This window comes from Taudactylus pleione, unplaced genomic scaffold (genome assembly GCF_031769625.1).
Source record: "Taudactylus pleione unplaced genomic scaffold, aTauple2 ptg000395l, whole genome shotgun sequence".
Classification (NCBI taxonomy): Eukaryota; Metazoa; Chordata; class Amphibia; order Anura; family Myobatrachidae; genus Taudactylus; species Taudactylus pleione.
The window spans coordinates 1857834-1929922 of NW_028284796.1; the positions used below are offsets into that span (position 1 = coordinate 1857834).

General features: G+C 44.4%; 1 protein-coding gene across 2 annotated transcripts; it reads right to left on the reverse strand.

Moving 5' to 3' along the window:
• Positions 1-3563: 3563 nt before the first annotated feature.
• On the reverse strand, positions 3564-43530 carry U2SURP (U2 snRNP associated SURP domain containing). Of its 2 annotated transcripts, XM_088446265.1 has the most exons (17): positions 43323-43530; positions 27743-27786; positions 25722-25826; positions 21307-21373; positions 18077-18240; positions 15873-16035; positions 15511-15590; positions 14401-14488; positions 12253-12372; positions 11970-12126; positions 11748-11843; positions 11455-11521; positions 10925-11084; positions 10081-10191; positions 8886-9004; positions 4823-4990; positions 3564-4272 (listed from the first exon to the last, which is right to left on the reverse strand). In XM_088446265.1, the coding sequence occupies exons 1-17, from the start codon at positions 43446-43448 to the stop codon at positions 4134-4136; spliced, it is 1974 nt and encodes a 657-aa protein (XP_088302391.1). In that variant the 5' UTR covers positions 43449-43530; the 3' UTR covers positions 3564-4133. The 2 variants fall into 2 exon arrangements, with proteins under 2 accessions (XP_088302391.1, XP_088302392.1); XM_088446266.1 differs by lacking the exon at positions 27743-27786 and having other exon boundaries at positions 43323-43482.
• Positions 43531-72089: the final 28559 nt, after the last annotated feature.

The following is a 72089-nucleotide window of genomic DNA, read 5'->3' on the forward strand; positions in this document are numbered from 1 at the left end:
CTGCAGCAGGCGGCCTCCCACCCTGGGATCCCCCAAGGGGAGACCCGGACCGTCAGGCCGCAGGCTTGTCATCTGGCTTGGGGGCCGGACGTCTGGTACTCCATGCCTGTTTCCGGGGCTTGCCCGATTTCTTAGGGCCAGCCTGTCGAGGAAACGACTGTGGTTTGGGCCTGCCCTGGGCCCTAGATGACCGAAAGGACGATGGTCCAGAACCAGAAGGAGCAGCGGCCGACGGGAGACAAGCAGATTTGGCTGCCGCCAGCGTGGCCACAATCTTATCCAGATCCGGACCGAAGAGAACTTCTCCGGTAAACGGCAACGCTTCCAGACCTTTCTTGGATCTGCGTCCGCCTTCCAGGATCGCAGCCACAAGGTGCGACGAGCAGCTACCGCTGCTGAAGAAATTCTAGACACCAGAGTACTAATGTCTAGAGCCGCCTCGTTGATGTAGGTGGCCGAATCACGGAGATTGCCAATCAACTCCGCTTGTTCGGCCGGACAGTCGGATTCAAAAGAAGCCTCTAATGAATCCGCCCAGCGCTCCATCGCTCTGGCAACCCAGCAAATGGCCATAGCCGGCCGTGCTGCCCCCCCTGCAAGGGAATAAGCGGACTTCAGGCAGATTTCTACCTTGCGGTCCGTAGCATCCTTAAGGGAGGACATGGATGGCATCGGCAATGTGGCACTACGGACAAGACGGGTCACGTGAGAATCCACCTGTGGAAGGGATTCACACTTAGCAAAATAATTATCCGCGAACGGATAAGCCACCGCCAGGCGTCTCTGCGGCTGGTATCTTTTGCCAGGTTGTTTCCACGCCTCCTCTAAATGGTCCACCAACTGACCCGAAAGAGGAAAGACTGTGGCATCGCCCTTCACATCTTTGAAAAAGGCATACTTAGATTTAGCCGCTGGGGGAACTTCGTCCTCAATCACCAAGGCTGTGCGGACCGCCCGAATAAGTCCAGGAATATATACTTTGGACTTAGCATCAGCGTCCTTAGTATGGAAAGGTTCCTGATCGTAAGGATCCAGAATCTCCCCATCATCAGACGTCCCTTCGTCATCCTCATAAGGAGCGGACAGAGACGCCACCGGCCTTTTATGAGGCCGCATCACAGACTCCCCTTGCAATACATCCGACAAGTGCTGTAAAGAACTCGTCAGGGAGTTAACCCACGCTGGCTCCTGAGAACCCGGGAGCGGGGAAATAGGGAGACTGTGGGGTACCACCAATTGTCGTGGGAACCCCTGCATGGGTGACGACACCACAGACTGCTGGGACAAACCCATCGGAGTAAACGCGGGCTGCGGAGCTAACTGGCCCACTAAAGCTGTTAACGCCTGAGCGAAACAAGCCCAGGGCGGCTCCTGTACCGGTGCTGTAACCGTAATAGGCCGCGCCATGGACAACACTGCCGGCAAAGGCCCTCCGCGCTACCCTCCCCCTCCGCTAACGGTACTTTGCACGTGGTACACTGTAGCCGGAGGGGAAAATCACTTTCAGACATGATGGCACCACGTATGTGACCTCTCTCACCAATTAAGTATTAAATAGGCGAGAGACCACCCTGCAGCACCGCACCGCAAGGGCTTTAGCAGAAAGAACAGGGACAGTAATAAAGCTGACAGTTTAGTGAAGAATAGTTACAGGCAGCGCTAGCACAGTCACATACAATGCAGAGAAATAACAATTCCTGCACTAACAGCGCTGATCACTCAACTACACAGACACAGGGCCTGGTAGGACACAGCGCTGCATACACAGACCTGAGCCACAGCGGAGGAGAGGTATGCGGGGGGACCCAGACCACGATGCTTCCTTCCAGACTTCCAGCAGCGTTCACCATGCGTTGCAGAGAAGATGGCCGCCGAGGAGCAGAGAGAAGCTGGCCTGGGGGAGGAGCGCTGACACAGGACCAGTCAGCACAGTGCAGAGAGGGCTGTGTGCAGCGGGGGAGGCGCCGGCTGTGAGACAGGGAAGGCGCGCTCCCCTGGCATGCATTTAACCCCTGGGACGCCGCAGCGCTACCGCTCTGCTGCGGTCCGCTGTCCCAGGGGGTAGTGGAAGCGCAGGTTGGTCGCCTGGCTCCACGCTGCAGCCAGTCCCCAGGGAGCCCCCTGCCTGGGGACTTAGGACCATGTGATCAGCGGGGACCCACCGCGGGACCCCGCTGCTTACCTCTGTCCCCCTTGAATCCGGCCATGGTCCGGAGCATCTGGGGTCACCGCTAGCTGTGACCCCAGACGCCCACCAGCATCCCCGGATCAGTACCGGCGTTCTGGTACCGGCGGGGTGTAGGGAAGACAGCATGGACGTCAGGACTGACTGTCCATGCTGTTCATCCAGTTGTGCAGCCACAGCTGCATGAAGAATAAGCTTCAGGGGCTCTTCTAGCCCCCACTCCAACAGGTGCACCCGACTCCGGCCGGGCACCAAACTAAACTGAGGTGCCTTGGCCTGGGGGCGGGGTATAGGAGGGGGACCTAGTGCATCCTGGGAGGCTGAAAGCTTAACTCTTTGGTGCCCTGCGACTGACGTCACACCTATACCCCAAGGTATCCTGTGGATACCCTATGGACCCTGAAGTAGAAAGACCAATGTACATATATGTGGCCAGTGAATTTTTCCTGCTTTTCACCGCACATATATACATACACACACACATTATATATACAAAAAAAATTTAACTTGTTATTTATGATCTGTTCAATAAAATGTATTAAAAAAATATATATATATTATTATATCTCTAACATTTAAAAATTCGACCCTGAAGAGATTATGGTTCACCTAAAATTTAAAATGTCACCAGTAAACATGTGAAAAGTGATTTCACTAGAATGAGTCTTGTCCAAGAGTAAAGAAGTGTACACACTATACAATATATTGTCCGATCTTGTGCTCGGCGATGGATTGCAATGACCATCCTATAGTGTGTACCACCAAATACACCCAAATCATCGTTTGAATCGTCAAGGATAATTCACACTTTTCTAATGTTTTATCTCCCATTAGAAAAACAATAGGATGCAGCCTTAGGACAACTACTGTTTCCCAAGATCCATACCCCAAATGTTATTACCTTTAAAGAATGAATATTCAAATGGTAAAGACCAAAACAATTGTCTGTTTGGGGGAATTTAGACAGAAGCCAATATCCTACAACCAATTAACTTGTATTATTTTGTCACTGTTAATACAGATCAACTATTTTGATGCATTGGTTTGGAATTATAAATATTTCTATTACAGAATTCACACTGCTTTTGCCTCCATTTTGACAGTGAAAACCTGATGTAATTAAAAACACAATTGTACTCCCACATACAATAGATCATATCCAAAGTCATTAATCACTTAGTACAGCCATAAAGCTTGCCCTTATGCTAGGGTTACTGGCCCAGCCTTACTCTATTGATAACAATAGATTTGCTGTTATATAGTCCTTAATGTAAAAAAACCCAGATCATATTGAACTGTTATAGTAAATAACGAACCCTAACTCATCTTGACGTGCACCAAAGGAGACATCATTCGTCTGACCAGGTCTCACGCAAGCTGTTAATAATCAGTTTATATTTTATTTGAAACCTAACGCAGTTTTAAGCTACAAAACAAAAAGAAAGGAAAAAAAAAAAATTAGAGAGGACATGGGAACAATGAGTCTACCTTTATCACAACATCCTAAAACAAACGGAGGTATGGGGAAGGTAAGAGTAAAAAAAAAAAAAAAAAAAAAAAAGGAGGAAGAAAATTCTGAAAATAAAATAAAATAATAATAAGTTTACTACCGCCAGCAGATCATATACAGACAGTTGTGAAATTCAGAGCACAAAATGGTTCATTTAGAGGAAATACATAACCACGGTGGACAGGATTTTTTTTTACAATATAAAACAGTGACAAGTTCTACAGATGCAGTTACTCATATGTATACACATGCATTCACGGGAAATGGGAGGAATGCGGCCTTACGGACTTTGTTTTTACTCGTTTTCAATTTTTATTTATTTTCTTAAATCTGATATCTCAGGCACAGAAAAAAGCATTGTTAAATGACATTCATTGAAAAACAAAAATATTGTTTAAAAAAAAAAACACAAGGAAAAAGAAATGAGGTGCAGTTCTGTCAGTGTTTGCTTTTCTTTGACTTTTTGTGAGATCTGTGAGGGGATCTGGAGAGGGACCTGGACTTTTTCACAGATTTTTTTGGTGACCTTGACCGTGATCTTCGAGACCTTTTGGGCGTTCGAGAGCCAGATGGCGACCTGAAACATAAACAAGTTTATGTTCATAGAGCATAGAAACCAGACTGTACAAGTCATAACATGAAACATTTGTATTCGCATACATTCAAAAGGCACACAAGTGACTATATCAGATAAATAAGACCACAGAATGGCATATCATTTAATAATTTCAATATTATAAAAATATTGTCATGCAAGAGAAATTTGCTTTACAATTGCCATATAGAATATATAAATTGAATTTATCAATAAGAAAGCCACCGCTAATTAAGTACAATGGTTAGCTTGCTGCCTCACAGCACTGAGGTTTTGGGTTCAATTCCCACCAAGGCTCTATATGTGTGGAGTTTGAAAGTTCTCATGCCTGTGTCGGATTCCTCTGGGTGCTCTGGTTTAGTTGTGACCAAATATACAGGTGTGATCTACTATGGGCCCAAAACATGTATTTCTGATATTTTGGCTTTTCCAGTTTGTAGATCTATTGGATATTTTAACTGTTACTCTATACCAACCTCAACAAATGATTGAAGACACAGGTATGTGAGTGCACACTGCATTTATAGCTTACCTTTTAGCCTTTTTACTGACATCTCTGGGAGAGTCTTTATGAGAGGACCTGGATCGGGAGTTGTCCTTGTGCGATCTTTCAGAGCGTTCAGATTTTGGTGATGGAGATTTGCCTCTCTTACTGCTGCTGCTGCGTGATGGACTGGGGGACCCACTGTGGCGCTTTTTCCTAATTGGAATAAGGGAGGTTAATCATTCATTAATGCCGGTTATAACAATTCTTGTACCTATAATAACCGGTTTGAAGTAACCATAAAAGTAACCTGAGAACACATATGCTCTATCAGAAAGTTCTGATAAATAGCCCTGAAACTAGCTGATGTCATACACAAGTGTAATAAAATGTATTCCAGAACCCACTACTGAATTGCAGCACCTCCCACCCAATGTTGATGTCTGCAATGGCTGACAATTTAGTTTCTAACACTTGGTATAGAGGAGTGTTCATGACATCTATCTTGTAAAGCCATTCCAAGAGCTCATGATTCCATAAAGCTAGGGTAGTGCTGACTACTCAAACAAAGTGAAGTAGTGATCCCAAAGGGACGTATCGAAGAGAACGGTTTTAAGGTACAATGCCACAACCCAAAGGCAGAGGAGTACAAATTCTAGTGGATGGGGGATATCTCCATGGGTAGAAAATAGTGAATCTTCATTAGCAATGATTATTTTTGGTGAAAGTCAAGAAATAGCACCTTACAAGAAAGCAACCAGGTGGGAAAAAGTAAAGGTGGATAGGTTTCTTCCATTTCTTATGATGACTAAAAAAGATTTGTCCTTGAGAGAATGTCGACCATATTTCTGCATACTAGGCATTTCTGCCCCCTACTGGTGCTAGAGGAAACTGATCTGGACAATAGTAATTTTGAGGGGTTTTTTTTAATGTTGTGGTCAAGAGGTAGAAGGCACATTGGGCAGATTGTTATTGCCTTCCTGGGTTACAGTTCCGTACATCTCTGAAATAGTGACATAAGGGAGGTTGAAGAAACCTGAACCATCACTGTTGTGGCAATTAGATTTACCTCCCGAGGATGTCCTTATCATGCAATACAGTTTTGCTGCAGATTATCTTTAAAAGAGAGATCAAGATATTTTTAGATTTGGAATCAGTTGCCCAAGGGCACATCGAAGCCTCACATAGAAACCCAATTAGTTTTTTGTAGAATTTCCACATTTCTTAATTGGCATTTGCTGTTCACTTTGTCATAGACAAAAAAGCTAGGGTAGTGACTTATTGATCTAGCCACACAGGTTTTAGAGGAAATATAAAGTTCTACCCATGATTTATTGATCTAGCCACACAGGTTCTAGAATAAATATAAAGTTCTTTTAAAGCACTTCCCATCTCCCTATACATGGGGTATAGCCCCAGCGTCCAGTGTAAATATAGCTCGAGCACACAAGTTAGCTATGGCTGCACCTATTTCCCGATACAGCTCCATTTCAATACCTGTTCATCATCAAAAGGACAAATATGTTGAGGTCTCTTAGATTTAATCATAGTTTTCCCCACTTGTACCCAATCCTTATGGCTTATATTATTCTTCATCTGATGTGTCGGGAAAACATGTCTGCGGTCCTTAAATAGGATCTTTGTGCCGATATGAATGTTATGGTCTCAGTCATCTACAAAGACTTGTGTTATTCAGCTAGAATCCACATTGTGCAAATCACATATCTTGGGTGTTTCTTCAATTGCACCAGATGCCTTACTAGAGGCATCTTCCACTATACCAGAGGAAGCATTTCTGAATGAGAAAGCCTATCTTCTACATTTATGCTTGTAAGAGATCATGCTCTTCTAACATCGGGTCTAACAAAGATCTTCTTTAGTGACGAAAACTTCCTTCATCCATGCAACTAGTTACTTAAATTGTCCTGGAGGCTGAATTCTCTCCCTGGACTGGGAATTGCACGGTTATTTAATACTCCTTCACACTGGGCAGAAATACTTTCATTACAGGCTGCACAGGATATTGTAATGTTGGGATGTGTAGGAGCACTGAAGCAGCAATCACCATCTAACTTTCCGGATATAGAGCACATGAAAACACCTTTCACTCAACCTTCAGCTGTTTGGGATGGGGCTCCAGCTACATCCTGCTCCAGATGCTATCTTTGACCAGTGCCTCCTATGTGACGCAGTGCGCGGACCCAACATTTTGCAGTTTAGGTGTGCCATTTGAAAATCTCCCATGCACTAAATCTCCCAGCACAGACTTAAGGGCAGCAGGGTGGAGAGGAAGCAGAGGTCCCTCTTACCATTGCAGTGTGGAGATAGGAGTAGGAATAGAGTTTCCCCTGCCAACCTGTGTATATAAAGGGCAGAAGAAACCCATATGAATTCTCTGGGTGTGTGTAAAGATCCTGCTATATTCCTAATAACGAACATATCTGCTGAAATCATGTGACCCACAGATAATAATACTCAAATCTGTGTTCCGTCTGTCCTGTGTAGAGCCAAGCCTCCCAAGCCAATGTTCTCTCTGCTGCCCTGATACAAAGTCAGGAGGAATCAGACAACAGAGGTGCTGCAGTAGCTACACACCCTGACAAGTAGTAATCAGTTCCAGGTGCCATTGAAGGACCCTGGTGCTGGAAGCTACAACTCTCCCACAACTGGGGCATCATGTTGAAACGCAGCCGACACATTCAGCGAGAACACGAACAGAAGAGGTCAGCTATGGCAGTTTACGGATGGTGAGAGGAACTCCCATGTCAGGAGCGGCAGATTAAGTCCAACCTAGAGACTGTAGAATTTGAGGCAAAATGAGTAGTGTGTAAGGGGTGTTTTGCACCACCCCCATCCCCCGGTGTGCATAGGCCCCCATTATAATATCATTTTGCACTCCCTCACTGGCAATAGACCCACCAGTGGTCATACATCCTAATAATAGTACCCCTGCACACCAACTTGGTAGTAGTAGAAAAAAAAAAAAAAGGCAGACAAACACCTACAGGTCCAAACACCAGAAAATGCTAAAAGGAGGACTGGAACCAGAGTAAAAAACCCCCTGGTGGTGCATCAGGGGGTGGGCGGCCTGTGTCCCTTATGGTTCTCGAAGAAAAGGATTTAACCAGGTAAGAACATAAATCTACTTTTCTTCATTGCTCCATAGGGGATACAGACAGAGACCATGGGACGAAATACTGATAGGACAGTAACATCATAAGTACACAGGGATTTTCACCCTAAGGGTTGTTTTCACGGCATAACTTCCCTTGTAATGTAAATATTTGACCTGTTTATAGTGTTGAATTCAGCATTAAATTTCCTTTAATTTGATATATGAATCATGGCACTGCATGAAGTGTAACAGTTTTTATAAGCATTCGAAGATTAAAAACATTCAAATTTCAAAATGTGTCCGCAATTTTGGCCACCAGTGTATATCCCGACGACTGAGAAAGTCTGCTTCCTAGTTGTGGTCTCCCGGGATGAATATTGCCGGAAGATGACATCCTGCCCAAGTCAGAATGTTTGCCATTTCCCGCATGGCTGCCCGACTTCGCGTGCCTCCCTGATGGTTGAGGTAGGCTACAGCAATCGCATTGTCGGACTGGATTTGGACAGGCCTGCCTTGAAGGAGGCTTCGTGCTAGAACTAGCGCCCTGCATACCCGGAGTTCCAAGATATTTTTTTAGATGAGCTGTCTGAAGCCACAAGGCAAGGCCAGTCTTCCCTGCTGCAGTTGACCTCTGCACTTGCACAGATCAGCCAAATAGTGCTTCGAGGAGGATCTATGTTAGCACTGTGATCCCCAACACATGCGCCCCAAAGTGCGGTTCGCTTGGCATTCTGGGGCACAATTCCGGTAGTGATGTCTGCGTCACTTCCAGGGAGTCAGAGGAGATTACCTCCGCAAAAGCCGGGGGGCACAACGGAGCAGCGTAGTCGTATGTGATGCGACCTTGCTAGCTGAAGTACTGCTGGCTGCGGTTGCGTCACATGTGACGTCACCAGGTAAGTGGTTAATGACATGTCAGAATGCAGAGGAAATGTATGAGATTTTATCAGTACACTACATGAGTAAACACAATGGTTTAGGCATATCTTTACTCACCTCTCTTTTCTGGTTGGAGTAGAGTCATCTTTGTCTTTCTTTTCTTTTGATCGGTAATCAAACTTTTCTTTATCTTTCTTATCTCTGTCCCTTTCTCTCTCCAGCTCCTTTTCTCTTTCCTACAAGAGAATTTCAGTTGGAATTAATTTGTATTTGCAAACTGCTGCCACCTTGTGGCATTAGGAGTCACCTTTATGTAAAATTTAATTGTTGAATTAAAAGAATATATAAAAAAAAAAAGGTCAAGAGTAGATGCCTAACTTGAATAAGGGTGCCTATAAAATCCAAGGGATATTAATATATTACCCCAGACAATTCTTAGGACATAGTCACGAGCAAAAAAAAACAATAATAATAAAAAAAAAAATCTATAAGAATGTACCATTACTTTAACATAGCACCCATCAATGTAGTTATTTAACACCAAGCAATTTATATGACACATTTGCATGACAGAAGTTATTTATCTGGAAGCATCACTTGGCCAATGTGAAAGAGGCTTCCAGTTTCACACAGGTTATCAGTGGAATCATTAACCTTTTATAAGTTGAAAGACACGACAAACCCCAAAGCCAGACGGCTATCCGATAAGCAGGAGACTACAGGTGATCTTTTGTTCCAGACACTCTACACCACCGCTATGTCTTGAACGTTTCACTTAATTTCTAATCTGATGCTCTAATGAATCTTGGGACCATTTACTCAAGTTCACTTGAACATTCTCCCCAGATAAAGGCATACTGGACAGTGTACAGAGAAGGGGTCATTAGGTTTCTGGAGCTCTAAAAGGTACCTGTGCTACAAAATGAACTCATGCCTACACAAAGACCTGGGATGTATGCTGAATAGAAATAGGAACAGGACAGCATACACACACACAAACCTTGTTTTTCCATATATATTGAAAAATAGCCGCCAATTACTAACAGAATACAGATGCGAGAACAATGTTACTCACAGCATTGTAATCGTGCCTGCATTATAACTTTAAAAATTGACGCTTTACCATCATGTTTAAAGTTATAAAGCCGATAGTTAAAATGCTGAGTGTGACATTACTGTGTCGGCATTCTCAGGTTGACTGTACACTGTCGACTAAGTGTCAACATATCATACCAAACCCATAATGATGGGGGTACATTTTACATGCAAATGGAAACTAAAGGGATAAATAAGAATATGAAAACAATTGTACCCTCTGTAGCAACTTGACTCGGTAGTGTTCAACTTGTTCCTGAATACTTTGCCCAGATTTCTTAGGCCTTTTCCCAGACTCAATTTCATCCTGGAATTTCATGACCTTCAGCTACATGAAGAAAAAGAAAAAAAATTACACACTGATGGACCCCTTCACAAAGACAGTAAGAATTAGTAAAATGACATTAAACCTACGCGAGGTGGGAGTACACATTGCTGGGGTTATTCACCACAGTCTACAGTAAGTTAAATTATATAACCAATGTAATTACATACAGCAGTGTGACATCAGCTCAGGCAATAACAAAAAGCAGATGCATAGAGAATGGACTGCAGATAAGCAAAACTAATTCCTAAAATTTGACATAAGAAAAAAATTAAAATAGTTTGTAAGATGCCTGAATACAGCATTGTCTCTTGTTATTTTAGGATTAGATTACAGCAGATTTTTCAGTTTAGGGGGTAAATTTACTAAATTGAGAATTTTTACAAGCAAGTTTTAAAAGTGATGTTTCCCATAGCAACCAATCAGATTCTAGCTATTATCTTCTAGGAGGTGCTAGTTAAATGTTAAGTAGAATCTGATTGGTTGCTATGGGCAACATCACTTTTAAAACTCACTTCTAAAAACGCTCACTTTAGTAAATTTACCCCTAGGTCTCTTCGGTTCTTTCCATTCAGAGGTTGTATGTATTTAATTGCACAGAAAAAAAAAACAGGGATGAAAGGTAAGGTATATAAGCAAGGTGAATCCTTTGTTCGGTCACTTCTAAACAAATTTCTCGTGTGTAAAAATACAATTTTGACATCAGACTAATTGTTGAAACTATTTTTTTACTGACTTCAATTTCGCGAAGTTTGATGCGCTTCTCTTCCGTCATTTCAGAGTATTTCATGGACCTGGAATCGGATAGGTCATCTCTAATTGGGTTGGAGTAGTAGTGTTGGTCCTCTGACTTAGAACTCTGTGTATCATCTTCGTCCTCACTGTCCTCTTCCTGGCTGCAATGAAACATAAGTATGATCCATGTTTAGGTGCAAGCAAGTTTAAGGAACCTTTCATGTTTTTTCATCCAAAATTGCGTGGGACACTTGCATTGCTGGCTATGTATGACATTTCCCGTTACCTTAGCCAAGAAAACTACATGGATGCTCCCAATCATGTCAATAAATGGAAGACGAAAAATATTTACTTTAACATCTGTGCAGCTACCACTCATATTAACACAGAGAATTGTGCCGATGAATACATGACATGGGAGAAGATACTTGTCTATTGTAGTCTTGTGTTACCAGATAAATGCTACCTTTTCATTTAAGCAAGCATGAATTTGCCTCTACGTAACCTGCGGCCCTAATTCACTCTCCTTACTTTCGATTTTCTTCCTCATCAGATGCCTCATGTTGGTCAAACAATTCCCATTTAGACGTGGTGACAGCTAAAGGAAGAAAACATAACACCACCTGTTTATAATCAAAGTAAGCCAACTTCTGTATTGCAAACATGCAATGACCTTACAATCTCACATTACTGTACAACTATAAAAGGCCAACATTTAACAGATGTGCAGACACTATACGCAAGTGTACATGCTGAAAAACAAAAAGGACTTCAAGCTTACACACCATTTACAGGGCATTTATTACACTTATGTGGTTACTTACCCTGTGATTCCAGCTCTGATTCATTTACTGCCTCCCATTTAGATGGTGCCACTTTAAAAATTGGCTCATTCTTTTTAGAGTCATCACCGATGTCCACTGTTTGTTTTTATTTTTAAAAATGGTAAAAAACAAAAAAACAAAATGGATTCAGTGAGTAAATCATGAGGAGAATAGTATGTATGCAGCATATGAGACTGCAGAGATATATGAAACAATTCTTACATGGAATGCCATCCAAGTCATCATCCAGCGTCTTTATGGGTACACCATCCAGGTCATCAAGTGGAGCACCATCGATTGGGATTCCATCAACGTCTTCCAATGGAGCACCATCTAGTTCTTCTTCAATTGGGGCACCGTCCAAGTCGTCAACTACCTCCTACCACCACAAGAGAAACAGAGGTACTAATGTGAGCTACGTAGTACACCTTACTTACATGCTGAAAGCAAGTGGCATTTGTGATTATGCCAAATTAGTCAATTTCCACTGTAAAATGTGCATTACCTCTATATCTTTCTCTTCGATATTTACAAGACCAAGAAAAATATTTTGCAATTTGATTAAAAAAGGCTCCGGATAAATGGTCCAGTCTTCCCAGGCACGGAAGCAAGCCATAACTCGTTGCTGCATGGAAAGAACACAAAAGGAGCAGCTTAGGAAAGAATTCTGGGACTTCCTCAATAGGCAGGTGAGGAACAATATTTTCAGGTAATCAGGAATTCAAGTTATGCTGAAAAGTAAAGAAAGCTAGACAATCTGTATTGTAACTCACTTGACGCCCCCAACTCTATGCCCTCCTACACTGCAGTATTAAATGATCCTAAATGAAGTTATTGAGAAAGGCAAACACAACAGGAAGCTCATGACTATGGCAGAAAGGAGGGGGAGGATTTGCAGCCAGAGGATCATCGAATAATTGCTGAATGGTTACTACGGTTCTAGTACAGACTGGTTCTAGTACAGATTACTACACTTCAGCAAAGTAATCCTACACTGAAAATTAGGAATGCAATAACAGCAGCTATATTCCAATAATTAAAATAAGTTAAATAAAGGGTCTAATTTTTTGTTTTCCGTATAAATTGTAAAGATTTATTTTTCCATCACGTCAGTCATTTTAAAAGTGGACTATCACTAGAAGATAAACAAAATATTTAAAATTACTCTCCGCCATCTCTTCCTGGATGTCCGAGCGCTCTCTGAAGCTCAACATGGACAAAACTGAACTCATCATCTTTCCCCCTAATAGAGTCTCCACTCCAACCAATCTCGCTATCACTGTTGATAACACAATCTCCCCTGTCCCCCAACTTCGCTGCTTGGGTGTCACCCTTGACTCCACCCTCTCCTTCACACCGCACATTCAATCTCTGGCTCAATCCTGTCGGCTCCAGCTATGCAACATCACTCGTATTAGGCCTTTCCACTCCCAGAATGCTACCAAGCTGATTATTCATTCACTAATCATTTCTCGGCTTGACTACTACAACCTTCTCCTTACTGGCCTCCCACGTTGCCATCTTGCTCCCCTCCAGTCTGTTCTCAATGCGGCAGCTAGACTTATCTTCCTCTCCCGCCGTTCCACTTCTGCTGCTCCCCTCTGCCAAAACCTGCACTGGCTCCCATTCCCCTACAGAATCCTCTTCAAACTCCTCACCTTTACATACAAGGCCCTCTCTAACTCTACTGCTCCCTACATCTCAAACCTCATCTCCTTACATACTCCCTCTCGCTCACTTCGGTCTGCCAATGAATGTTACCTCTCCTCCACCCTGGTTACTTCATGTCATGCACGTATCCAAGATTTTCCTTGTGCAGCCCCCCTTCACTGGAAAGAGCTCCCTCGCTCGATTAGGCTCTCCCCGACCTTGCAGAGCTTCAAACGTGCACTGGAAACCCACCTGTTCATCAAAGCATACCCTACCACCACATAAGCATGTTACCAGGTCTCTGTCCCTCCCGCCTCAGCCATCTCTACCTCGCCTACTTCCTGCACTCAGGTCCCCCTCTACACACTCTTGCCTCATGTCATCTGTCTGTCTCCCCTAGATTGTAAGCTCCTAGGAGCAGGGTCCTCCTCCCCACTGTCTCACAGCCTTCTTCTCTAGCACTTCTATGACAGCCTTCCGCTTCAGAGCTGTACTGTGTATGGAGAATTGTGTTGCTAATTGTTACTTGTGCTCGGTTTATAAGTTGGTTACTGTATTGTAATGTAATGTTCTGTGTACCCTTTACTGTATGTACGGCGCTGCGGACCTCTTGTGGCGCCCTATAAATAAAATGTAATAATAATAATTCTCCACAAACAATGCAAATATTAAAAACACTTAAAGCTGCACGACCACTTCTGTATTACAGAACCAGGAAAACCAGATGCGCACTCCAGCTGCTGTGGAACGACAACCCTGCCACAGTGTTGCTGTCAGAGAATGCTTTAACTTGACTGGGCATGCTGGCATGTGTAGTTCCACAGCAGCTGGCGTGCCAGCTCTGCAATACCCCCTCTATACTAGGGGGTATTGCAGCTTTCACATGATACTTTCTAAAAACACAAAAAAAGATTGTTACTTAAAACAAACTTGAATTGAGACGCCAACGAATATCAGCACAGGGCAATCAGACCTTTCATAATAACGGACTATATTCACTCACCTTAAAATTCTCTGACTGTAAGTGTCCTTGTATAGCTCTATAGGCAGCATTCAGATCAGCAAATACTTGGCATAACTTTGTTTCAAAGCTGAAGATAAGAATTGTTAGTCCATTTGCATATACTGTGATCGCTTTACTGCCACAAATTACAGGCAATCAAGTCAGACTGCCTGAAATAAGCGACGGGACATTAGTGACATTCAGTTATTACAGGAATGATGGCATGGAAAGCAATTGGTGTTGGGGAATGTCTCCACGTTCTCGGGCAGACAAGTAAGCCAATAGATAGCAATATATAGATACACTGCATAAACCAAAGACTACACTGTGATCTATAAAAGGAATACATACTTCAGTATTTCTCAGATCAGCACCTAATGTGAGGGAAATGGCACATAGTAACATTCTGATGTCTCCTAGGGGCAGCGTGCTTTATAAAGTAACTATAAACAGACATCATTCAGCAATGAAAATGCTTCATAGGCCAGAATGGCCAATGGTGTCTGCTATTTCATATATTTTGTGACTATCAGTAAAGAAAACCTTGAAAATGTAAATGTTAATACTTTTATTATTACAGGTTGAGTCTCCCATATCCAAAATGCTTGGGACCAGGGGTATTTTGGATATCGGAATATTCCGTATTTTGGAATATTTACATAAAATAATGAAATATCTTGGGAATGGGACCCAAATATACACACAGATTGCATTTATGTTTTATTTACACCTTGTACACATAACCTGAAGGTCATTGTATACTATATTTTTAATAATTTTGTGAATCAAAAAAAGTTTGTGTACATAGATGAAATTCATTTATGTTCATATATACCTTATACACACAGCCTGAAGGTTATTTTATACTATATTTTTTATAATTTGTGCTTTACACAAAGTTTGTGTACATTGAACCATCAGAAAGCAAAGGTTTCACTTTCTCAGTCATGCTAAAAATATTCCGTATTTCGGAATATTCCGTATTTCGGAATATTTGGATATGGGAGACTCAACCTGTATAACAATGTTTACAATTTCACTTTTAACAGTTGAATCATTTTGTGCGTAACCCTTTTTCATAATTTGCAAAGATAAATTGAAAGTACTTACAATTTTCTGTAATAAGATGCATTGGCGACTTTAGCTGAAGAATTATACAAGACATCAGACACCAGGTAGAGTCTGGCAATCTGTAGAACACAATTGACAAAAAGTAACCAGTCATATTAGTTTAATAAAAAACAAAGTATTAGTGTCACAGTAATTAGCAGTGCTGCTTTGCAATGTTCTGTTATGTCCAGGACTCTGTTTTCCCTGTGCACTAGTTTATGTGGTAGAGAAGTTTCAGTTCCAGTCAGTCAGACGGGGAACAATGTGATTGATTAAAGTTTTCATTTTGGGGCACTACTTAAAACAACAGGTACAGTAAAGTATTTATATACTTAAGATTATAGACAATTTGCTAATTATACCTTTTTAGGGAGCGGTGTTTTCAAGATAGACAAAGACTCTGCTATGCAGTCCACAATCTCCTCTGCTGCTTCGGCATGGTTAAGACAGAACACCATAGCTTCACCAATGTCATTCTTCCGTGGCGTCAAACCTCGTAATACCTCCTCTAATTTGTCCCTTTGTCTGAAACACAAAACTGACAATTCAAACCATGCTGCATAGACAATGGTGCTTGCTATACAGAAAATCCTCATAAAATAAGAGTTTTAGTATAGTTTACTCATGGAAAATTTTAATACCTGTGGAGACAACAACAAAGAGACCACATTGTAATTCACTAAAAGGGAGACTTATCAAGCTTTCAAAGCTCTTGCTAAGTAAGGGATTTAAGTGTTTTGATGTGCAGCAGGATTTTCAAAATTAGGGGGGAGACGTTTCAAGGCTTGGAGAGAGAAAGTGGAGAAGTTGAAACAATGAATCATGTAAAAAAAAAAAAAAAATTGTAATGTAGCCCATACTTCCATACTTTTGAAGCTGGGCACTAAAGTCCAATTTTAATGAAATGAAGCTGGTGTACATCATCTACACAATTAGGAGACACCATTACTTGTGATGGAAACAGTCCATACCCTGCATAGTTCCATACCTTGCATATAGCAAAATCTTAAAAATGCTTTGTTATAACAATAAAAAACTCAAAGCGTTAATTGATTGCAGACTAAATGGATTAATGGATATGGGAAAGGTGCAGTTGCACTTTCCAATAAGAAAAGGAACCTGGCTTCAATGACAAACCAGCTTGTGTGACATACTACATAAACAAGGTAAATAACTACAGTTCATAAGTAGACTGCTGCTCACAGAAGAGAAACTACAATTTAAATGATAAATGTTAATTGACATTTAAAATTATAATAAAAATAAGTAAACTCCCAAGAAGTCCAAAGGGCATGCACGCCAGGAGAGAGAGAGTAACAAAACAAGTGCTAACTTACTCTCTAGGGCAGGGATGGGGAACCTCAGGCCCAGGGGCCGTATAAGGCCCCCAGAATCATTTGGTCTGGCCCTCAGAGCTTTTTTCTGCTAGCCTCATCTGGCTAGAATAGCACCCTGCAGCCAACCTCTATGCAGCAGCGCCGCCAGCAGCGTTCTTAGGACACTTCAAACAGTCACACCGCTACCCTTACAGCTCCCGGAGCATCCTCAGGATGCTCGGGCATTGCTGTAATCACCGGCAATTGGGGCCCCGCCGCTGTGTGACATTACATGGAGGGGACGTGGCCTGCGAATAATGTTATATAAATCAAAATGGCCCTCGGCAGAATAAAGGTTCCCCACCCCTGCTCTAGGGCATCCTGCAAGTCATACACATATGGAAGGAGAGCAGAGGGAAAATATTACAGACTAGATTTCCCAATATGCTCATACATATCTTTCAGGTTACACACACACACACACACGTATGCAACACAGCCAAGAATTAAGGCAATATAGAGCATCCCAGTCATAAGATCTGCCTATGATAACCATTTCAGATGGATCACTTGTCCTGTTCCCCTCATAATTGTTTTCAGCTATGAACACAGCAAAGAAGGAGAAAATAAAATATATAAAGGGGTGGGGGCTGCAAGGAGACAAGGGTTGTCTTAACATATTACCTCAGGTGCTCTAACTGTAGGATGTTACTATAACCACAATCTATTTGAATCAACTATGAATGCCCAGGAATATCAAATATGCCAAATAGTGTGATTTGTTCAAATGGTATGTAGTCGAAATGCCGACCGCCAGCTTCCCGACTGTCAAATCCCGGCATGGGATTAATGAAAGGTATCGAAATCCCGACGCCTATCATTATCCACCCGCCGAATTCCCGACGCCCGGCATACCGAGCAAAGGTAAACCGGGCAGCTCGGGGGTGGGTTAGGTACCCCCGAGGAGAGGTTAAGGTTAGGACCCCCCCTCTAAAGGGGGGATAGGGTTGGAGGGAGAGAGGGTTAGGGATAGTGAAAAAAACGTACCTTTCAGGATCTGCTGTTGCCGGTCTTCAGGCATCGGGATTTGAACCGCCGGACTTAGATCCGGCGTTCACACATCCAGATTCCGTTAAAAATATATTTATTTTACATGCCTGGCAATTCATCATTATAAACTATACTCCCCTGGATAATTTATAATTACAAAAGCAGAACCTTGCACAAATTTGTTAGATATACAGACATACTCTTCTTTAAGAGAACCCTTTTTGATGGACTCTTCAACAAAAGTCTCCGTCTCCTGTTCCTCTGTCATGCCATGTAAGTATGGATTCAATGGTGGCGGCCTCCACAATGAGCCATTCTTAAACATTCGGAAATCTTCTGTCCTCCACTTTGTTGGAGAATCTCCCTAAATTAATCATTAAAACAGATTAAGTGACAGTTTGAGCTTTTATTGCCTAAAATAGGGACAAAAAAAATATATATATATAAATAATATATATATATATAAATAATATATATATATACATATATATATATATACATATATATATACATACACACACACATATACATATATATACACACACACACACACATATACGCACACACAGCAGGAAAACGGACGGCACTCAAGAGGCTTGAAATAGTTCAAAAAATGACCATGACACCAGTCAGTGTGAGATCGACATTTCAGGGATGTAACCCTTTTATCAAGACTTACCAATATACAAAAAGAGAATAAATACCTGTGGATGACACCCTCGTGGAACAATACCAGCCACAGCACCCGATTGGAGACCTGATGACGTCACTGACGCGACCATGCGCCCACGTTCCAGACGTCTCCGGGGGGCGTGGCTTACCTCCGTGCACCATCACCATGATGATACATAAACAAAACGAACTGCAATTAACATGAAGATACAAAGACACAGGATGACTCATAAGACATGTAAAGCATACATAAAAAGATATAGAAAGTAATCTATCTGCATCACAGAATCACAATTAAGAAATACACGGAATGAAGCATGAATTGAAAACACAAATGTCAGAAAGATATATATCACAAAAAGCCACAAATCTAACTATAGTAGGCAAACAATGTAGCTATAAAAATGTGACAGAAATGCCCGTAATAGGGGCTGGACCCTAATAAACTGCCTGCCCTAAAGAGGTCATAAAATGGATAACAGTATAATAGAGATGAAAACAAACTGGATAGATGGAATGCTATAAAAAGCACGTTAGTGATGTTCCTTCATTAAGTCCTAATGGATGTATGGTTTGTAGAGTATGGATCCATTTCGCCTCTCTCTGAAGGAGGACCCGTTCCGATCTTCTCCTCTGGCATTCGGGGGGATCCAATCGATAATTTTGTATCGGCTAGTGGACAGATTGTGTTGGTGTTCCAGAAAGTGTCGGGCAACTGGGTAAATCACTGCCCTTACCATCAAGGGCCGCACGTATACTCGATCTATGGAGCGCCATGTGCCCCTTCATTTGCCTGGTGGTCTTGCCCACATACAATAAACTACATGGGCATCTAATAATGTAGATTAGATGCCCTACAAGAGTAGGTAACCCATCAAGTTTACCTTACTCTTGTAGTTTTGATTCTGTGCATTTTTTAGATGTTTAAGTGTCAGTTACCAACTTGTTACAGTTATGTACTACAATCTTCTTTAAACCAACAGACAGAAACAAGGATCCATCAAAGTGGGAGTTATCCTCCTCCTCCTCTCAAAAAGGGTCTTCCTTATTCACAATTTTTGCGTATATGGCGCATTTGCAGAGAAGACAGTCGATGCCCTCCAACAAATAGATTTGATGACTTTAAAATTCCTCAAAACGGGGGTATCATTACAAAACTTTACAGAAAGCTAAAGAAAAAGTACTGGCCATTACTAGATTGGAGGTATTAGTGCAAACAGTGAAGGACAACCAACCCAACAGGGTAGTTTGGACACAGGAATATTCCTCAGCTAGTCACTTATTGATTAAGTTGGCCAAAACTGTATGGCCCATTATAGCCAAAGACGCCACTCTACCATCTCTACACAATTTCAACATTTTACCATCAAATCGTCGGAGTAGAAATATCAAAGATGTAGCGGTACAGAACGATATATCTTATGTAGAGGCTAGACCATCACACTTTCTTACCCGCAAGGCTGGCAACTATCGCTGCACAGGCTGCATTACATGCAGCTTTCTCGAAATAGGGAGCTACTTCCATCATCCCAGGTCAGGGAAACAATTTGACATAAAATACCTCCTAACCTGTTCCAGTAGGTATGTGGTCTACTTTATTAGATGCCCATGTGGTTTATTGTATGTGGGCAAGACCACCAGACAAATGAAGGAGCACATGGCGCTCCATAGATCGAGTATACGTGCGGCCCTTCATTGTAAGGGTACTGATTTACCCAGTTGTCTGACACTTTCGGGAACACCAACACAATCTGTCCACTATCCGATACAAAATGATTGATTGGATCCCCCCGAATGCCAGAGGAAGAGATCGGGGACGGGTCCTCCTTCAGAGAGAGGGGAAATGGATCCATACTCTACAAACCATACATCCATTAGGACTTAAAGAAGGAACATCACTAACGTCCTTTTTATAGCATTCCATCTATCCAGTTTGTTTTCATCTCTATTATACTGTTATCAGTTTTATGACCTCTTTAGGGCAGGCAGTTTATTAGGAACCAGCCCCTATTACGGCATTTCTGTCAGTTTTATAGCTACATTGTTTGCCTAGTATAGTTAGATTTGTGGCTTTTTGTGAGAAAATATATATATCTCTTTCTTACATTTGTGTTTTCAATTCATGCTTCATTCCGTGTATTTCTTAATTGTGATTCTGTGATGCAGATAATTACTTTCTGTATCTTTTTATGTATGCTTTACATGTGTCCTATGAGTCATCTTGTGTCTTTGTATCTTCATGTTTATTGCAGTTCGTTTTGATTATGTATCATCATGGTGATGGTGCACGGAGGTAAGCCACGCCCCCCGGAGACGTCTGGAACGTGGGCGCATGGTCGCGTCAGTGACGTCATCAGGTTTCCAATCGGGTGCTCCGGCTGGTATTGCTCCACGAGGGTGTTATCCACAGGTATTTATTCTCTCCCTTTTTGTATATTGGTAAGTCTGGATAAAAGGGTTACATCCCTGAAACGTCGATCTCACACTGACTGGTGTCATGGTAATTTTTTTAACTATTTCAAGCCTCTAGTGCCGTCCATTTTCCTGCTGAATGTGATTTGTTTGGGAAGGACAAATAAATAAATAAATATATATATATATATATATATATATATATATAAATTCTATAGACAGATATTTTTTATTTATATTTTTATTTGGAAAGAGGTAATAAATTGTTGATTAATGTGAACATAAGAGAAAATGTACAAAAAATAAATAAATTAAATTTCACCATGGGAGCTGGTACATTACTTGCCTGTAATATTGAGTACAGTTTCCATCTGAAATATACATGGGCAGGTGTCTGGTTTTCAAACAAGAACCTGCAAAATAAAATATACATGGATGAAAACATGTTCAGACAAATTTCACTGGGGTGACACATTGGTAACATGGCATAAATAGGTTTTGAAGCATTATTGCAATTTTATATAGCATAGGAGGTAAAAAAGACAATCAAACCAATAACAAATACAATAAACAACTTAAATAAGTAAAACAAGCATTAGACCAAATTATGTGCCTTATCATTTTCCTAACAGAACAAGACACTGAAAAACCTCTAGGGTAGAGTGGCACATCACTTGAAATGGGCACTTAGGAATTTGCCTTTAAAAAGTTTAAGACTATCCACTACTTTATTATTGCACAAAAATAGAACCAGGAGGAATAGAACGAGAGAGAACAAGGTTCTCCAACAAAAATAAGAAAAGAGAACCTTAAACAGGATTTTTGTACTTCACTGTAAAAATCAATTATACCCCTTTTACACCAAAATCCCAGGTCCGACCCTGGAATTTGAACACTGGTCAATCCCGGGTCGAACTCGGCTTCAGACCCCGTTTACACTGCAACTTGACCCAGGTTATTCCCGGGTTTGCCCCGTTCACACTGAACCCAGGTAATCCCTGCTTTTCTCTATAGAAGTCATTAAAAATGGTCTGTTTTAAGGTCTGACAAAGATGGTCACAAAAGGCAACAAAAGAGAGGGGTGGGGACCGATTACAGCATTACTACAGGTTGCTGTTCTGGCTGTGGCAGGCTGTGTATCAGCCTGCGTTTGTGGCTGCTGGTCAGGCTGTGGTGCAGGCTGTAGTTCTGGCTATGGCAGGCTGTGTGCCTGCCTGCTTTTGTGGCTGCTGGTCAGGCTGGTGTGGTGCAGGAGGTTAGGCAGGCAAGCGATGGCTTCATGTGCATCTCTCTGCAGGGCACTGACAAATTACATCATCTGCCAGTGCCCCAGAAGCTCCAATCAGCATCTTTCAGAGCTAGCCGGGTCAAATAAGCAGGGTAGCACCCGTTCACACTCCGTATGACACGGGAACAACCCGTGTTCAACCCTGCTCTCAACCTGAGTAAGATTCCTGGGTGAATCAACATGGGATATTTTTCTGGGAGCCGTTCACACAGAGCATCGACCCGGCAATAAACCGGGTTATTCGGTTGGTGTAAAAGGGGTATAACTCTGTATCCATGCTGGGCACTGGAGTTACGCTGGGGTATAAGTCAGTGATGAGTTGAGCCTGATACTTCAAAACTGAAGATTTGAAACAGGAAGTAAAAACAGGTTGCAGATAAAGTATTTTATTTTTATTATTACCAGTTATTTATATAGTGCACACATATTCCGCAGTGCTTTACAGAGAATATTTGGCCATTCACATCAGTCCCTGCCCCAGTGAAGCTTACAATCTATATTCCCTATCACATGTGCATACACATACACACTAGGGTTAATTTGTGTTGGGAGCCAATTAACCTACTAGTATATTTTTGGAGTGTGGGAAGAAACAGAGGGGGTCATTCAGACCCGCTCGCGAGCGCAGGACGCTCGCAAGCGGGTCGATGTTGCCCCACTGCGCATGACGGAGGGAGCTCAGTCGTGCACATGCGCGACACCCGGATAGCGACGGGCTTTCCGTCGCTTCGGGTCTCGCACCAAAGGGGGTGCGCTGTCGATGCCAGATGCTGCCAGACGGAGGCGTTCCCATGGGAACGCCTACCGTCTGGGTCCGGCCCCACTGATATCACTAGTGATGTCAGTGGGAGTGATTTTGGCTCTGATAGAGCCAAAATCACTCCAGGGCTTACGGCAGCGAGACCCTACCGCAGGGTCTCTGTCGCAAGCCAGATGGTCGCGATGGTCTTGACCATCGCGACCATCATCATGGGCGCTCGCATAAGCTGTGTGGAGGAGGAGGACGCTCCATTTTCATGGAGGAGGGCCCTGATTCGGAGGAGGGCCCTGATTCAGAGCAAGCGCTCTGGTCAGAGCGTTCGGCTCTGAATCAGGCCCAGAGTACCCAGAAGAAAACCCACGCAAGCACAGGGTAGGGTCGTGGTGGGAATCGAACCCATGACCTCAGTGCTGTGAGGCAGTAATGCTAACCATTACACCTGCATTAACATCTGTATTGCTGGAAGCAAAGACAAAAGGCACTGGAAAAAATGGAAGGTGCACCTTCAGAAATCCTAGATGTAGGGCCTTATCCAGAGCCGCCTGAAGAAAAAGAATGGAAATACAGAAATAAGCAGGAGGAAAGAACACCATGACACACAGGCCTGCCAGATGTGATTACAAAGCTGAGCTTAGAGCATGGTTGGAATAACCTTCTCTGGAATACATTTTGCTCTCAAAATCATGGTCTGAACTCGCTATCAAACGTAATCGAGACAAGACTGGTTGGACAAATGGTCCTTATCGAAGTAGATTTGGGTGAAGTAAAAGAGGTCACAGGGTGTCTATTAAAAGTTCTAAAAGAACGTAGTACCACGCCCAAAGTGGTCAATCTGGAGCCACCAGAATTACTGTTGACTGCTCTTGTTCGATGCGTATGAAAACTAGAAGGAGCAGCGGAAAAGGGGGAAACCGATAAATCAAGCGAAAAGGCCACAGTAAAGATAAAGCACCTGCTGCCAGAACTATGGGGTCCCTTGTTCTTGAACAATAAAGAGAAACCTTGTGGTTGAGACGAGATGACATAAGATTGCCTTTCCCCATTTCACTACCAGAGCCTGGAAAACATCCGTGTGTAGTGACCACTCACCGGAATGAAGATCCTCACTACTGAGGTAATATGCATCCCATATGTCCATCCCCAGAATGAACATGGTTGAATTGACTGCGACGTGCTTTTCTGCCTACCAGAAAATGTGAGCCGTCATTTGCCATGCCAATGGACTCTTCGTGCCCCCTTGGTGATTAATATACGCCACCACCGTGGCATTGTCTGATTGGATCTTTACGGGGAGTATCCGCATAAGCGGTTGCGCTGCCAATAGAGCCTTGAGGATAGTCATGAGTTCAAGGATATTTATGGATAGCATCGCTTTCAGTTGAGACCAGAGAAACTAAGACTGGAGGACCACAGCGCCCCAGCCTCTTAGACTGGCGTCCGTGGTTACCAACAGCCATTTCCAAATGGTGACTGGGTGACCCCGCCCCGAGACTCGTCCCACTTGGAGAGCAGGTCAAATTGAAGATCCCAGGAGTAAAACCTGCATAGAACGAGGAGAGAAGTTTCCCCAGGAGGTACATGCACAGATGGACTGAAATCATCAGTTTCTTGAGAACCAGTCATATTAACAACTAGAGAGCCAAGATTTTGTCCAGAGGAAGATCGATCCTCTGTAAGGATAGATTTAATTTTTTAAAATTTACAATCCAGTCATAAGAGATCAGCTCTTCATGGGTTAGCTGTACATGAGAGAGGAGCATCTCTGAGAAGGGGGCCTTTATCAAGAGATCATCGAAGCAGGATAGAGGACCAGAAACCCTGGTCATAAGCACTATGGTGGTGAATGAGATCATCCCTGCTCGGCTCCCTGGAAAGAAGGACGAGCTGCGTAAAGCACTGCAATAACCTAGGCCAAAGATTCTTCGAAGACTGGCTCTGCTGTTTCAGTGGGGGCCCCTACATGTGCGTGATTGAACGCTGGTCCTTTGCCTAGCATGCTGTAAATGGGGCATCTGACCCCAACTTGGTACAAGGAATTTTGGCCCGGCATCTGGTATAAGCCTTAAAACCTCCTACACGCATTCGCCTTCTCAGATATAAGTTGACGGAAGACAGAGGGGACATCTGCATCTGCTCCAAGGGTATATGAAGACGACATAGGAAAGAGGAAAATATCCCCAGACAAGGCACTCAAATACTCACAGATGTAGAGAGAAGACTACCGCAGCTTATAGACCTTCTACATACTACTTACAGAGACCGTGACATGGAGGGAGCAGGAAGACTATTACCACCCACAGTCCCCCTTAAGCCTGCTCCATGCATCCCACTGCAAAAGCAACTAAGGAGATACCAGTAGAAGTACATAAAATAAAGTAATTTTCGAAAGAAAAATTAAACACTATTGGCAGACATTAAAGGGAGCACCTATCTCCAGTAGGCAGTTCGTGAAACAGTTTGCAGAAGGTCAGAGGAGTATAGAGGGGGAAGGGCTACAACATTTGGAGACAAATTCAGAAGTTGCCAAGCTGCAGTCAGGTCCTCTATATCCCAGGGTTTCAAATATCTCCCACACTCATGCAAAAGAAGCTAAATATCCTCACACATACCAATTTACAAAAAACTATTAATGGAGAAATACAGAGTTTAAAAGGCAGCAATTTTTGTGGCACTGTGAGACAGACTTATAGGTAAAGAGAGAGAAAATCTGTACCTGAACATTGGGTTGTTGATTTCTCTGCTCATGATCATAGCTTCAAACATTGGCCCTTCACGCACCACAAATTCGATCATGCGATGTATCAGAGCGAGTAAATTCCTACAACGACAGCACAGTTAAAGAAAAATGTATTCACACCCTACCTACTAGTTGCACTCCACCTAATTTCTATACTGGTTACTAGCGACACTGCAATTCTACATCAAAATGAAGGATATGAGTGTGTGTAAATGCAGTGGTGAACAGGCTGTGTAGTGCAAGTTAGACCAGTGAGGTTTTACAGCAGCTAAAGGATCAGTCCCACTGAAGCATGGAAAACAGTATAACCTCTTGGCTATCACAGAAAAGTTATATCATGGCTTAAAGTGAAGTTTCTAACTATAGGGTCATAGAACACAAATGTTTGAGGCAACTATATATTTTGTATGTGAAAATACCATGCTAAATGGATACCATGAAACCAAGAGTGTTTAATTAGAAGTACTATTGCTCACTTTTCAAAAGAACGTTTTATATTAAAGTATCCCATGAAAGATGGAGAAGAAACGCATAAGCAAAATCCTTCTGTCACTATTCAAGATACTGTTGGGATCGGAGGTCTCAATAACCCTTTATTGCTCCTTAGTGGTTTTATGTACAATGCCAATTAATACTACTCTAATACTGGCTCTGAACAAGGCCAAAAAATGCATCACTCAAAACCAAAATGGAATATAAAAAAAAAAAAAAAAATGCACTCAAGTTCTTCAGTGACAGAAGGATATTAGCTTCCATACATATAACAATTATTTATTTATTGTTTCCATTTACAGGCTAAGACCCACAGATGAGAGTTTTCAACAGAAAAGAAGGGGATTAACTAAGATTCCCGATTAAGTGTCAAAAACAAACAGTAAACAGAAATAGGGCTATCAAAGCATATTATAAAGGAATGTATGCCTACTTAAAATAAAATATTATATATGTATATATCCAAAAAAAAAAAGAGCAATTACCAACTATGAATAAAGGAGCACATATACAGCACATTGGTGCATACTTTAATCTGGTAAATTTCCAGTGGAGCACCAATACAGAAAACAAGAGGCCATTTTATGCTTTGACTTTTTTCTTCCACACTAACTTATATGCTTCCCTACAGATCTGCATCATGGTCTAACTCACGTTATCTCTTTAAAGGGAAATTACATTTGCAAGGGGAAAAATAGTGTAGTACAAATGGATAAGTCTCAAGAGTGCTATAAATTACAATTATAATAGTGGAAGCTAAGTTTTGGCCAAAAGTTATGTCAAATGCTTTAATTATAACAACAACCACATTTATTGGAGTCGATCGTACCAATGTCTGGTCAAAATACTTTCCCAATCCTTCCCTGGATGTTTTCCTGGTCCCCCGCTGCCGCAGACAGTTCAGCTGTGGTGTTGCTCACCAAGGCCAATGTCAAAGGTCAATGGGAATTTGAGTGATTAATTTAAGTGAGGTTGTATTTTTCATCTTGAAGAGAAGACTGCACTTCACTGAGCAAGAGTGTATATGTGCCACTCTGACCTAGTTTTGACCAACTGTGGCCTAACATTACATTAGGTTTTCCAAGAACACATCAAGCTACAGTCTATAATTTACATATGGAGATTAGTTGAAGTACTATAAGGAAAAATGCATATAACAGAGTTTAAAACATTAGCGCAAAAAAGTAAAGGGATGTAGAAATAATATTTAAAAAATCCTAAAATGAAGAATTACTAGAACTGAAGCCTGAAGAACATATTCGATGCAAACTTGCTTTAATTATAACTGTATTCAAGAAACGCTTAATCCCCATAAAAGTAACCAACAGCTAGTTAGCACTAGTTAAAACATGTACTGCGCAGAGTAGTAATAACTGACGGCCAAAAATAAACTGTTGCTCAGTGAAGTACCAATCGCCCTCCTCAAGACCACCAACCAATGATTGTAATTCTGAGGGGATATTTTCTAAAGTCAAATGAGTAATAATAAAGAAAAAAAAATGTACCTTTCTGTTGGGATAACCACTTTGACTATGGCTTGCGACAGAGTCTGTATATGAAGTCACATCAGATAATAAACATAGAATATGTGAGTATTGTTAACAAGTAACAAGCAAAAAAATATACATATTCATTTAAACACTAAACATCTAGTACAATTTTTTGCAGGCACTTCTTCAAAGTCATACTATCATGATACAAAGAATGTGCCCACAAGGTGGGTGAAAGCTGGAACGCCCTGACATTACACACATTAAGGCAGCAAATAGGTACTACACTGGAAACTGAAAAGGGAATGACATTACAAATACTACTATGGGGCAACAGTCTCTGCTCCAATGTATTTTTGGACAACTGTCATGTCTAACATGCTTGTGGGGACCTTCACCTCAGCAGTGATGGGCAAAAAAAAAGATCACAGCTAGAAACACATACAGAGCTTGGCTAAAACAGGATTGCTTTGGGGCAAAGAAAACATGGCTTCACGGACAGTGATGGCCAAGGTAAATGTGTTAGATTAGCAGCAAGAGCGCATGTATTACAGCTGGAACTAAACGGTTTCGTTAACACAGCTATATCCTTCCCTGAACTGTCTTTTTAAGAGAAAATATCAAATGGTTATTACTAGAATCATTAGTTAATAAGGGGAGTTTGTACTTACTGTTAAGTCCTTTACGCTGAGGAAACAGGTGGTGGAGCAGAGGAAAAGACCCTACCCTTACCCAAATAATTTTCACTGTGCCACCCACACTGATTTACAACACAATAAAAACAAGAGATATGGTAAGAACTTACCTTTGTTATCTCTGTTTCTACGAAGTCCATAGGGTCCACAGGGTTGACCTTGGGGTATAGGTTGGGAACCAAATCCGGGCACCACGCAGTTAAAGCTTTTAGCTCCCAGGATGCACTTGGGTCCACTCTCCCTATAACCCCACCCCCCAGCCAGAGGCACCTCAGTTTGTAAGTAGCCAAAGGCCGGAGGAGGAGAGAAAAAGAGAGAGAAAACTGGAACACTCTAGAACCATACTCACAGAAAAGGAGACGGGAAACCGGTGACCAGTAACACAGCCCATATGAAGCCAGGTGCGTCAGGGCGGGCGCCCTGTGGACCCTATGGACTTCGCAGAAACAGAGATAACAAAGGTAAGTTCTTACCATATCTCTTGTTTTCTACTTCAGGGTCCATAGGGGGTCCACAGGGTTGACCTTGGGGATGTCCCAAAGCAGTTCAACCAAGGGTGGGGACGCTCCTGTGCTGAGAGGAGAATCCGTCGCCAAAAAGGAAGCATCCTGAGAGGCAAAGGAAACCAATGCCTAGAACCTTAAAAAAAGGTTTGGACAGAAGACCACGTGGACACCTAGTAAGGCAAAACAGCCGAGGCGCCACAACGAGCCGCCCACGAGGGTTACATGACCCGAGAAAAAACAAGCCTCAACGACAGAAATGCCTACCTATGGGTAGGCCCCTGAGGAAGACATACGAGGCCATCCAGCCAACATTTCATTATAGGCCGGCCATCGTTTCCTGTGAAAACCAGAAACCGCAGACCACCAATAAGGAGTCCGATTACCATAAGGAACTTGAACGGATCATATAAAGCCAAAGAGGCCGGACCACAGTCAATGAGGCCACACCAGCCGAGAAGACTGGGGACTGAATGGCCGTACCATAAGTTCCAGAATAATATGGAACCTAAAAACCACTCTAAGAAGAAATACAGGGCGAGAGCAACTCACACCCTGACATGATGCCCTCCAGAAGAGGGAGCCACATGAGAACGCTCCCAATTCAGACACTCTCCTGGTTGATTTAAACACCATGAGAGAGCGAGAGCTTAAACAATAGACCATGTAATGGCTATCACAACCAGCAGTTCCATTAACTGTCCCCGGACGGAACAAAGAACCACTATTAACTCCCCAGGAGTCCCTAGGGAGGACAAGTGGAGGCATAATCCAGAAAACACTCCAAAGGATGAACTGGATACCAGAGCGGAGCAATTCCATATCTTAACCATACCGACAGTGTAGAGATCCGCACTGTCAGGAAGGCCAGGCCAAGGGTGAAACCCAAGCCAGCCGGAAGGAATGCCAGAATATCTGAAAATCCTGGACACCGGAGGATCGTATCGACAGGTACGATACCATAAGAATTATGTGTGCCACAGTCCGTGGCAGATCCCAGCAAAGTCTGGCCTATCTGCTCTAAACATCTCAATGAAGACAGAGCCAGGGAAGCCCTAGGACCACAGTAGGGGCGCAGTCAAAGACAAACGATCCAGGTCCAGGGAAAAACAAGGACCCTGAGACAACAGGTCCAGATAGTGAAGCAGTAGGAACGGAGTATCGATGAGGAGACTCCGAAAATCTCAGTACCAGTGATGTCTGGGACGAACTGGAGCCCCCAGAAGGAAAGCCCCTCCGTCTCGAATTAAACTTCCGAAGACCTCGAGGAAGAAGGGAGACCGGAGGACACAGGTACACAAAGTGGAAGGACCACTTCACTGACAAAGAGTCACTGAAGGTAGCTTCAGTACTCCTGGAGCTGGACTGTAACACCGGTAATGTGTGATCAAGTCAGAAGGCCATGAGGATCAATCCCCTCAGGGAGGCCCCCTCTGCTCACCAGGAGTTGAAACCTCTCTTGGAGAAGAGACTAGTCCCCGGGATGCACGTCGCAACAGCTGAGGAAGCCCGCTTCCCAATGGAGAGCTCCGGGAATAAACACTGCAGAGTTGGCCAGGAGAAGACCCTTGGACTATGCCAGAATGGATGACATACCTGACATTGCCACCCAACTACCAGTGTTGCCTAGATGGAAGTCACTGTTGTGACACTGTCGGACTGAACCTATTCAGGTTTACCGTGACATATGGGTTAGGCCAGAGTGAAGGTCCAAGACAGCCTAAAGTATCAACAAGTTAAGTGGCAGGACAGAAACGACAGACGTCCAACTGCCCCGAAACGAATGCGGACCAGACACTGTCTGTAGCAAAGAACACCCTGGACGAGATGGCCATAGCCACCCGGACAGAGACCAACTCGCCTCTGGAGAAAGTATCATCGTTCGAACATCGATCCGATGGGAAAAACTCGATCCATCTGGAGGGGAGTCAATTATGGCAAGGTCTGGAATGGAACTGAGCACATTCCACCCTACCAAAAGGTAGACACTCTGGTAGACCGCGCATCACAAAGAGTAATGACATATGTCGAATGCGTAGATATCCGCACACTCCAAGTTGAAGAGTGGAGATCTTGTCTTACGCCAGAAAAATTCTCAGAGTCTGAGAATCCAGCAGTGCTCCCAGATGAAGAAAACCCTGTGAGGGATGTAGGGAGGACTTTTTCTCCGTTGACTAACTATCTGTGCCGAGAAGAAGCCACGGTTATCCTGACCTGGCGGTAAAGTACCTTGGTGATCCTGCTAAAAGCAGGAGACCGTCCAGAGAAAGGAGCATTCGGATACCCTGAACAGGTGAACTGTCAGAAAATCCATAAGGCTGGTAAACCCCGGTGGAGTTGAGGACAGTCCCAAAAGGCAGAGCCCGAAACTTACAAGTGTTGCTGTGGCACAGCAAACCTGAACCCCTGCTGATGAGATGGCTCTGTACGTACCCGTAGGTACGTATCCTGAATACTCAGATATACCCTAAAATCCCCAGGTTCCAAACGTCGGATGATGGAGCATGGACGATTCCACCTGAGTCCAGGCACCGTTGGAATCTGATTCAGGGATTTGAGACAGAGTATAGGCAAATGAGGACCAGTCGGTCACCGCCCCAGAAAGAAAGTAGAACAACCAGTCCCTCACTGAGATAGTCAGGTTGGCCGAAATAGCTCTGCTTACCACAAAGACTGTATAGCTTTCTGGGATTGTAAGGCCCTGATCAGGTCTGAAGAAGGGCCCATGTAACAATGCCTGTGAGGAGGCTGCCTGAGCAATGAGAGTACCTCACTCTGGAAATTCCCCAGATGTAGACCTGTCCCGTCAGGCTGAGGGTATATCCTCAGGTGTAGAAACAGGGTCGTCCGGAAGTCCAGGACTGCTCGGTACTGGATATGGTGGCCCCCAGCCTAGGAAAAAACAGGCCTTTAGGCTGACCCTGAGGACAAAAAGACTTAACAGAGTTAGTCCGAATGTAGTGGGAGTAGCTAAAGACGGTATCTCCCCATTAGTGATACTGCCAATGATGCAACGATCTTGTCAAGGTCAGGACCAAACAAGATCTTCCCCATGGAAGGAGTGTGCACCTCTGCTTTCCCATAACGCAGCCATAGGGTACTGCGGCGGATACAGACGCCGCCGAAACCCTGAAAGTTAGAAGACCGGCATCCCATGAGGTAATCCCACATATGACCACTGCATATTTTATGTGAGCGGCAAAAGATATTTGAACCTCAGGACGTGTTGGAGGGGAAAAACGTCACAAAAGCATCACCATGCGATGGCCATGGTAGGACGGGCAACAGGCCCTGAAAACGAGTACATTGATTTCAGGCAAAGTTACCACCTACGGATCCGTAAAATCCGTCCAGGCCGGGATGGGAGGCGTATTAATGCCTGTAACCCGATGATTAACATACAAATCCATCCCAGAAGGGGATTTCCATTACTTGTGAGGACCCTCAGGGAATGGGAAACAGGAGGCCTTTGTGACTCCTCGTATCTGGCGACAGCCAGACTCCCGCTATGAGATCCACCCGCTGGGCAGAAAACGGGAGATGTATGATACGGGTGCAGGATCGACATTCTCTATATCCAGAATGAACCTGGCTACCAGCCCCAAAGCAGGGATAATAATACTTGAAATCGGCTCCCCCCATGTGAGAGGGAAAGAGCCGAATATACCATCCAGTTCACGGCAGAGCCACTGGTCAGTAACCACAGGGCATATATCACGCCAATTAGTATTTCTATAAAACAACATCCACCAGGGTGGCCGTTGTGGTAATCCCTGCAAGGGGAATGACAGACCGATGTGGTATCGGAGGTAATTCATGTACTGTGAAAAACCCCGGCGGGGAGCGACAGTCTGTTGCACAGGGGTAAATTGCAAGAAATTGCGAGATACCCCGAGTTCAAAAGGGCAGTATGGTGAAGTAACTCCAAGCGAGTGACGACAATGGGGCCCGCCCGGCGATCCTCAAAGGAGAGGATCCTGAGAAATAAACCGCCCTTTAAGGGGGTCGTGCAAGGGGCCCCGCACCAGATGGTGCCGCATACATAAACCTTTCTGAGTTAAAATCCTCCGCACTAATTCCTGCAGGCTATGACTTGCAGGATCGCAATAATGGGTGCAGTATCGTGTGCAATCTCCTGGTCAGATATATCTGACTATCTTGACGGAAATATTAAGCAGCGCCATACCGGTCCTGACTGACGCTAAGATTAGCTGCAGGGACCCATTATCAGCGTATGCAACTCACAGTTCCATCTAAAATATGGCAACGTGCAGCACGCAACAGTATGTGACAAACCTCACAGATATTAACAAATATATATATGTGAGGTCTCAGAACCACCCCAGGTACACCTGTATTAGGGCAGATAAAGAAAAGGGATAGATATACACTGACAGGTGAGAGAAAAAGCAGACAGTCAGCACTAGCAAAAGTCACATACAATGCAGACATATATATATATACATACATTTGCATGACATATAATATACTGCACAATGTCGCTACATTCAACTGCCCAGATTCAGTGTCTGGGAAGGCTATAGCGCTGTGTACACTCACCCAAATGGCCAGGTACGCAGGGGGACTGGGCTCACTGACATCCTAAGAGTTCTGCAGCACCACAGAGAGAAAATGGCCACTGGAGACCTCAGAAGAAGCGTGGCCCGCGGAGGAAGCAGCTCAGCGACGCCAGACTGTAGTATTGAAAGGCGCGCTGAGCTGAGGGGAGGAGCCGCTAGACAGGGAAGGCTTCCTCCCCTGGCTAGCAATTAACCCCCCGGGATGCCGGCTCCCGCTGCCGCTATAATCCCTGGTGGGCTAGTGGACACGCGGGGTATGCCTCCATGGAGGGGGAGCCCGCCGCCACCGCTAGCGCCTCCGGTCTGTCCCCAGAGACCGGAGGCATAAGGCTGCATATTCACACGTGGATCACCGCAAGCGGTGACCACGCGACTTACCTGTCCCCGTCGATCCGGCACCAGCCCAGGGATTCCTCCAGAGCCCGGCTAGTACAGACTCTGGGGTCCCGCTGCGATCCCCAGATCTGTACTGGCGTCGCAGCGCCGGTGGGGTGTAGGAGCGGCAGCTTAGACGTCCATTGGACAGTCTGATGCTGCCGCTCTGAAGAGTAGTAAAAAATAATAAAATAAAACTCTTTTAAGCTTAGGGGCTGCTAAGCAGCCCCCCTGCAGTAACGGTGACCCGACTCCGGCCGGGCACCAACTTAAACTGAGGTGCCTCTGGCTGGGGGGTGGGGTTACAGGGAGAGTGGACCCAAGTGCATCCTGGGAGCTAAAAGCTTTAACTGCGTGGTGCCCGGATTTGGTTCCCAACCTATACCCCAAGGTCAACCCTGTGGACCCCCTATGGACCCTGAAGTAGAAAAGCACATTTCATTAGATTGCTCTATGTCCTGCTAAAGCCTTGGTGTAAGGGATTAAGTGGCAATTATAAAAATCCTGCATTTAAGGAGTGCATTTTAAAGTGAGGAATCTTAAAACCAGAGACCACTTTAGCTTGGAAGGGGGTTCTGTAACATAACTCCATGGTTTTCATGGAAGATATTGTATGGAGAACAAAGGTTACAAAAAAACACATCTCAGAAACATGAGAGGTCATGTTCCAGGTGAGAAAAACAGAGGAACCGAAATAGAGGAGAAAGGAAGGATTGGCCGAACATGACACACTCCATGTACAAATAAATTTGGAAACAGCACAGATACCGATACACTGACAGGGAAAAAACGTGCAACTTATTAGGACTCATCCACAGTCAGACCTTTGGATGCAAAGAAGCAAATGAGACATATAGAACACTTCAGGTTGAAAAAAAACTGTGCTCTTAGTACTATGAAACCAAAAAAACAGACAATGAACCATGATAATGGGTCCAGCACGGCCCTACTTAAGAATCATGGCTTCAGCAGCCATGGTTAAAGATAATGGTCAGGTTCATCTGTATTAAATATATATATAAAAAAAAAAAGTGGCCGCAAATTGGCCACTTTTTATGTTGCATTAAGCAAAGAATCAAGAGAAGTAGATAAATTTAAAAACTAAAAGGTCATAGATGCTGATTGTGATTAAGTTACATCATCAACAGCTCTTTTTCTGGGCATCAAAATTCAGAATGAAGGGTCCATTAATTTGATGACTCAGGTACTCCAACTTCTCAGTTGTTCACCCTAGGAATGTAGGTTGCCGTGACAGGACAAAAAGCAGGATGCTTTCACGGCTTTTGAACTGTAAGTGCTTCATTGATATTTCAGATAAGCCTCTGCTGTGGCATTGTTTGTCTGGGCACTAATTACCTTGGCATTGAGCAATGTCCCGGGGCCAGCTTAATGCTTCAAGGAAATTGATCTGTAAAACGGATTGTGAAGGAGACCATCTACTCTACAGCATAGTGAAGGAAAATCATCCCGCAAGCCGGGACACTGACACTAGTGAGCAAGTGCTGTAATTTCTTTTTAACAAGGAGCATAGTGCCTGGTTTTGTAATTACTGAATAGAAATGCAAAAAGTTTAGAACTGGTTTGAAATTCAGTAAGATTTCTCTGAACATTTGTGGTAAAACCCACTAAAAAAAAAACAAAAAAAACAAACCAGATTCGAATATGAAATTCGGAGGTCCATAGGGACAAGATTTATGGCTCACGTTAATGTTCCATGTTTGTGTTAAAATTATTTAAAAAAAAAAAATTATATATATATAGAATTTTTTTTTTTTTTAAATAAATGAAACTGCAAATACCGTTTGCAGTTCTCAATAAAAGAAAAAGCCTGTCTCTCATTCCCCTCTGATCCCACGTATACTTAGCCTCTTCTGTTTGTTCTCTGACTGACTCAAGGAGGATATTTTACCATTCACTCTACAATATTTTTTCTCTTTCATGTCCCTTCTACCTAGTTACCTCTTACCCCTGTGACAAAAAAGCCTGTGTGTGTGTGTAAACCTTTGCCTTGTACATGTTGTAACTGCTATTGTCTGGTTTACCAAATAAAAATAAAGTATGAAAAAAAGAAAAACCCTGCAACAAAAAACAACCAATTTGAGCATCTGTAGTTCTGACTGTTAGGGGCCAAGAATAACACTGTTGTGAAAAAGGCTGAAACTCCTCACATCCCATGGGCATACTGAATTGTTTGGGTGACACACGTTTTACCTTCCTCTTTTGGGCAAAGAAATGACAATCAGACTCATCCAAAGAGTTTAACAGGGAAATAAGATGTCCTTTGGCAAGCAAGCAGGCTACAGTCAGCCCTTAACCTTTCCCAATAGTTCTTAGACAAACTTGAATTGGGTAACAAGCAGAGCAGTCTCTGGGACGGATGCCACTGAGATAACAAGAGATATGGTAAGAACTTACCTTTGTTATCTCTGTTTCTACGAAGTCCATAGGGTCCACAGGGTTGACCTTGGGGTATAGGTTGGGAACCAAATCCGGGCACCACGCAGTTAAAGCTTTTAGCTCCCAGGATGCACTTGGGTCCACTCTCCCTATAACCCCGCCCCCCAGCCAGAGGCACCTCAGATTGTAAGTAGCCAAAGGCCGGAGGAGGAGAGAAAAAGAGAGAGAAAACTGGAACACTCTAGAACCATACTCACAGAAAAGGAGACGGGAAGCCGGTGACCAGTAACACAGCCCATATGAAGCCAGGTGCGTCAGGGCGGGCGCCCTGTGGACCCTATGGACTTCGTAGAAACAGAGATAACAAAGGTAAGTTCTTACCATATCTCTTGTTTTCTACTTCAGGGTCCATAGGGGGTCCACAGGGTTGACCTTGGGGATGTCCCAAAGCAGTTCAACCAAGGGTGGGGACGCTCCTGTGCTGAGAGGAGAATCCGTCGCCAAAAAGGAAGCATCCTGAGAGGCAAAGGAAACCAATGCCTAGAACCTTAAAAAGGTATGGACAGAAGACCACGTGGACACCTAGTAAGGCAAAACAGCCGAGGCGCCACGACGAGCCGCCCACGAGGGTTACACGGCCCGAGAAAAAAACAAGCCTCAACGACAGAAATGCCCACCCATGGGTAGGCCCCTGAGGAAGACATACGAGGCCATCCAGTCAACATTTCATTATAGGCCGGCCATCGTTTCCTGTTAAAACCAGAAACCGCAGACCACCAATAAGGAGTCCGCTTACCATAAGGAACTTGAACGGATCACATAAAGCCAAAGAGGCCGGACCACAGTCCATGAGGCCACAACAGCCGAGAGGACTGGGAACTGAATGGCCATACCATAAGTTCCAGAATAATATGGAACCTAAAAACCACTTTAAGAAGAAACACAGGGCGAGAGCAACTCACACCCTGACATGATGCCCTCCAGAAGAGGGAGCCACATGAGAACGCTCCCCATTCAGACACTCTCCTGGTTGATTTAAACACCCTGAGAGAGAGAGAGAGAGAGAGCTTAAACAATAGACCATGTAATGGCTATCACAACCAGCGGTTCCATGGACTGTCCCCGGAGGGAACAAAGAACCACTACTAACTCCCCAGGAGTCCCTAGGGAGGATAAGTGGAGACATAATCCAGAAAACACTCCAAAGGATGAACTGGATACCAGAGCGGAGCAATTCCATATCTTAACCATACCGACAGTGTAGAGATCCGCACTGTCAGGAAGGCCAGGCCAAGGGTGAAACCCAAGCCAGCTGGAAGGAATGCCAGAATATCTGGAAATCCTGGACACCGGAGGATCGTATCGACAGGTACGATACCATAAGAATTATGTATGCCACAGTCCGTGGCAGATCCCAGCAAAGTCTGGCCTATCTGCTCTAAACATCTCAATGAAGACAGAGCCAGGGAAGCCCGAGGACCACAGTAGGGGCGCAGTTAAAGACAAGCGATCCAGATCCAGGGAAAAACAAGGACCCTGAGACAACAGGTCCAGATAGTGAAGCAGTAGGAACGGAGCATCGAGGAGGAGACTCCGAAAATCTTAGTACCAGTGATGTCTGGGACGACCTGGAGCCCCCAGAAGGAAAGCCCCTCCGTCTCGAATTAAACTTCCGAAGACCTCGAGGAAGAAGGGAGACCGGAGGACACAGGTACACAAAGTGGAAGGACCACTTCACTGACAAAGAGTCACTGAAGGTAGCTTCAGTACTCCTAGAGCTGGACTGTAACACCGGTAATGTGTGATCGAGTCAGAAGGCCATGGGGATCAATCCCCTCAGGGAGGCCCCCTCTGCTCACCAGGAGTTGAAACCTCTCTTGGAGAAGAGACTAGTCCCCGGGATGCACGCCGTGACGGCTGAGGAAGCCCGCTTCCCAATGGAGAGCTCCGGGAATAAACACCGCAGAGTTGGCCAGGAGAAGACCCTTGGACTATGTCAGAATGGGTGACATTCCTAACATTGCCACCCAACTACCAGTGTTGCCTAGATGGAAGCCACTGTTGTGACACTGTCGGACTGAACCTATTCAGGTTAACCGTGACAAATGGGTTAGGCCAGAGTGAAAGTCCAAGACAGCTTAAAGTATCAACAAGGTAAGTGGCAGGGCAGAAGCGACAGACGTCCAACTGCCCCGAAATGAATGCGGACCAGACACTGTCTTTAGCAAAGAACACCCTGGACGAGATGGCCATAGCCACCCGGACAGAGACCAACTCGCCTCCGTAGAAAGTATCATCGTTCGAACAGTGATCCGATGGAAAAAACTCGATCCATCTGGAGGGGAGTCAATTATGGCAAGGCCTGGAATGGAACTGAGCACATTCCACCCTACCAAAAGGTAGACACTCTGGTAGACCGCGCATCACAAAGAGTAATGACATATGTCGACTGCGTAGATATCCGCACCCTCGAAGTTGAAGAGTGGAGATCTTGTCTTACGCCAGAAAAATTCTCAGATTCTGAGAATCCAGCAGTGCTCCCAGATGAAGAAAACCCTGTGAGGGATGCAGGGAGGACTTTTCTGTGACGAGAAGAAGCCCCGGTTATCCTGACCTGGCGGTAAAGTACCTTGGTGATCCTGCTAAAAGTAGGAGACCGTCCAGAGAAAGGAGCATTCGGATACACTGAACAGGTGAACTGTCAGAAAATCCATAAAGCTGGTAAACCCCGGTGGAGTTGAGGACAGCCCCAAAAGGCAGAGCCCGAAACTTACAAGTGTTGCTGTGGCACAGCAAACCTGAACCCATGCTGATGAGAGGGCTCTGTATGTACCCGTAGGTACGTATCCTGAATACTCGGATATACCATAAAATCCCCAGGTTCCAAACATCGGATGATGGAGCATGGACGATTCCACCTGAGTCAAGGCACCGTTGGAATCTGATTCAGGGATTTGAGACAGAGTATAGGCAAAGGAGGACCAGTCGGTCACCGCCCCAAAAAGAAAGTAGAACAACCAGTCCCTCACTGAGATAGTGAGGTTGGCCGAAATAGCTCTGCTTACCACAAAGACTGTATAGCTTTCTGGGATTGTAAGGCCCTGATCAGTTCTGAAGAAGGGCCCGTGTACCAATGCCTGTGAGGAGGCTGCATGAGCAATGAGAGGCCGTTGAGAATCAGTACCTCACTCTGGAAATTCCCCAGATGTAGACCTGTCCCGTCAGGCTGAGGGTATATCCTCAGGTGTAGAAACAGGGTCGTCCGGAAGTCCAGGACTGCTCGGTACTGGATATGGTGGCCCCCGTGGAGGCCGACAGCCTAGGAAAAAACAGGCCTTTAGGCTGACCCTGAGGACAAAAAGACTTAACAGAGTTAGTCCGAATGTAGTGGGAGTAGCTAAAGACGGTATCTCCCCATTAGTGATACTGCCAATGATGCAACGATCTTGTCAAGGTCAGGACCAAACAAGAACTTCCCCCTGGAAGGAGTGTGCACCTCTGCTTTCCCATAACGCAGCCATAGGGTACTGCGGCGGATACAGATGCCGCCGAAACCCTGAAAGTTAGAAGACCGGCATCCCATGAGGTAATCCCACATATGACCACTGCATATTTTGTGAGCGGCAAAAAGATATTTGAACATCAGACGTGTTGGAGGGGAAAAACGTCACAAAAGCATCACCATGCGATGGCCATGGTAGGACGGGCAACAGGCCCTGAAAACGAGTACATTGATTTCAGGCAAAGTTACCACCTACGGATCCGTAAAATCCGTCCAGGCCGGGATGGGAGGCGTATTAATGCCTGTAACCCGATGATTAACATACAAATCCATCCCAGAAGGGGATTTCCATTACTTGTGAGGACCCTCAGGGAATGGGAAACAGGAGGCCTTTGTGACTCCTCGTATCTGGGGACAGCCAGACTCCCGCTATGAGATCCACCCGCTGGGCAGAAAACGGGAGATGTATGATACAGGTGCAGGATCGACATTCTCTATATCCAGAATGAGCCTGGCTACCAGCCCCAAAGCAGGGATAATAATACTTGAGATCGGCTCCCCCCCATGTGAGAGGGAAAGAGCCGAATATACCATCCAGTTCACGGCAGAGCCACTGGTCAGTAACCACAGGGCGTATATCACGCCAATTAGTATTTCGTATAAAACGACATCCACCAGGGTGGCCGTTGTGGTAATCCCTGCAAGGGGAATGACAGACCGATGTGGTATCGGAGGTAATTCATGTACTGTGAAAAACCCCGGCAGGGAGCGATAGTCTGTGACACAGGGGTAAATTGCAAGAAATTGCGAGATACCCCGAGTTCAAAAGGGCAGTATGGTGAAGTAACTCCAAGCGAGTGACGACAATGGGGCCCGCCCGGCGATCCTCAAAGGAGAGGATCCTGAGAAACAACGCCCTTTAAGGGGGTCGTGCAAGGGGCCCGGCACCAGATGGTGCCGCATACGTAAACCTTTCTGAGTTAAAATCCTCCGCACTAATTCCTGCAGGCTATGACTTGCAGGATAGCAATAATGGGTGCAGTATCGTGTGCAATCTCCTGGTCAGATATATCTGACTATCTTGACGGAAATATTAAGCAGCGCCATACCGGTCCTGACTGACGCTAAGATTAGCTGCAGGAACCCATTATCAGCGTACGCAACTCACAGTTCCATCTAAAATATGGCAACGTGCAGCACGCAACAGTATGTGACAAACCTCACAGATATTAACAAATATATATATGTGAGGTCTCAGAACCACCCCAGGTACACCTGTATTAGGGCAGATAAAGAAAAGGGATAGATATACACTGACAGGTGAGAGAAAAAGCAGACAGTCAGCACTAGCATAAGTCACATACAATGCAGAAAAATATATATACATACATAAGCATGACATATAATATACTGCACAATGTCGCTACATTCAACTGCCCAGATTCAGTGTCTGGGAAGGCTATAGCGCTGTGTACACTCACCCAAAATGGCCAGGTACGCAGGGGGACTGGGCTCACTGACATCCTAAGAGTTCTGCAGCACCACAGAGAGAAAATGGCCGCTGGAGACCTCAGAAGAAGCGTGGCCCGCGGAGGAAGCAGCTCAGCGACGCCAGACTGTATTATTGAAAGGCGCGCTGAGCTGAGGGGAGGAGCCGCTAGACAGGGAAGGCTTCCTCCCCTGGCTAGCAATTAACCCCCCGGGATGCCGGCTCCCGCTGCCGCTATAATCCCTGGTGGGCTGTGGACACGCGGGGTATGCCTCCATGGAGGGGGAGCCCGCCGCCACCGCTAGCGCCTCCGGTCTGTCCCCAGAGACCGGAGGCATAAGGCTGCATGTACACGCGGGTCACCGCAAGCGGTGACCACGCGACTTACCTGTCCCCGTCGATCCGGCAGCAGCCCAGGGATTCCTCCAGAGCCCGGCTAGTACAGACTCTGGGGTCCCACTGCGATCCCCAGATCTGTACTGGCGTCGCAGCGCCGGCGGGGTGTAGGAGCGGCAGCTCAGACGTCCATTGGACAGTCTGATGCTGCCGCTCTGAAGAGTAGTAAAAAAATAATAAAACAAAACTCTTTTAAGCTTAGAGGCTGCTAAGCAGCCCCCCTGCAGTAACGGTGACCCGACTCCGGCCGGGCACCAACTTAAACTGAGGTGCCTCTGGCTGGGGGGCGGGGTTATAGGGAGAGTGGACCCAAGTGCATCCTGGGAGCTAAAAGCTTTAACTGCGTGGTGCCCGGATTTGGTTCCCAACCTATACCCCAAGGTCAACCCTGTGGACCCCCTATGGACCCTGAAGTAGAAATATAGGTACAGTGGAGCCCTTATATTAAGGCTGAATCATTAAATAAAAAATAGCGTTCCGCCATTATAGTGAAAGGGGGGGGGCACGGCATCTGAAGGGCTACAAATCAATAGGTCTGCATTATACGTTGAGAAGCAGATTGGTTCTGCGCCTATCATCCAGTATGTCTCTAAGGGACAACCCTTAATTGCTTTGGCCTCCACAGAGGTCTGCAACTTATCGCAGTTGCTGTTTTGAATTTCTTTATTTAGCCTTCCTTTCTTCCCTTTATCAGGTATGCATTTATTTGCTGCTGTTAATTCCAGAAAGAACAAGGGGGACCAGGATGGGAATATCGGCAATGCTGCATATGTCTACAGTAGAGATTAAGCCCTCATCACCACAAAGGGTACACCTGAACCAACAACTGATGCTGTAGAAAAAAAGAGGATTCCCTGGATTGGAGGGGGTGACTGGAGGGTGTGCAGAAACACCTCCCTGGCTCACTGTCCAGGACAGCTCAGACAATCCTTACTACTTCAAAATAATTATAGTAATTAAAACAAATATTTTTAAATCTGCAAAGGCAGAAAGCAATGCACCCAACTTCTATGCAGGGCAACATAAAAACTGAGGAGGAGCAAGTCAGGTTCTCTCTAGTGCTTTGCTTCCATAGGTAAAATATAGCTCACTGTGTCCCCCTACTGCAGCAGGAAAAGTGGTACTGTATTATTAAATGAATAAAATATTTGACAGTGCTTGTATTTTTATTAACTACAAATACTTTAACTAATAAAAATATTAAAAAAACAATATGCTCTTAACTTAAAACCAAAAGTAATACATAAATATCAGGATTTTAACCAAGCTCTGTATGTCTGGGGATAATACAAAACCTAGAAGCAAACCAACTCCCTGGGAACACATCTGCAGTAAAGTGTGACCATTTTCCCAGCCAGCTATGGGACAAGCTACATTAAGCAGGCAACAAATATCCAACACAGTGAAAGTCACAAATATTGTTTTCACTTGAATATAACAGAAAAATACAGAAAAAATTCTGTGATTATAAGGGGCAACTACAGAAGCATATGTACTAACCTGCATAAACTACATGTGGATATGTTTAGAAGTGTACATAGTGGAAGTAAATAGTGAGAAGAAATACAATATATCATTTAGGTATGTATGTAAAATAAATCTATATATATGTATCCAACACCACTGATGAGAAAACATTGCTAAGTTTCGTTAATTACCTTCTCAAAATCGTCCTTATTTTTTGGTGGTGGTAACATGGGAGCATTGGGGTTCTTGAGACGCTCTCTTGGCTGAGCATTAAAAGGTAGACCAGATGGAGGGGGTGGCAAGGTGTGCTCCATCATAGACGGGGGAATATATATTGGGTGTGGAGGGATAGGTACCCGCTTTTCCCCACCCTAGCTTCATTTCAAAAGACATAACCATTTTTCCTGTAATAAAAATGAAAGGATTTTTTTTTATTTTTTTATTATCCAAAACAATTCAGCATTAGTCTAAAAATTTCCTAACGTTAGGTTTTCCAACATTGACGGGACCTCTCCCATGGCGCTTTTACCATTTGCGTACTGTAGCAATTCCCTTGTACTAGGTAGTTTCATAAATACTATTGGAAAGCCAAATGACAGGAGGTATTTGAAGCTCTGGTTGGATGTACAATCTGATCCGTACAGTGTCTCCCCCCCCCCCCCCCCTACAGGACTAGGATCAGCCAGTGCTTCACATTGCTTCTTTCTTACGATTCTCTGAAAGCGCTCGTCAAGCTATCAATCCCCATTACAAGTAAACAGCTTCACTGTATAATGGTAAGACAGTCAAAAGGGAGGAACCACCACTGATGGCATTAATATGATGTAAGAGTTTGCGTAAACCTAATAAATTAATGTATACCAATAAACAGGCTATAGCTCTATATCTTTTTATGGTGGTTAAAGTTCAGTAAAGTGCTGTAGCAGAACATGATGATCAAACTGGAATTTGGTAATTACTAGGGATGTGCAGGCTCGGTTTTACTCGGTTCTTATCGCCACTTTACCGCAAATTCGGATTTATTATATTGGCTATCCAAAACACATGATAGGCGATAGCCAATAAAATGCTGTTTAAAGATCCGAGTAAATCCGAGTAAAACCGAACCCGCTCACCCCTAGTCATTACTAGTAAAACTAATTTCTCAGATTCCATGGGGACACTGGAGTTATGCTGAGGTATAGTTGGTATGGAGCCTTGCAATTTAAATCTTTAGATGATTTGAAAATGGTTCCTCCCCGTCTATACCCCACCAGACTTCAGCTAAGTTTAATCAGGCCCAAGCAGAGACGTAGAGAAGAAGACAACACAAACCGAGGGGAGGAAATTTGCAACAAAGTGACTAAACACGTCACAGGAACCAGATAACAGAATCACACAAAGAACATGCAACTAACATAACAGCGCAGGGAGGGCGTCCAGTGTAGCGGATAAATGTATTTTACTGGTAAGTACCAAAATCCTGTTTTCTCCTTCATCCACTGGGGAACACTAGAGTTACAGTGGGGAAGTCTTATAGCAGTCCTCACGGACAGGAAGGTGCTGAAGAGCCCTATAGCACCCTGCATCCAAAACTGGCCTCCAAAGACACAAACATGTCGAATTGATAAAAGATTACAAGGGAATGCACAGAGGACCAGATAGCAGCTCAACACAGCTGATCAACAGAGGCCCTGTGATGCACAGCCCAGGAGGCTCCTATGATCCTATTGGATTGAGCCAAAATCATGGGAGGCACCTGCCGATCTTGACCAATATAGGCCTGAAGATGACCGCTCGCAACCACCGAGAAATTGTTTGCTTCAAAGCAGGCCATCTTCGCTTGTGATAGTCATACATCACAAACAAGACGTCAGTCTTTAATAAGGAAGAGATACAAGAAATACACACTCATAAGACTCTAAACCCATCCAAAGAAGAAATATCTGAGGAATCTGCACTAGGAAACACTGGAACACTATAGGCTGGTTGATGTGAAATTTGGAAAATATTTAGGCAAAAAAAAGACAGCTTGGCCAACATGGAACACTACATAGAAAGAGCAGCAAGAAAGGGCTCAGAGTTTGTAAACCCTCCTGGCCGCGGCTATTGCCAGAAGGAAAGCAGTTTTCCCAAGAGAGATTTCAGTTTCATCGCCTTGATTACAGAAACAAAAATCAAGGTTTAAGTCCCAAGGAGACATGGGAGTATTTAACGGCAGCTGAAGATGAATGACTTCCTGCAGAAAAGTATGCAGCTCAGGTATCAAGCCCAAACAATGCTGAAAGAATACCAATATGGCTAAAGCATAGCTTTTAAGGGAGCCCAAGCGGAGACTCCCAATCCAACCCTGCAGGAGAAGGCAGAAGAGAAGAGGAAGGATGGAACTCACGCAGCTCAAACCAAACAACGGAAGCCAGCCTAATACGATGAGAATGTGCAACTGAAATCTGCATAGTGGCACTGACCCTTTCTGGGATACCCTTAGTCTTTGAAATAAGAGGCATCAACAGCCACAACATTTAAGAAGCCTAGGCAAGGCTGGGTGTGCAAAGAGTCTTTGTTGAAGGCAGTCTGACTGAAGTGGAAGTGGCCAGGAGTCGTCCCTTAGAAGCTGTAAAAATGACACCGTACCAAGACAGACGCGGCCAATCCGGATCCACAAAGATTACAGAAGTTCGTTGCCACTTGCTACGATTTAAAACATGGGCAGAAGCGGAACTGAAGGGAAGATGTAGACCAGACGAAACCACCACGGAATTGATAGAGCGTCTGCTGCCAACGCTCTCGGATCACTTGTCCGGGAGCAAAAAAGAGAAGCCTTGTGGTTGAGCAGAGACGCCATGAGATCGAGATCTGATAGACCCCATCAGGTTACCAGATCCTTAAAGACGGAGATAATTTGCTTCCCAAATTTCAACCCCGGGAAGAAATACGGCCACTATGGCTGGTATGGGGTACTCTACCCACTTAAGAATGTGGGCCGCTTCCTTCATCGCAAAGAGGCTTCTGTATCACCCCGGCAATTGATGTATGCTGTGGCATTGTCCGAATTAACCTTCACCGGACACCCCTGAAGAAGAGGGCGAGCCTCCAACGTGTTGAAAAAAGTCCCGAAACTCCAAAAGGTTGACTGTCAATAAAGCAAACTGATGGGACCAAAGGCCCTGAAATTGATGCTGTAGAACACTGCACCCCAGCACGAGAATGGCATCATTGGTTACTAATGTCCAATCTCAGATCACGAAGGGGAGACCGGCATTGGAGTGGTTGGAATTTAGCCACCAAAGGAGGGAATGTGTGCCCGAGGGGAGAGTTGAATGATAGGCGAAGGTGACATTTCATTGGGACAGTAGCTTCAACTGAACCTCCCTGGAGTGAAACCTGCCAAACTAAAAAGCTGGAAGAAATAATTTTTCCCAAGAGGATCCTACTCAAATGAATGAATACTGACCTCTTCTTGAGAATTAACTTCATCATGGGCTGAAGATTGCTGCAATCTTCATGGACTGGATTGCTTGAATCTGGTCTTGAGGAAGAAATATCCTCTGCAAGGATGTGTCAAACAACATGCCCATAAACAAAAGTCTTTAGAACGGAGAGAGATTGGATTTTTTGAAGTTCACAATCCCCCAGGTGGGATATAATAGTGTGATGCGTCAAAATTTAGATTGTCCCTCGATGGAGCTTTGATAAGGAGGTTGTTGAGGTGAGGGACGATCGTTACCCGAGAGATAAAAGATGAGCCACTATTATCGCCATCATTTTCCCAAATTCCCCAATGTAGAAGAGAGGCCAAATGAAAGGGCTTTGAACTGAAAACGGGGAGTACATCGGTGAAAATCAAAATAGAGTCTAATGAGGTTGCTAGAGAATGTGTAGATACGCATCCCGAATATACAGAGATAGTGAAGGGACTCCATTTTGAATGATTTGAACTGCAAACAAACATTTAGAGATTTAGCATTCAAAAAAGGCCTAACTAAGCTTAGGAACTTCAAAGAGGTTCGAATAAAACCCCTGAGACCTCAGTTTCTGTGGAACAGGAATGACCAGCTCTTTCGTTGTCTGTCTTAAAGCCGACCGCTGAGGGGAGGCCAGAGGACTGGCTGTAAAAAAACGCAGGGGGGGGGGGGAAGGCCAGAAATTCTTATTTGTAGCCTTCCGAATGAGGTTTCACATACAAGAATTGGAACAAGTCTAACCAAATGCTCTAAAAATGGAGAGCGCTCACTATAGGATCCCCTATGTGGCTGCGTATGCGGTTGTTTTTTCAGTACTTTTGGCCCATGGGCAACGGGAGGCACAGGACTAGGGACCTGGAGATCTTCCACCTGTGGGAGGAGGGGGGTACCCCCTGGTCCCTCTAACCTGAAGGGAGGTCCAAAAGAAGCGAAAGGAAGGAAACAATATGCTTGGGAGCTGAAGCAGAGAAGGGTACGAAGGAACTCTTACCTCCTGTAGCTAAAGCAATTATTTTATCTAACTCTGGTTCAAATAGAAGTTCTCCAGAAAATGAAAGAGCCTCAATTGAATGTCTTGATTCGGCAGGCCAGGTCCTCAACCATAGCACTCCGCATGCAACAATAGCTGAAGCAGAATTTTTGGAATAATCGTGGCCTGCATCTAGTGCAGCCTCCCTAAAATAAATTGCTGATTTCATGATGTGTTCCACCAGGGAAATGAGATGAGCCCTAGGAATATTTGAGCGAAGGCCATTTGCCAATAGCTCTGCCCAATTTTCTATGGCCTTATTACACAGACGGACATCAGAATGGGTTTCAGGAAAATACCAGCAAAGTAAATTGATTTGAGCGTAGGCTCCAGTTTACAATCTAATCCGTACCGGAGTGAAGTGGATCCAGGAATCAGAATAGTAATCTTTTTGGATAATCCTGTCACTGAAGTAAATATTATGGGAGATTAGACCTGTCCTCAGATGGTAAAGTGTACAAAAAATAATCTCCTGGATATTCGGAACTTCCGATCCAGGCGCTTCCAAGCTGCCGTCGGTAATTAGTCAAGCTGTTGAGAGGAGGGGAAAGTTACGACTGTGTATCCTCATTTTCTTAAACCTCCTGAGGTGTCAGGACTAGATGTTTAAGACTTGGCGTACTGCCTTGCTTAAGGCTTCAACACCTTGTGTGTCCTCAGAGTCATCCTCTGGGAGCGAGAAAATTTCCAGGTGCGAATCCTCCAAAGGATCCATTTCTTCCTCCTGCGATGATCCTATCAAAGTTATAGTCTTACCACGAAGGCAGAACAGTAGCAAGCAGACACTTAAGTGAAGCAGTCCTCCCGTTTGATTCCTCTAGCATTCTTTCCAATGAGGTGGAGACTTGTAGCACCCCCGGACTTAGCGGGCTAACCCTTGAGTTGAAGGAGACTCCACTGTCTGAGAAGGGTGGGGAAGAGCTTGACTAGGAACAGTCACTCCAAAGGATCACCAGAGTCACCGGCCAGGGAAGGCACCACAGGACCGCCTACCAAAACAGTCAGGGAAGGGCTCCACCTAGTAGAGGTCACTAGGTGCTGCGACAACTCAGACTTTGCTCCTGCCAGAGCTGCCACCTAAGCCGACATGTCAACCGGTAGGGGCACACCCGCAGGCCCAGACACAGGCTGAACCTCCGTCTCACAGAGTCCAACCGTGCATGAAAAAATATTTTTGACTTTAGTAAAAGCAATGACCTGTACAGGTCCTTTCTTTTCTGGGGGAGCTGCCGCAGAGTTGCCCTTCCCAGACATGTTGCGAAAGGGGAGGAGGGACCAATAGGATATGTCAGTCAAATAGAATCACACAGCAAGTTTAGGAATTGGTAGACACAATAGTGAAGCAATGACACACAGAATGACAGAAGTGCACTGAAAGAGCAGCTAATAACCTGTTCTTAGACACTAAAATTTAGCGTACTGAATAGGATTTAATTAACAATAAGTTTAAAACCAGCAGAAGTTATATAGTAAAAACTATCTTGCTGAACAGGTCCTATGCTGTCTCTACAATGCATAATGTACAACAATCCCCACCAGTGTAACTCCCAGAAACCCACAGAGTATGATAGAGAAGGAGAAGAGGCTAGCTGAAGAATTGCAGAGGAGAAGCTCTGGTGCTGTGAACTGCTTCACCGTGACTCTGCTGCTGCTGAAAGATGGCTGGCAGTCTGCATGCAGATGCGTGCTCAGGGGGAGAAGGTTGGACTAACTCACTCCCCCATGGGCTGGCCGGCAGGCTGGTAACCAATGGGAGCGCTCCTGGTGCAGAGGAAGTCTGCCCGGGCAGCCTCTTAGCTAGGGCAACCATTGGCAGATGCTAACGTTAAGCCCCACCAACCAGCCGTTCTCTTTGTATTTCCATTTGTCGCTACAGTTTAAATGGAGTGTCTTTTCAACTTGCGGCTCTATGACTATCATTCCCAACACTGTTAAGGCATATGTTGAGTACAGCATATGTTGAGTAAAGCTATATGAGATGCTACAGAGTTAGCCGCTAACACCCAAGTTAGCCGCTAACACCCTAAAAAGGCTGGACGTGCACCGCGACTTTTACAGGAAGGTCCGTTCTCTGCTAGCCAGTTAACAGGTCCTACTTACCACCGCCGGAACTCTCAGGTGCGTAGTGGAGGCACAATGTCTGGGGACATTGCACTCAGGTACCTGGACACCAACCTGCACCGGCCGTGGCAGGTCCCTAGGTGCAGGCAGACTACACAGTGATATGCTGCTCAGTCGCCTACAAATGATAGGCTCCAACGTGCACTTAAACTAAAGTTAAGTAAGGTGGGGTATAGAGGGGGAGGAGCCATGTTCAAATCAACTAAAGATTTAAATTGCCAGGCTCCATACACCACCAACTATACCCCATCTTAACTCCAGTGCCCCCAGTGGATGAAGGAGAAAACTTGATTTCCTTAAGAATTTTTGGAATAACCTTGTCAGGCTTCACACAAACACATTGGGGTCAATCCAATCAGGCGTGTATTGCTAGGTGCAAGTTGCTATTTTTACTTCGAATTCGCATAGCAAATTCATTTTGCAATCCAATTAACAACTCGCACTGAATCAGTCAGACTGATTCTCACCTCCCTGAGGGTGAGAGATGGAAAGGAAAATCTTTATTTTAAAAGGTTAAAATGTCAGGACACTGTGCTGTACCCCGTGGACACCCCCCCTAATGACTAATTAGGCAATTGAAGTTTCCAATTAGCTATAATAATTAAAATGCCATTTTTTGAGGTTAAATAATAGTCCTCAAATTATCCCAAAACCAACTTTTTCGTTAGTTTAGGCACCCCAAATTTAATTACCATAATAATTTGTTAGTTGAAAAATTGTTTCATTTTTTTTTTTTTTTTAATTTTTCAAGGTGTCCTCAAAGTACCCCAAAATCACCTTTTTCCTTTTTTTTTGCATTTTTCATTTAATTTGTTTGAGATTAAACGAAAAAAAATAATCATTTTCTTGCATTTAAAAAACACACAAATCAGCCATTTAACACCATTTAAAAACCTACAGTACCTTCCTAATGCCCACAAACAGCCTTCTATACGGTCCTGCTAACGTAATTATCCATTTTGCGGGGTCCAGGATGGTGTCTCCACATTTTCATGCATTTCTCTCAAATCTCATTTGGCAGTCAATTTGCCCCCTTCCGCTGCGAGTAGTGCGAATAGGCATTTTTAATTGGATTGGAGAATTCTCGGGAGCAGGCTTCGATGCAAAGTCTGCGAGTTTCAAGAAACAAACTCGCTACTAACAATTCACACCTAATTGGATTGACCCCATTAATTGGTAACAGTATTTAATAAAAAGAAAACAAATTATTGTTCAAGTAAATGATCCACTGTAACATGGGTGCACTTAAAACATCTTTCAAAAAAAAAAAAAATGAGTTATGGTATAACATACCTTTGTTAACTTTTTCTTCGAGGTCCATAGGGTCCACAGGAATTACCTTGGGCTATGTGGTTGGAGTGATCCAGGCACAAAACAGTTACAAGCTTTAGCTCCCAGGATGTACTGGGTCCTCCTCCATATATACTCCGCCCCTGGCTACAGGCACTTACTTTGTTACCAAGCCCAAGGCAGGAGAAGGAAAGACAATTGTACACCAGAAACACTCTAAAAGGAGGGAATCATTGAAATACAAAAGAAAAAAGAACCCTAACACAGGTGCGTTAAGGTGGGTGCCCTGTGGACCTCGAAGAAAAAAAAAAAGAGAGTTAACAAAGGTATGTTATACAATAACATTTCTTCTTCAGGTTCCATAGGGTCCACAGGAATTACCTTGGGGATGTCCCAAAGCAGTTCACTTAAGAGTGGGGACGCTCCTGTTTAGCAGTAAGAAGAATCCGGCACCCAAAGGAAGCATCCTGAGAGGCAAAAGTATCAAAGGCGTAAAATTTGAGAAATGTGTTGACTGAAGACCACATGACTGCCTTGCACAATTGTTCAACAGAGGCACCACGATGGTCTCACAGATAGAGCAGAATGTGCTGCCACTGTGTTTGGAACAGAGAGATCAGCTTGTGTGTAATCGTCATACGAAGCCATCTAGCCAGAGTTTGGTTAGCTGGTCAGCCTCGCTTATGACAGCCATACAACACAAAAAGTATCTGATTTACTAAAGGTGTTGGAACAATCCACGTAGATATGTAGGGCATGCACAACATCCAGAGAAGCTTCACCTACAGAGAGGTCTGAAGAATGGAACCACTATTTCTTCATTTACATGAAAGTGGGATACTACCATAGGAAGGTAACCCACCCTGGTACGAAGAAAAGCTCTATCCTGATGAAAAATCAAAAAGGGAGAGCGACAAGAAAGCGCTGCCAAATCAGAAACCCTGTGGGCAGAGGAGATAGCAAGAAGAAAAACTGTCTTTGCTGTCAACCACCTAAGGTCTACTGATTTCAGGGGTTCCAACGGGGTGCCTGTAGAGCCCTGAGAACCAAAAACAAATCCTACGGAGCTAAGGGAGACTGAACCCTCAGAGCACCCTAAAAAAATGTCCTAACATCAGGCAGCGGGGCGATCCTTCCCTGAAACCAGAGTGCAGATGCCTGAACTCTCTCAGGGTGGCCAGGCAGGGCCTCTATCTAACCCAGCCTGGAGAAAAGCAAGCACTCGCGAGACCCTAAAAAAACTTCAGGATCATATTTTCTATGACTACACCATTGAAAATACGAGTGCCAAACCCTGTAAAGGATGCGGGCAGAGGAAGGCTTCCATTCCCTAAATATCGCCTGAATTACAGAAATCGTAAAACCCTTGGCTCTTAAGATGGAAGATTCAAGAGCCACGCCGTCAAAGATAGCCAGGGAAGGTCCGGATGCAGGCAGGAACCTTGTGTTAACAGGTCCGGCCTTAGAGGAAGAGGTCATGGAGTGTCTATGGAGAAACTCTGAAGGCCGGTGAACCAATGGCGTCTGGGCCAAGCCGGGGCTATCAGTATTACTGTTCCGCCCTCCTGCTTGAATTTCCTGATGACCCTTGGGAGGAGGGAGATCGGAGGAAAAAGATACACTAGCTTGAAGACCCACTTCACTGCTAGAGTGTCCACAAAATCAGCTGCGTGATCTCTGGTTCTGGACCCGTACCTGGGGACCTTGTGGTTGTGGCCTGAGGCCAACCTCTTGACCACTAGGATCTGAAAGAAATATGTAAGAGCCCATTCCCCGATGTGTATATCCTGACGACTTAGGAAGTCCGCTTCCCAGTTGAGGACTCCTGGTATGAATACTGCCAAGATAGCTGGAAGATGACATTCTGCCCAGACCAGAATGTTTGTCACTTTCGCCATGGCAGCCAGACTTCGCGTGCCAAATTCCACCATGTCGAAGGTGGACACCATGGACCAGAGAACCTGCATCGCTGAGTGGATAGACACCATCTGATTGCGGAGAAATCTGCGAACCCGCAATTGACGGGCCACAATCTTGTCTCCTGGCAGAAATATCCTTTGTGCCAGAGACTCCAGGAGTGCACCTAAATGCACCATCTGCTGTACTGGAGAAAGTGATGATTTTTTTCCAATTTATGTTCCAGCCGTTTCTGTGTAGACGGGCAATCGTCAGTCTGAGATGATGCTGTAATACCTCTGGAGACTCTGCCAATATCAGGAGGTAATCCAAGTATGGCAGTATTCTGACTCCCTGACGCCTGTGGTAGGCAGTCATTACTGCCATTAACTTGGTAAAGACCCGCGGAGCTGTTGACAAACTAAAAAGGCAGCGCCTGAAATTGGCACATGCAGATAAGCATCCTGGATGTCCAAGAACACCATAAAATCTCCCGGTTCCATTGCCAGAACAATTGACCAAAGAGTTTCCATACGGAACTTGGGCAGCAGGATAAATCTGTTGAGACTTTGCAAATTCAGAATAGGCCGGTGGGACCCATTGGGCTTCTGGATCAAAAATAAATTGAAATAATAACCCTTTCTTTGTTGATGCAACGGAACCGGGATTATTTCCCCTGAATCCAGCAGGAAATGAATGGCCTGCTGGAGGGCTAAGGCCTTTGCAGACTCTCAGGGAGGAGGAGTTGTGCAAAAAAAAAAAAAAACTGTGGGGGAGTTTTCCAGATAGTAAGGGCGTACCCTCGAGAGACCACTTCCCGGACCCAGGCATCTGTTGTGTGATGCCAGGTGTCCAAAAAATGAAGAAGTCGGACTCCCATCCTGGGATTCCCCAGGGGGAGGCCTGTCCCATCAGGCCGTGGGTTTATCTTCTGACTTGGAAGCCGGACTCCTTATTGCCCAAGATCTTTTAAATTGCAGTGTCTTACGAGAACTGGGTTGTCTAAAAGGGAAAAACTAGAAATGAAGACTGCCTAAGGTCTAGGGGTAGTCGTTGAAGGTAGTCCAGCTGCTTTGAAAGCTGCCGGTGTAGCTACAATCTTATCCAATTCTGTGCCAAACAGAATACCTCCCGTTAACGACAGGGATTCCAAAGCCTTTTTTGACCTTGCATCTGCTTTCCAGTCCCTTAACCATATGGCTCTGTGAGCAACAACTGAGGCAGCTGATGCCTTAGAAGCCAGAATACCGGCGTCTAATGCCGCCTCTCCCAGATAGGAGGCTGCCTCCTTGATATAGGAGATAAACAGCAGTTGCTCTCTGGAAGCCTCTGGAAGAGTATTTTCCAGTGCCTCTGTCCATTCTTCAGTGGCCTTAGATACCCAGGCCATGGCCGGGCGGGCAACAGTGCCACATGAGCATCCACAGTCGGCGGAACTTCCCATCTAACACATTTGTCATGTGGGAGGGGGTATGAAGCTGTAACCTTCTTTGTAACATGGAATCGTCTATCAGGAGAACTCCATGCTTCCCCCATAAGTTCCGAGAGTTGCTCAGATTTAGGAAACTCAGCCTTAACCACCATCTGGCGCTTGAACACCGGAGCCTTCCTAGGTTCTGGCTCTTCACTATCTGTGTTTAAAATAGTTTTGAACCCCCCTAATCAAGGAGGGAACATCCACTGTTGCCAGATGGTCCTCCTCCCCTGAGAGAGACTCCCGATAGGAGCCCTGTACCACTTCAAATTCATCTGAAAATGCATCAGAATCTAGAGGCTGGACGGACTGATAAAAAGAAGCCGACCGCCATCTGGTTTTAGGTACTAATGGCCTGCCTACTGCAGCATTTGCTGAAATGCAGCAGGGGACGGAGCCATACTCTGGCTTGAGTGGTCATAAACCTCCATCCAGGATGGATGCTTAGGAGGCATGAACATCGCAGGTTGTAGTTGCTGGGGCTACTCCATAGTAGGGGTCGGCGTGGGTGTAGATAAACGGTTCACACCCTGCGCCATAATCTGAGAAAAGGAAGCCCAAGGTGGTTCCTGTCCAGGAGCTGGTAGGCTGGAATGATGTGGTGGCTCCTTATAACAATGACCACACAATCCATCCTGTATGAAATCCTGAGGGGATAAGCCCATCTGACAGGCCATACATGAAACCAGCACAGGAGTTTTAGCCAATTGCTTCTCCCTATCTTTAGACATAATGGTAATGTTATACAATGCAATGTGAGTGCTCACCCCAAAACAACCCACACATCTGTAGCAGAGGGTTACGGGGAGAAATAGCAGCGATAGTTATAACTGACAGTTATTCAGGAATAAAAAAAGGCAGTGTAACACACAGCAGAACTTACATCACTCACATACAATGCAAGAAAAAAAATATATATATATATATATATATATATATATATATATATATATATATATATATATATATATATATATATATATATATATATATATATATATATTAGGCTGCTAGTCAACTACGAAAAGCACAAAAGCTTAGCAGGATGTTGAGCTCTGTATAACATGGCCACCAAAGGAGAGATACAGGGAGACTGCCCAAGCCTCCTGAGATTTGCAGCTACAGTAGAGCACCTGAAAGTGGTCTCTGGGTGTCGAGCATCCTAGATGCGGGAAACCTAGTCTCTGGATCGGCGTCTGGGCTGGGGGAGGGCCTACCTCCACTAGGCTGTATGATCTAGTAGGAGAAGCAGTCGTCCCTGGTTCTCCACAACAGTGGCCTTTGGCAGGTCTCCACTGCCGGAGGTATGGACTGCCACGCTGTTCCCCGCAAGCGGGGAACAACCTTACCAGCATCCTCGTGTCTTGCGGCTGCAGTCCTGGGCCCAGCATCTGGTTGAAACTCTGCTGGCGCCCTCTGAAATCGCCAGTTCCCTCACTGGTGTTGCGGCACCGGCAGATGGAACAGCAGCACAGGCATCAATCCGGATGCCTAGCGCTGCTTACTCAGGTGCACTGATCCTGCACACCAACCAAAAAACTAAGTGCCTATAGCCAGTAGTGGGGTATATATGGAGGAGGACCCAGTGCATCCTGGGAGCTAAAGCTTCTAACTGTTTGGTGCAAGATCACTCCAACCACATACCCCAAGGTAATTCCTGTGGACCCTATGGAACCCAACGAAGAAAAAAAAGATTGTAAACATTAATTACATTTTCTGTCATAATTAGATGGCCACCTCAGAAATCGCTGGGAAATATCAGACTTTACAAGTAGACTATATAACTATTATTGGTATTGCAGAAAGGATGCCTGTGCCAAATAGGAACACACTGTTTGCATCTATTCTTTTCTTCCCGTCACCACTCCAGAAGTGTCGCAGGGGTTATAGAAACAGGTCAGACAGGGCTGGATACGAACATAGAATTTAGAATCCTGCCATGCTATTTAAATTGTGGGGTTGTTCGAAATAATCTAGTGTATTTAGAATAGGTTCAGGATTAGAACAGTGTTAATCCCAAAAACTTTCTATTTGAAACAAATAAGAAAATAAAACCACTTACCATTCAAGTTTTTTAATGCTCTTTCAGCATCCCGTCTGTTCATAAAAGCAACAAAGCCACAGTTCCTCTCTCGTGCCCGTTCCTCATCTGTTCGTGGCCACATGATTTTAACACTGGCCAATGGCCCAAACCTTCCAAATTCCTGACACAACATCTCTTCATTCATCTATAAAAGAGAATTCAAATTTGTATCAAGTTTATTTTCTATACTGTAAGCAATTGCAGAAACACCTGTATTTTTATTTTCTCTCAACATACTAGCCTATTTGTTATGCTCTGTTTATCTACTGCTTAAAGTGTGCATTGTATTATTTTGCCCTACTTTATTGAACATGAAGAACGATAATCAAGGACCTTGATCTGTATCCTACACATAGAAATTAAATATACAATATAACTATTCTGGGTTAATTATACATAGGCAATGCATTTTAAGTGTACATAAATTGCCAGAGGTAGTAGTAATCTAGATCAGGATTGCATATATAATACTAGCTGAAGTACTCAGCATTGCCCAGGTTTAAATCTTCAAGTTATTAAGTTTTATTATGTAATGTGGTCCAAATCCATCCAGTGGAAGGCCCAGAACAGGCTCCCTGTGTAATAGTTCTGCCCAACACACTCCACCGTGAGGTCCGATTGGGACCCCAACCATTCCACTAGGCATCCCACACCAATTGCCACCCCTCTGTGAAGTTTTCATCCAAATCCATCCAGTGGAAGGCCCAGAATAGGCTCCCCAGGTTAAAGTTCTGCCCAGCGTACACCAACGGGAGGTCCGACCGGGACCTCAATCCCCTAGTATGTCTTCTGGGATCCAATGTTACCACTGTGTAACTTTTTTTGTCCAAATCCATCCAGTAGAAGGCTCAGAACAGGCTCCCCGGGTCAATGTTCTGCCCAGCGTACACCAATGGGCGGTCTGACCGAAAACCTAACTCCCATAAAAGCTGGCCATGTTCAAACTGGACCACCTCGCGTTGGTTTCATCCCAATGGGTGCAGAGGTGTCCAATTGCATAACCAGACAAACAGACCAATGAATTTTATATATAAGACAGTTAGCTCTTTTGAAGACAAGATTGGTGAGTACTATATTTGGTGACTGGTTACTATCCCACAAAACCTCAGTATGTCCCCACTAGACACGGATATCTGGCTATTACCTGAGGGTTGATGTTCCCCAGATAGAGATTAGTTGTACTCGGATCACCAACATCGTGTGACCCAGGGGCATAATCATCTAGAGCTGGACAAGGAAGAGAAAAGATAGTTAATATCAGAAAACCCAAAATAAATGTTCTATAAGAGAAGTTAAAATACTAAAGAGGTTACCACCAGAGGATCTGTTTCTTCTTGATTGAGGATCAACTGTTTAAAAAATTAACAGAGAAACAAAAAAAAAAAAAAAAAAGAAAAAACAGGCAGGGTAAACATAACACATTTCAGACATCACAATCTAGATGACCAATGTACAATCCAATGCTTATTACAGTACAGATTAAATCCAAGTTGATCAATGCCCCTAGAATTACTGCAGACATCTAACTTTTGTGAATCAGACCAGTTGATTCAAACAAAAAGGGATTCCTGGTATGCCTGAAGTATACACTGGTGGCAAAAATTGCGGACACATTTTGAAATTTGAATGTTTATCAACTTCGAATGCTTATAAAAACTGTTTCACTTCACGCAGTGCAATGATTCATATATCAAATTAAAGGAAATTTTATGCTGAATTCAACACAATAAACAGAGGTCAAATATTTGCACTACAAGGGAAGTTATGCCGTGAAAACACTTAGGACAGTAACATCATAAGTACACAGGGATCAGTATTTCGTTGGGTATCCTTTATTTTTCAAGACCGCAGCACAGAGATGTGATCCAGGATTGTGGTGTTAAGTGAAAATGGTCTTTTGTATGCAGCAATTGCGAGAGAAATTGGTGGGAATGTGACATCAGGAGTACGAAAGTTTTGGTTACGCTATCAGGAAACACATTCTATACAAAACAAAGAAGGAAAAGGCCGGAAAAAGTGCACAACAGCTGTTGATGATAGGAGAATAAAACGAATTTGCGTCAGGGACAGATGGATGTCATCTGTGGCCACTAGCAGTAAACCTGAGTGCAACTGGTGTTTTTGTCAGTGCAAGAACGAAACGGAGAAGACTAACGGAGGTTGGCCTAAAAGGTAGGATTCCCCGAAAAAAATAAAAAGCAGCGGCAGAAACGAATACAGTGGGCAAAAAGGACACATTGCATGGATAGAAGGACAGTGGAAACAAGTGATATGGAGTGACGAAACTAAGATATCAATATTTGGTAGTGATGGGGGAAAATATGTGAGACATCGCATCGGGGAAGAGGTACATCCAGATTTTATTCAAGCGACAACAGAGAATCCTACAAGTGTTATGATCTGGGCATGTATGACAGCAGTTGCTGTAGGCCGCCTTTATGTCATAGATGGCACACTGAACAGCAGAAAGTACATTGACACCATCCTACAACCAAAACTTCTACCTTCTATCAGGGATCTTTCCAGTTAATGCCCCATTTTTTTTCCAGCAGGATTCAGCTCCCTGCCACACTGCATGGATATGCAAACAGTGGTTCACGGAGAATGACATACAGGTGGTGGGATGGCCAGGAAACAGCCCAGACCTGTACACCCAACGAAATACTGATAGGACAGAACATCGTAAGTACACAGGGATTTTCACCCTAAGTGTTGTTTTCACGGCATAACTTCCCTTGTAATGCAAATATTTGACCTCTGTTTATTGTGTTGAATTCAGCATTACATTTCCTTTCATTTGATATATGAATCATTGCACTGCGTGAAGTGAAACAGTTTTTATAAGCATTCGAAGTTGAAAAATATGAAAATTTCAAAAAGTGGCCGCAATTTTGGCCACCACTGTATGTTAAGTATCATATTGCTTAAATTATGCACTAAAAAGAACCAAAAAATATCAATCTGCACTTTTATTTCTGCAAGCGTTTCAATATAATAATCCTCTAAAGTCTGTCCCATTTCCTACATGCATACGTACATGTGCAGTGGGAGCCAGGATGTGCGCCGTCTTCCAACAGCTCCCACTTCTAGAGAGATGGGACAGAGCCTAGCCGGAGGAGGATGAACCGCTGGGAAATAAGTAAGCAGCCACGTGAGGCAGGGGACGGGACAGGACAGTGTGGTGAAGGGGACAGGGCACAGAGGCAGATAGAGCATGGGGCACAGCAAGACAGAGCAGTGGTCGGAGGGGAGGAGGGTGTAGAACACAGAGAAAGAGATATAGATATATATAGCAAACAGTCAAAGTGGCACTCCCAAATAAATTCTGTCCAATTTTGCTGAGGTGTCAAATCTCAAGCTATGCTGCAGAAATAATCCACAGCATGCTATAATATATTGTAGGATAAAGAGTGCACTCACCAGTCTTAACATAAAAATCAGGATTTTGGTTACTTACCGATAAATCCCTTTCTCTGATTCCACAGGTGACGCTGGAGTCTCAGTACAGTGGGGTATAGAAGTGGGTTAACCGGGAGCTTGGCACTTTTAATAAAATTGTATGGTAGCTAGCTCCTCCCCATCTATACCCCCCAACAGGTCAGTCTAAAAAAAAAAAAAAAACCTGTGCCCAAGGAGAGCTGGAAAATGAGAAAGGAGAAGAGAAACTACAAAATACATGAACAAACCAGAAAAGGTTTATGAAAGATAACACAACATTCCAAGCAGACCATGGAGACAAAATGTCTGAACCTGTAAACAACAAACTTAAGCAGGTGTAACAGCGCCGTGGTGGGCGTCCAGTGTCCCCTGTGGAATCGGAGAAAGGGATTTATCGGTAAGTAACCAAAATCCTGATTTCTCCTTCATCCACTAGGGGACACTGGAGTCTCAGTACAGTGGGGACGTCACAGAGCTCCCATCCTGGGTGGGAGAGCGCTGAGAACCCTGCAAAACAGCACGGCCATACTGCGAAGCAGAGCCTGCAAAAGTGTCAAACGGTAAAACTTAACAAAAGTATGACTGTCTGACCAGGTGGCTGCTTGACAAAGTTTAGTCAAAGAAACACCACAGGCAGCCACCCATGAAGGTCCCACCGAGCGCATTGAATGCGCCGTAATAGAAACCGGCGGCAGACAAGCCTGTCTGATTGTCAGACGAATCAAACGAGAAATAGGTTGATTTGAAGCCGGCCAACCTGGCCTCGCCATATCAAAACAGACAAAAAGTACATCCGACTTCCGGATAGATGCTGTCCTCTCAACATAGATCCGAAGAGCTCTAACATCTAAAGATTTGGGAGCCCTGAGAATAATCCTTTAACACTGGAACCACAATTGGCTGGTTTATGTGCAATGCAGACACCACCTTAGGAAGAAAGGACATCTGCGTGCGAAGCTCCGCCCTGTCCTCATGGAAAACAAGGTAAGGCAGGATGGAGCCCCAAGCTCCGACTCACGTCTAGCAGAGGCGAGCGCCAAAAGAAGAACCACCTTCCATGTTAAAAACTTAATCTCCACCGTCTGTAGTGGCTCAAACAAAGAAGACTGGAGAAACTAAAGTACCAAGTCTAAATCCCATGGGGCCGTAGGAGGCTGTATTCTGATTACTCCCTGTAAGAAGGTCTGGACATCCGGCAATAATGCTAATTTTCTCTGAAAGAAAATGGACAGTGCCGACACCTGAACCTTCAAAGATCCTAAATGAAGGCCTGCTAATAAAATGGCCTGCAGAAAAAGACCCTTGAAATCAGACGGAGGTGAACTGCGGCGTTCACAAAAAGATACGTATGTCTTCCAGATATGATAATGTTTTGATGTGACTTCCTTCCGAGCCCTAATCATGGTAGGAATCACACTGGATGGAATAGCCTTCTTACTTAGGATGGCCCTTTCAACAGCCACGCTGTCAAACGAAGCCGCTTTAAGTCCTGATAAATTGACCCTGTAGAAGTAGATAGTCTTGCAGAGGTAGAGGCCATGAATCGTCTATCAACAGATGTCGTAGGCTTGAGTATCACGCTCGTCTGGGCCAATCTGGAGCCACCAGCAACACCTTGGCCCTTTCTCTTTTGAGTCTTTGAAGCAGACTAGGGAGAAGTGGAATTGGAGGGAACAGGTACACGTAGTGAAACTGCCAAGACGCTGTCAGTGCGTCCACGACCACTGCTTGAGGATCCCTTGTTCGTGAGCCGTACAGCGGTAATTGATGGTTCAACCTCGATGCCATGAAATCCGCTTGAGGTTGACCCCAGCGCTGAATCAGCTGCTGAAAGACCTGTACATTGAGCGCCCATTCCCCCGGATGAATGTCCCGTCGACTGAGGTAGTCGGCCTCCCAATTTTCCACCCCTGGGATGAAGATTGCTGATATCGCTGCAGCAAATTCTTCTGCCCGAAGCAGGAGCTGCTTACCTCCGTCATGGCGGCCCGACTCTTGGTACCGCCCTGTCTGTTTATATATGCCACAGCTGTGGCATTGTCCGACTGCACTCCGCTTGCTCGACCCTGCAACAGAGGCTGTGCAAGCTGAAGAGCATAGAACACTGCCCTTAGTTCTAGGATGTTTATGGGTAGTACTGCCTCCCGCTGAGTCCAGCGGCCCTGGAAGTGTCTCCCCAGAGACACTGCCCCCCACCCTCTCAGACTTGCGTCCGTGGTGTGGAAAATCCCACACAGCTAAATGCCTTCCTGCTAACAGGTGAGAGGAATTCAGCCACCAAAGGAGAGATGTTAGAGTCCTGGGGGACAATAGCTCTTGCTTGTGAAGAAAGAGATGGGACCCCCGACCACTGGGAAAGTAGATCTAATTGAAATGGCCAGGCATGAAATCCCCCGTACTGGATGGACTCGAAGGTCGCCACCATTTTCCCTAGTAATCGAATACACAGATGTACTGATACTCTTCGATGACGCAGTATCAACAGCACTATGTGCTGAATGGAGGCTACCTTGTGCTGAGGAAGGAACACCTTCTGTTCCACCGTGTCCAAAATCATCCCCAAGAACAGCAGGTTGTAGACATGACTTTTGGAAATTGAGGATCCAACAGTGTTGTAAAAGCAGACTCTGAGTTACCTGTATGTCTTGTAACAATTGTGTTACCGACGGTGCTTTGATAAGATCATCCAAGTACGGAACAATAGCAACACCCTGCCATCATCTCGGCCATGACTTTCGTAAAGACTCTTGCTGCTGAGGAAAGACCAAAAGATAAGGCCTGAAATTGAAAATGAGTGTCTTTCAATGTAAACCGAAGGAATGCCTAAGGAGGAGGCCAGATGGGAATGTGAAGGTAGACATCCTATATGTCTAAGGACACGAGAACTCTTCCTTCTCGAGGCCAGCAATGACCGACTGCAGGGACTCCATCTTGAAAGCACGCAGATAAGGATTGAGATCCTTCAAGTTCAGAATGGGTCTCACCGACTCGTCTGGTTTTGGAACCACAAACAAGCTGGAGTAAAAACCCTGACCCCGCTGATGGTTCAGAACATTCCCCACTACTCGAGATAACAGAAGCCTGCCTATTGCCCCCTGAAAAACAAACCCGTTTTTCTGCTGACCATGGTCACCCGGTTGTGAAAAAGAGAGGAGGAAGTTGGATTCTGAAATCCAACTTCAACACCTGGGTAATGATGTCCCGAACACAGGCGTCCTGGCAATACCGGATCCATTCTTTTATGAAGTTCTGCAGTCGACCACCCACCTTGGGATCCCCCAAGTGAGAATGTAGAGTGTCATGCAGAAGGTTTAGCCGCAGGTTTGTCCTGTTGGGACGAGGATGCAGTGACTCTTCCTCGGCCTCTGGAACCCTGGAGATAGCAGGAGGTCCTCTGGAAAGGCCTCTAAATCTCCCTGGAACAAGAAAGGACCGAAAGGACGGTCCTGCAACTGGTTTCCTAGGAGGCGGAGCCACTGAAGGCAGATAAGTGGACTTACCACCTGTGGCCTGTGAAATTTACTTATCTAATTCGTAACCAAACAGGACGTCTCCTGTGAAAGGGAGAGCTTCCACTGCTCTCTTAGACTCGGCATCAGCCTGCCATCGTAGCCAAAGAGCTCTTCTGGCTGAGATGGCCAAGGCCGAGAATCTAGCGGAAAGGTTACATATGTCCTTTGCAGCTTCCCCTAGGAAAGTGGCTGATTCTGCAATCTGATCTGCCAACTGAATAAGCTTGTCTACTTGTACCCCTGTCTTAAGGCCCCCTGAAAGCTGTGTAGCCCATGCTTCTACTGCCTTGTTGACCCATCAGCTGACTAGCGCGTGACAAAGGGATACACCTGCCACTGTATAAACAGATTTTAAGGTGTTTTCTAACTTCCTGCCAGAAGATTCTTTTAGTGAAACTACTCCTGGTACAGGGGAGTACCATCTTTTTAGGCAGACGGGATACTGAAGGGTCTACCGCAAGAGGAGATTGACATCATTTTCTGCTTTCTGCAGAAAATGGGTAATAAGATAAAAGTTTAAGTGATATTTGAAACTTTTTATCTGGGTGTTTCCACGCCGAGGTTAGGATCTCATCCAGTTCCGCAGACGCTGGAAAAGCATCAGCCTGTCTTTGTCTTTTATTAAAGATAGACTGTCTATCCGCCACTGAATCTATCTCTTCAACTTTTAATAAATGGCATACTGCCGCAAACAGCGCCTCTACGCCCTGAGATACAGGTTCCGACACCTGAGGAATTTGTTCCTCTGGTTCCTGGACCTCACCTTCCTCTGTTTCCTGTATCTCCTCTTCCTCAGATTCATCCCACCTAAGGGGATTAGGAATCAGTCTCTTTGTAGGAACCTTAGATGACGAGGCTGCAGGAGGTACCTGGCTCGACATAACTTTGGTGAGTCCCTCTACAGATCTGGCTAATGAACGAAACCAGTCTGGTTCTGAGATAGCAGATGTCTGAGTTCTGGCCACCTCTCTGTCTCTGCGAGAAGCTTCCAGTTCTGCAGACAGATGAGACATGACTGATGCAAATTGATCAGTCCAGGTAGGCTGCAGCTGTGAGACAGTAGTCTACGACTCTGAAACACACTTAACACACAGTAGGGAAGTATTTGACTGTCCCTGTGTAAATTTCTCTGCACAATTTTTGCAGGAGAAAGATTTCTGTGCAGCTTTTGACCCCTTAGAAGACATTGTAATCCACTGGTCACACACACTCACAAGATGAAGGACAATGTCACACACACAGACGCATACTGTATAGAAAAGGAGAGGGAGATATGCTTTTACCTCACTAGCACTGATACACTACACTGACCAGTGCTGTTAAACACAAATTCACTGTGTAAATTGATATAAGCTGTACAATTAAAACAGCTTCCCTAGCCTGACCCCACTGTGCACTCACAGAAACGGCAGGCAGGACAGTCTCATAGTTCAGCAGCAGCTTTCGGTTATAAAATGGCCACCAGCCTCTTTCTGGGGCTGCTGGGAGGCAGGAGAAGAATTGAATATTACGCTCCGCTCCGGCTTACCCCCGCTATGGCGCCTTCTCCGCACTGAGCGGGCTGCTCATTCATCATGCCCGCCTACTGTCCTGGCTTCCCTGCTACTCAGGGAGCCAGGACAACACTAAACTGAGCCTGTCTAATGCTGCCAACGGCGAGCGTTGCTGGTGGGAGACCTTGATGTGCGCCGCAAGCAGCACGTCTTGGTCTCCCCAGAGATTGTGGTCTCTGAAGCAGAAGACCCCAGCGCGAACCGCAAGCAGCTGCGGTGGGGTCTCCCCGGCAGCTCCATCATAACAAGACAGGCAGGGGCAGTGAGCTGCCTGTCTGATCCTCATGTCGACGTCCGCACACAGTGCTGGTTAGAGGATCTCTTTAATTCTTAGTTAGAGCCCTGAAGGAGTGTACCAGCTCCCTGGGCACACAATTTAGACTGACCTGTTGGGAGGTTTAGAGGGGAAGGAGCTAGCTACCATACAAATTTATTAAAGTGCCAGCTCCCGGTTAACCCACTTCTATACCACACTGTACTGAGACTCCAGTGTCCCATAGTGGATGAAGTAGAAAAGTGAAAAAAAACTCCTTTTAATGGCTCACATATTGCCACAACTCCTTTTGGTTGATATTTCGGGCCTCAGCACCCTTTGTCAAGACACAGAGACCACAAAGTTTGTCCAAAGCAGATACAAACAACTCGGTCCGCTGAGGCCCGAAACGTCGACCAAATGGACTTGTGGCAATATGTGAGATATTCAAAAGTTTTTTCACTTTTTTATGATAAGAAGACTGGTGAGTGCTCTCTTTATCCTACAAAAAAAAAAAAAAAAAAAAAAGATAGATATAATTGGAGGAACAGGGTGGCAGTCCGGGACTTCAAAAATAACTTTTTACAGCAGGCTGTGTGTGAGCAACGTTTTATTTAAAAACGGTCATCAGATGCCTGATGACTGTTTTTAATAAAACCGAAACGTTGCTCACTTACAGCCTGTTGTGAAAAGTTATTTTTGAAGTCCCGGAGTGCCACCCTGTTCCTCCAATTACATGCACCTTTTTATATATATTCATTCTTTTATTATTTTTTCTAAAGGCTCTTGAAAAACAATACTTTTTCAAAAGCTTCTCTTTTTCCAGTTTTCCTATTGCCTGTGAAGTGGAAAGCTTATAATCTTTGTAAGGAATAGTTTGGAATGGACATGCACATTATATTTGTACGCATTTTTATTTTTTTTGCATGTTTACTACGTAACGTTTCAATGTGGCACTTATGGGCTGTACCAACACAGCACTCGAGGCTTCAAAAACAAAAAATCCATCAAGAGTGAAAACCATCTAGAGTTGGAAAAAAAGAGGACTACTACCTTAGTCAAAGGCCTCAAGACAGTTCATTTAGATACATATTAATTAATGCACACTAACATTGCAATTATATAGGTGGACACCAAACATGCAATATGAAACAAATCCAGTTTAGAATACAGAAAAAAATATATAATTTCTCCAAGTTACACTCTTCTCCGCATAGATTTGCAGAATAGAGAGCAGGTTATAAAGCAGGGCCAGGCAATAAAGAACTGCAAGCTATTATTGCAATTCTTATACTTTAATTTGCAGTGTGCATTGTATCTACCACCACAAGTACAAGTCACCCTCTGTAGGGATGATTTACACTACAAATTGTACTCTAAAGGTGCCCATACACATACCGATGTGCACACGATCAGCCAATGTGTACGATTTCCCTTGAAACTCTCCCCGGCAGCTCTGCACACGATCGGACACAATTTGGTGTCCAATCTTCATATGATCTCTCCTGCATCCAGACTTTCACAGTTCATCGCCTCCTAGATTGTCAGATCTGCCCTACTGCATGGCAGATCTGAAGATGCGATGTGTGACCAGCGGGGATGCGCATCGCATCGTGAGGACTCACGATATCGGCATATTTTACACGATCTGTCGTTCCAATGCGTCGGAATCAGCCAGATCGGGTAAAATATCGCTGTGTGTGTGGACAGCATAACAGTCAGAGGATTGAAAAACACCAACAAGTGATGTTACAACTTGGAGGGATAAAATGATCGGCAATGTATGGGGTTCACCGACTGCAGATTCCTATCAAAGAGAGTGTTCGGAATCGCTAAATCAGGTTATACAACATGTTGAATTTCAGCGAATTGGGGCTGTAATTTGGTAGTGTATGGAGACGATCAGCTGATTTGCCGACTGTTACTAGTAAAATGATGGGCCTTTCAAGATTAGCAGATCTGTGATTTACTGAAAATGATCTGCAAATTACTGAAAAATGTATAATGTATAGGGTGCAGATTGGTGAATTGCCTGCAGAATCTTTAAAATCAGGGGTAAAAACTAAAAAATAAATAAATCACAGAATCTGTGAAAAATTTTTTGAGATTTGATGTATGGGCCCCTTCAGTTGAAATAGGCATGTCTAGTTATGTGGAATCTAAAGGTGCCTACACACACTTGGCGATGTGCTCACGATCCGACATTGTGTCAGAATTCCCCTTGAACTCTCCCCAGCAGCTCCCTGGCAGTCGTGGGCACGATTTTGTGTTAAAAACTGTCCAATGTGCCTCCTAACTATTCCAGTGCATCGTGACTGAGATTGTCAGATCTACCCTACAGCACAACAAGATCTGAAGATGCGATGCACGACCTGCGGGGACGCGTATCGTGATAGTGAGTGGAAACTCACGATTTGGGCATATTTTACACGATTTGTCAGAATCGGGCAAATCGTGTAAATAATCACCAAGTGTGTAGGCACCTTTAGACTTCCTGTGCTGATCTGGAGGTGTAGCTACAAATTACAATAAATAAATAATACAACCACACCAATAGTAATTACATGACCATATCAACTGCATTTAAAAATAACTGTATATAGAAAGAAGAAAGTTTCTTACTTGGACGCCTCTGTCCCTCAGCGTCTGATTGTGGAGGTTCAAATCTACTCATTCTGCCTTTTGTTTTGTGTCGTTCATCCCTCTCCTCTTGAATCCTACAACAAAATAAAATCAGGTTAGGGTAACCAAAAATAGTGCGTCTTTAAACTTACACGCTGTATTGTGGTTAGCCGCTTAGCGTATTCACAGCCCCTTTAAGTTTAGGAGTGTACTATAGGGACGAAAATTATTTCTCCCATACATAATATTGCTTAATTTCTTCAATCATTTCCCTTCAAAATAACCAAGAAAATGCCATGTGTTCTGGTAAACAGGTCAATTGTGGTAAACAACAAATGCTATTTTGTCTGTTACCTGATAAATATGTTATTCTAAAGCCCTGGGGGACACTGAAAAGCCATGGGACATAGGTGATGGAGGAGTCTGGGCATTAAAAAGTTAAACTTTGAGACAGCTCAGACTCCTTCTCCCCATACCGTCCAGCAGCCTGTTTTCACAAGCAAAAGCCCAAAAGGGCAGAGGAGAGTGGTAGAAGAGAACAAAACCAGGCACATAAACACATCCAGACATAAGTGTAAGCTGATTTGGAGCAATACAACCAAAACAAAACCAACGCAAAGCCGGCGGGCATCCAGTATCCCCCAGGGCTTCAGAGAAACAGGTTTATCAGGTAAGAACAAAAATCTTGTTTTCGCTTTCAGCCCTGGAGGATACTGGAAAACCATAAGGACATCCCAAAGTGGTCCACTAAGGGTGGGAACGATCCTGAGCTGTACGTAAGACCTTTTGTTTGAAACTAGCGTCCCTGGGGACAGAGGTGTCAAAGCGGTAGAACCTGATGAAGGGGTGTGCTCAGGACCAATAGGTGGCCCTGCAAAGCTGGTCAGTTGAAGAATGCGGAGCCGCCGAGGAGGTCCCCAACAACCAGGTCGAATGAGATGCCACCGATGCTGGAACTGGCAGATTAACCAAAGAATAAGCCTGACAGATGACCTTTCAAATCCAACAGGCAACCATCTGTTTGGAGGCAGGCCAACCCCCTTTGACAACAGAACATATCACAAACAGAGTCCATGCGATGAATATCTTTAGATCTATCCACAGAAATGTGGTGAGCCCACACCATGTCCAAAAACTTTAAAGACATCTGTGTCCTCCTCAACAGGAGAAAAAGGGACCGCAAACTCCTGATTAATATGAAAACTGGAGACTACCTTCAGTAGAAGAGCCTGGGAAGTCAAATTTCTTAACATTTTTCTATAATACACACACCTCATTATTTACTCCACATTATTATTACACATAATATGAACTGCACATTTATTGATCTTCAATATATTTCACAACTTCTTAATACATACACACCATTATCACACACATACATTCACACTAGCTTTTCACTGTTACATTTGATTGGTGCTCTTCCACTTTTAACCATTGTACCATCACTTACACACCACCTTGTGCACTATAAACTCAAAGGCCCTAACAGTAGTTTAAAATGCATAAGCCACACACCTAAACTTCTCCACACTATTATACATCGCTCACCAGCATCAACATATTGCGCCAACACTACTAGTTTCGACTTTAGATTACACTGAGGAATAGTCAATCTGTTCCCAGGGATTTAAGAGTAGATTTCGATTAATTTTGTGCTCCTGATCATGAATATGATATTGCTGCAGTGTGCTGGAGGGGATATCCCTTTTTTTTCTGTGGTTCAGTGTAAACCCCGCCCTTTACAAGCACCTGTGCTATATCATTAAGCTGATGTGAGCGACCACCATACTGTTTATTTGCAGTTCTGAGAGGCATGAAGGGAGCCAGCATTAGGAGTATGTGCTGCTCTGTGTATAGTGCCATTTGGAGGTTTCTGGGGTACCCCCTAGGTGAGTCAGCTCTCGGCTTATACATGTGCTGTTATTATGCAGTACATTAATTTGTAATTAGATGACCCTGAGTGGGTGCTATTATTAGGTAGCAATAATTATTTGGGGAGAGCTTTTGGGCGTGGGGCCCCCGGAGTTGCTCTGGCTGGGCCTCTCTCAGAGCATCACCACTTAATTCACGTAGATATTTTTTCATCACCTATTTTTATTATTTATGCAATTTTAATTCTCTCATTATATTAACACATCTATACTTTACACTTCACTATCACCTTTTTTCCCTTTTTCGTGTGATGCCCTGGAGATGGTCCTTGGCTGGATTATTTTGGGGTGCCATGCGCCTCGGACGTGAACCCCTTAATGTTAGGGATGCCGGTATAGAGGAGCCTAGACGTTGGCCCGGCGTTTAATCATAAAATTGGCAAATGTATGCTACTAATACCTCTGAATTTCTTTTATCATGTAGGATTCAAGTATTTTGTTGATATTGCTGCAGTGTGCTGGAGGGAATATCCCTTTTTTCTGTGGTTCAGTGTAAACCCCGCCCTTTACAAGCACCTGTGCTATATCATTAAGCTGATGTGAGCGACCACCATACTTTTTATTTGATGCCCCAGCAGACTCAGCAGTGCATTGCTCCTCTCTGTATGCTGGAAGGAGGCGTGGCTGTGGTCTGAGGATGTCCCAGCAGGCTCTGCAGTGCATTGCTCCTCTCTGTATGCTGGGAGGAGGTGTGGCTGTGGTCTGAGGATGTCCCAGCAGGCTCTGCAGTGCAGTGCCACACCTCCTCCCACCGTTAGTGAGATTTGAATGCGTTATGCATCTCAAACATGACTACCAGCTACGTTACCACAAATAAAACAAATTCTTGTTACTGTTAAAAGAGAGTAGTTGTTAAAAAAGCAAAACTAAGTCGATTCTGTTAAGTAAAGCAGGCCTAGATCCTTCAATTAGAGAAAATAATTTAATTTTATAATTTTTCATTAATTTGAAAACTGGAGCCAATTCAGCTATAGCAAAGATCTAAAGCGAAAATAGGACCTGGGAGTACTCTCAAAATCTTAAATCCTTGGCAGGAAAAAAAAAATATATATTTTTTTGTTCCCCAGTGTTATCTTCCCACTGTACTTTAATTCACATTCAATAACTTATTATGCTAAACACACAAAATAAGACAAACTATGGAATAGATAACAAAAATGTTGCACCCGATAAATCTTGTAGAAGTGTGTCATTATTATTTTTCCTCAGACATGGCCAATACTTATTATAGGTGTCCTACAGAATACAGTTATTCACCTATACTCCTTCCACAATACCAACCACCCGTTTAATATAACTCTGCATTAATTATCTAGAATTTCCAAAAGATGTCCCTACCGGTAACATTTAGACCATCAAAACTATTTACATGATAGTTACCCCACAATTATTTAATATCTCTGTTATACCACATTGATTCAGACGAATGTCAATCAGCCTCCCAAGACACCTTGTGCTGGCTGTCAGCTAGAATACCCTTCCGCTCACAGAAAGACTCATCCTGGACCAGCCACACTATGGGGGCAACCTAATTCAGTTGAATAGCGCCAGGAGGGAGCTCCCGGAGATATTCAATTCAGCGCGCTGTTTAGTACGACTAATGATTAAAGTGCTAGCCGCGAGGCTGTTTTTCGGCTTAGCGTGGTGCTAACAGCCTTGCGGCCGGCACTTTAGTCGGAGAATGCAGGTTGACGCGACGAAACACCAAGGTTAAGTCGCAATAACTGGCATTCTCCGACTTAACTTCTCATCTGACTAAACAGCGCACTGAACTGAATAGCTGTGGAAGCTCCCTCCCGGCGCTATTCAGCTCCCACTGAATTGAATCGCCCCCAAAGGTTGGTTGCCTTGTGCTACTGAAAAAGAAAACAGGGGGCATTACTAAATAGCAACATATCCACGCTATCAGGAGTACAAGTGTAAGAAGAAGTGCACATTGGCTCTGCTAGCCATTTTTTCATTGCCGCGGATTGGTGCCCGGCAACTTTGCTGGTTCAACAACCAGGTTTAGTAATATAGAAGAAATCCGCACTGATCCTTGTTAGTTATTTTATTCTTGAACCTATTCACCCTTCCTCCTAATAAATATATCTGGTGTAATTATTCACCAATTTATAAATACTTTGCTCTTACCATAAATCTTAGGAAAGAGACATGAGGAAAATGGTGTTACCCTGCACACCGATTGAATACTAGTTATGGGAATGAAAAGAGTTGTGAGACTTGTGGGTGCACTCTTAGATGAATAGGAAAATAAGAGAACAAAAGGGGGGGAAAGGCTTGGCTCTATATGTGTGTGTATTACAAAT

Coding starts and splice junctions, on each gene's coding strand:
- U2SURP (XM_088446265.1), bottom strand. CDS start 43,448: ATGATGGAGCACACCTTGCCACCCCCTCCATCTGGTCTACCTTTTAAT. Junction 21,374..25,721: donor ATCAACAACCCAATGTTCAG/GTACAGATTTTC, acceptor TTTATTTTGCAG/GTTCTTGTTTGAAAACCAGA. Junction 18,241..21,306: donor AACTGTACTCAATATTACAG/GCAAGTAATGTA, acceptor TGATTAATTTAG/GGAGATTCTCCAACAAAGTG.